The sequence below is a fragment of the Rhinoderma darwinii genome, chromosome 1, assembly GCF_050947455.1.
Source record: "Rhinoderma darwinii isolate aRhiDar2 chromosome 1, aRhiDar2.hap1, whole genome shotgun sequence".
NCBI classification, from domain to species: Eukaryota; Metazoa; Chordata; class Amphibia; order Anura; family Rhinodermatidae; genus Rhinoderma; species Rhinoderma darwinii.
In genome coordinates, this window is record NC_134687.1 from 625,604,291 (window position 1) to 625,676,379 (window position 72,089).

The window sequence follows — 72,089 nt, forward strand, 5'->3', positions numbered from 1 at the left end:
TACCAGTATAGGGACAGTCATATAAGTATAGGAGCAGTAATACAGTATTGGGACAATGACATCAGTAAAGAGGCAGTGATATCAGTATAGGGGCAGTAATACCAGTATAGAGATAGTGACATCAGTATAGGGACAGTGATATCAGTATAGGGACAGTAATACCAGTATAGGGACAGTGATATCAGTATAGGGGCAGTAATACCACTATAAGAACAGTGATATCAGTATAGGAGCAGTAATATAGTATAGTGGGCACTGATATCAGTAATGGGGCAGTGATATCAGTATTGGGGCAGTAATACCAGTATAGGGACAGTGATATCAGTATAGGGACAGTAATACCAGTATAGGGACAGTGATATCAGTATAGGGGCAGTAATACCAGTATAGGGACAGTGATATCAGTATAGGAGCAGTAATACAGTATAGGGGAACTGATATCAGTAATTAGGCTGTGATATCAGTATAGGGGCAGTAATACCAGTATAGGGACAGTGATATCAGTATAGGGACAGTAATACCAGTATAGGGACAGTGATATCAGTATAGGGGCAGTAATACCAGTATAGGGACAGTGATATCAGTATAGGAGCAGTAATACAGTATAGGGACAGTGATATCAGTATAGAGGCAGTGATACCAGTATAGGGACAGTAATACCAGTATAGAGATAGTGGTATCAGTATAGGGACAGTGATATCAGTATAGGGACAGTAATACCAGTATAGGGACAGTGATATCAGTATAGGGGCAGTAATATCAGTACAGGGGCAGTAATACCACTATAAGAACAGTGATATCAGTATAGGAGCAGTAATATGGTATAGTGGGCACTGCTATCAGTAATGGAGCAGTGATATCAGTATAGGGGCAGTGGTATTAGTATAGGGGCAGTGATATTAATATAGGGGCAGTGATATCAGTAATGGGGCAGTGATATCAGTATAGGGGCAGTAATACCAGTATAGGGGCAGTAATATCAGTATAGGGGCAGTGATGTTAGTATAGGGGCAGATATTAGTATAGGGGCAGTGATATCAGTATAGGGACAGTGATATCAGTATAGGAGCAGTAATACAGTATAGGGACAGTGATATCAGTATAGAGGCAGTGATACCAGTATAGGGACAGTCATATAAGTATAGGAGCAGTAATACAGTATTGGGACAATGACATCAGTAAAGAGGCAGTGATATCAGTATAGGGGCAGTAATACCAGTATAGAGATAGTGACATCAGTATAGGGACAGTGATATCAGTATAGGGACAGTAATACCAGTATAGGGACAGTGATATCAGTATAGGGGCAGTAATACCACTATAAGAACAGTGATATCAGTATAGGAGCAGTAATATAGTATAGTGGGCACTGATATCAGTAATGGGGCAGTGATATCAGTATTGGGGCAGTAATACCAGTATAGGGACAGTGATATCAGTATAGGGACAGTAATACCAGTATAGGGACAGTGATATCAGTATAGGGGCAGTAATACCAGTATAGGGACAGTGATATCAGTATAGGAGCAGTAATACAGTATAGGGACAGTGATATCAGTAAAGAGGCAGTGATACCAGTATAGGGGCAGTAATACCAGTATAGGGACAGTGATATCAGTATAGGAGCAGTAATACAGTATAGGGACAGTGATATCAGTATAGAGGCAGTGATACCAGTATAGGGACAGTAATACCAGTATAGAGATAGTGGTATCAGTATAGGGACAGTGATATCAGTATAGGGACAGTAATACCAGTATAGGGACAGTGATATCAGTATAGGGGCAGTAATACCACTATAAGAACAGTGATATCAGTATAGGAGCAGTGATATCAGTATTGGGGCAGTGATATTAGTATAGGGGCAGTGATATTAGTATAGGGGCAGTTATATCAGTATAGGGTCAGTGATAATAATATAGGGGCACTGATATCAGTAATGGGGCAGTGATATCAGTATTGTGGCAGTGATATTAGTATAGGGGCAGTGATATTAGTATAGGGGCAGTGTTATCAGTATAGGGGCAGTGATAATAATATAGGGGCACTGATATCAGTAATGGGGCAGTAATATCAGTATAGAGGCAGTAATACCAGCACAGAGGCAGTGATATCAGTATAGGGACAGTAATACCAGTATAGGGACAGTGATATCAGTATAGGGGCAGTAATACTACTATAAGAACAGTGATATCAGTATAGGAGCAGTAATATAGTATAGTGGGCACTGATATCAGTAATGGGGCAGTGATATTAGTATAGGGGCAGTGATATTAGTATAGGGGCAGTGTTATCATTATAGGGGCAGTGATAATAATATAGGGGCACTGATATCAGTAATGGGGCAGTGATATCAGTATTGTGGCAGTGATATTAGTATAGGGGCAGTGATATTAGTATACGGGCAGTGTTATCAGTATAGGGGCAGTGATAATAATATAGGGGCACTGATATCAGTAATGGGGCCGTAATATCAGTATAGAGGCAGTAATACAAGCACAGAGGCAGTGATATCAGTATAGGGACAGTAATACCAGTATAGGGACAGTGATATCAGTATAGGAGCAGTAATATAGTATAGTGGGCACTGATATCAGTAATGGGGCAGTGATATCAGTATTGGGGCAGTGATATTAGTATAGGGGCAGTGATATTAGTATAGGGGCAGTGATATCAGTATAGGGGCAGTGATAATAATATAGGGGCACTGATATCAGTAATGGGGCAGTAATATCAGTATAGAGGCAGTAATACCAGCACAGAGGCAGTGATATCAGTATAGGGACAGTAATACCAGTATAGGGACTGTGATATCAGTACAGGGGCAGTAATACCACTATAAGAACAGTGATATCAGTATAGGAGCAGTAATATAGTATAGTGGGCACTGATATCAGTAATGGGGCAGTGATATTAGTATAGGGACAGTGATATTAGTATAGGGGCAGTGATATCAGTATAGGGGCAGTGATATCAGTATAGGGGCAGTGATAATAATATAGGGGCACTGATATCAGTATAGGGGCACTGATATCAGTATAGGGGCAGTGATATCAGTATAGGGGCAGTGATATCAGTATAGGGGCAGTGATAATAATATAGGGGCACTGATATCAGTATAGGGGCACTGATATCAGTATAGGGGCACTGATATCAGTATAGGGGCAGTGATATCAGTATAGGGGCAGTGATAATAATATAGGGGCACTGATATCAGTATAGGGGCACTGATATCAGTATAGGGGCAGTGATATCAGTATAGGGGCAGTGATATCAGTATAGGGGCAGTGATATCAGTATAGAGGCACTGATATCAGTATAGGGACAGTGATAATAATATAGGGGCAGTGATATCAGTATAGGGGCACTGATATCAGTATAGGGGCACTGATATCAGTATTGGGGCAGTGGTATCAGTATAGGGGCAGTGATATCAGTATAGGGGCAGTGATAATAATATAGGGGCACTGATATCAGTATAGGGGCAGTGATATCAGTATAGGGGCAGTGATATCAGTATAGGGGCACTGATATCAGTATTGGGGCAGTGATATTAGTATAGGGGCAGTGTTATCAGTATAGGGGCAGTGATATCAGTATAGGGGCAGTGATATCAGTATAGGGGCAGTGATATCAGTATAGAGGCAGTGATATCAGTATAGGGGCAGTGATATCAGTATAGGGGCAGTGATATCAGTATAGGGGCAGTGATATCAGTATAGGGGCACTGATATCAGTATAGGGGCACTGATATCAGTATTGGGGCAGTGATATCAGTATAGGGGCAGTGATATCAGTATAGGGGCAGTGATAATAATATAGGGGCACTGATATCAGTATAGGGGCAGTGATATCAGTATAGGTGCAGTGATATCAGTATAGAGGCAGTGATATCAGTATAGGGGCAGTGATATCAGTATAGAGGCAGTAATATCAGCACAGAGGCAGTAATACCAGTTTAGCTCCAAGTTACACGATGTAATGGTGGTTTTGTTTCCTTATTTACTACTAGTAACCCCCCTCCGCCCCCCGCTTGTCATGTGACCACAGCCTATGTGACTTTCCCTTTAAACATGGCGTCCTCCTGCAGTACGGAGTGGGAGAGGCGAGCGGGGGTTTTGCGGGGAAGATGCGAGGGGCTGCAAGGAGGAGGACGCGCGGGTGAGACATGAACAAAACAGGAGGTGCAGGGGCTGAGCAGCGGCAGCAGGGGGCGGCCAGGAGCACAGCCCCGGTGTCTTCAGCCCACCTCTACCTGCTGCTTGTTGGACTACTAGTCCCAGCATGTATTACTGCGCTCCATGCTCGAGGTCGTGGTATCTATCAGAGTAATGTGCTGCAGTTCATATATACATTCTACACAGTGCCCAACCTAGTGTTTGTCACCTCTGCTGCTGTGGGACTACAAGCCCCAGCGTGCGAACAATGGGGGATCTCCCCCAGCAATCCCAAAAACTCTCCAGAAACAAGAAATCCTTCAGATGTAGTCATTTTTTTTTTTTAAGGAAAAGTGTAACCAAATTAAATGGGCATTAAAAAAAAAATCCTCCTAATAACGTATATGAAAAGGGATGATCTATTTAAGTGGATTGTCCAGCGTATCGGGGCTTCTCTCATAGATGTGTACGGCATATAAATAGGAGAAGTCCTAATGTCAGATTAGTGGGGTCCCCAATAATGCGGGGTGTACTGTTCCCTATTTATGGAGAATTGACTGCGCTGATTTGGCTTTTTATGACGGATCCGGATGAAACTAACATTTTTCTAACAATATTTTTTACGTATAATTTTTCTGTCGTCTTTTTGTGTTTTCCTGCTGTAGACGCCCTTTTATTGAAGGCTTTAGCTGCGCTGCGGATGTTGAGTGACAAGTGCCAGGAGGAGGCGCAGAGTTCTGACAGGTCCTCGTGTTTGGGACTTTACAGTCAGGTATTATCAACGTAACCCTTTCCTGCTGCAGCCATTTTTTTTCCACCGTCGATATAGACATATGAGGGGTTTTTTCAAATTCTTTTTTAGGGATGAGTTGGCGTTTTTAACGGCACCGTTTATTGTACCATATAATGTACGGAGGAACTTGAAAAAGCTATTTTGTGGGATAGAATAAGAACCGCAATTTCCCCGTTGTTTTTTGAGTTTTGACTTTACGGTGTTCAATGTGTGATTAAAAACGACGTGTTATCTTTATTCTGCGGGGGCAAGACGGTTACGGTAATACAAAGCTGATATCGTTTTGTCTTTTTTTTTCTACTTTTTATAATCTAAAATTAAAAAAATAATTATTTTTTTTGCGGTTTTTATTTTATCAATTGTTTAGGTTGTTACGGACACGTCGACGCCAATTATGTTTATATTTGTCGACATTATTTTAGTTAAAAAAATGTAGTGTTTTTTTTTTTTTTTTTATTGTATATTTTTGAAGACTTCCTTAAATTTGACTGCAGTATCTAACTAGTTGAACGGCCGGGATTGGAATAATTTCTGTGTTCTGGCCGTCAGAGCGAGGCGTTAGCTGTAAAACACAGTTGACCCCGGCTGCGGATAGATCGGGCTTAGCTCCTGAGCCCGCTACATACTACTCCCCGCCATGATGTACGTCATGGTAGGTTAACGGGTTAAACGGAAACACCAGCTTTATTATAATTATGAGGTGTAATATGGACGAGCCGCTGGAACCATAGACACAAGGCCGCTTGGAGTCGGGCAATAATGTGATCGATCGCACTAGCGTCTGCAGCAGTCCTGGAGTGTTACGCAGCAGGGCCAGATACACGCGGCTGTAGGGAGTGTTCACACGTGGAAGATTTGTTGTAGAAATTCCATCGTTTCTGAAACGGATGCAGGGATTTTTGCAAACCCCATTAAGATAAATGGGACAGTTGCCAAAATTTCTGGAACAAATATGCCGTGTGAGAACTTACCCTTAGGCTGGGTTCACACGAGGTCATTACGTCCGTAATGGACGGAACGTATTTCAGCCGCAAGTCCCGGACCGAACACACTGCAGGGAGCCGGGCTCCTAGCATCATAGTTATGTACGACGCTAGGAGTCCCTGCCTCTCCGTGGAACTACTGTCCCGTACTGAAAACACGATTACAGTACGGGACAGTTGTCCTGCAGCGAGGCAGGGACTCCTAGCGTCGTACATTGCTAGGAGCCCGGCTCCCTGCACGGTGTTCGGTCCAGGACTTCCGGCCGAAATACGTCCGTCCATTACGGACGTAACGTGCTCGTGTGAACCCAGCCTTAGGCTAGATTCACACAAACATTGTATACGTCTGTCTGCTGTCAGTGAAAACAACGGACAGCACACGGATCTATGAAACTCGCTGCATGTCCTATTCTGGTGCGTTTTGGCGGATCAAGTGAAATCAATGGGTGCGTGAAAATCACGGACAGTGCTGTACGTGACTCGTGCATCAGTTGCTAAATAAATGTAAAAAAAAAAAAATGTGCACCAACTCCGTCATCAAAAACTGATGCCGCACGGAACACACACTGATGGCACACGGGACTGCAACGCAAGAAAAACGCAGACGTAAAACAGACACGTTTGTGTGACTCGGGCTTTTGTCTACTTGTTTTTTGGGGGGCTGGCAGCTATTGCATGTCTGGTGGTGGGCTGAAGAGGGGGGTGAGCAGCTCCATAATCCATTTCTGGCCCTGGTGTGTGTAATACGTTATTATTTGCACTGAATTTATTTGATTTTATTCCCCTCGTTCAGGCGTTATTAGACATTACATTCTTGGAAGAAAATCAGCTGGTGGATGAAGAATTCCCAGGAGACGATTCTCTGCAGAAAGTGAGAGAACTTGTACAAATCTTATCAGAACCTGAGCGTCTGCTTGGAGAAAGTCACCAGCAGGTAATTTTATTATTTTTCGGTAAATGCATGCTGGGAGTTGTAGTTTCACAACAGCTGGAAAGCCACTACTGGTGGAGACTGTCGCCTTTAAAAATGTTGCTTTTCGTTCGAAAAAAAAAAATTTTTTTTTTTCTTTTGAACACACTTTTTATGATCTCCTTAGTCCTGTTCAGACCGCCGCAGTTTCAGAGATGGAAAATATATAAAAAAAATAGGTCCGGTTTACCAATGCTTACAATTTTTGTACAGTATTAGAATAACATGTTGTTTTTTGTTTTTTTCTTAAAGCAGCGCCACAACTATCCACAGGTTGAGTGTGGAATTGCAGCTCAGCTGCATTGAAGTGAATAAAACGGAGCTGCAATTCCAGACACAACACATTGACCGCTGTGGTGCTGCTTCTAGAAGCAAGTTTGCAGGTTTGTTTTTTTTCAAGGAAACAATAGTACTGTCGACTGTGCTATTGTTTCCGTGAAAAAAATACCCCCAAAAAAACAACATTTTACGGAACAGAAACCTACAGAAACTGAAGCATTACCATCGAAATCAATGGTAATGCAAACTGAAGCGATACTTTCTGTTCATCGGTTCCTCTGACAGAAAGGGTGAACGAAACCCGATGCTGATGTGAACAGGGCCTTACATCTTGTTCTCACCATGCCTCAGTCAGAAGGTGCTGACACTTGCCCAGAGTCTGCAGAGCGCAGCGCCGACGCCGGCCCAGTAAATTATGTTCTGCTAGGGAGACTAGACTTTAGATGAAGTCGGGATTACTCAAAAAGACAAAAAAAAAACATTCTGTCACACTTGCAGAGAGAATTTGCAAAGAAAACCAATCTTCTTTAAGGGTTTTTTACGACCATAAATCCAATCATCTTTGGTCTCCCTTTCTCAAGCGAATATTCAAGTTCACTCTTTTACACTCAACCTGCAAAATTTTTCTGGTGGTCCTGCTAGATTCCCTCGAGCGTACATCCTAAGGGTATGTTCACACGCAGTAGCAAAATACGTCTGAAATTACGGAGCTATTTTCGTCTGAAAACAGCTCCTGATTTTCAGACGTTTTTTAACAACTCGCGTATTTTACGGACGTAATTGGAGCTGTTTTTCTATGGAGTCAATGAAAAACGGCTCCAAAAACGTCCCAAGAAGTGACATGCACTTCTTTGACGCGGGCGTCTTTTTACGTGCCGTCTTCTGACAGTGACGCGTAAAATTACACCTCGTGGGAACAGAACATCGTAAAATCTATTGAAAGCAATGGGCAGATGTTTGTAGGCGTAATGGAGCTGTTTTTTCAGGCGTAACTCGAGGCGTAAACCGCCTGAATTACGTCTGAAAATAGTGCGTGAAAATGTGCCATGTACTCATAAAAACAAAAAAGCTGCGCTACACCAGGCCGGCTGAACAGTCCTTTAAACGACCCCTCCCCCATGCATTAGCCAGTTCCATATAGATATGGAGGAGATGGAACAATCTTTATCTGGCGGATCTTACAGAGATGCAGATCCAGAGAGTATAAAAAATGCAGCGTGACTTTTTCATCCCTTATTCATTTCTGTTTGTCGCTTCCCACAATACGATAATATCTGAGTTTATCACGTCATGTGCATTACTGAAGAATGAAATTCTATTTTTATCAGACTTTAGTTCTTGACATAGAAGTTGTGGAATGTCTGCTCTGGAGGCGAGGAGCGCTGCTGTATATGTACTGCCATACAGTAGGAGAGAGGGAAAGATGGGAACTAAAGGATCCAGGAACCTTCCACCAGGTACTTGTTATTGAAGATGAATGTTCGATGTTGCGCCAGGGAGGTACAAAGAGCGTCTCTCCCTCTGGAGGACCTGGCACGACCAGGCGTTACACGGACACTCTATTGACTTCACTGAAAACCGTGTAATTCCAAAGTTCACCTGTGGTGGTGCTGCAGGGAAATGTAACACTTGTTTCCCCACTGATTACAGCTGACTGTTTTTAATTTGTGTTGTTTTTCAGTGTTCGGGTATGTTTACACGCTAAACAAAAAACGGCTGTAAAATACGGAGCTGTGTTCAAGGGGAAACAGCCTCTGATTTTCAGCCGTTTTTTTTATGTGTTTTTTACGACAGTTTTTGGAGCCATTTTTCTATTGACCCAATGTACAACTGCTCCAAAAACGGCTCAAGAAGTGACACACTTATTTTTTTACGGACGCCTTATTCACACGAACGTGTTATACGTCCGTGCTACGCGCGTCGCACGGACCTATGTTAGTGAATGGGGCCGCTCAGACTGTCAGTGAATTTCACACAGCGTATGTCCGCTGCGTAAAACTCACGACATGTCCTATATTTGCCCGTGTTTCGCGCAGCACGCACCCATTGAAGACCTGTAGTTTTCATCCGTAATTACGGATAAAATTGCGGACCCGTTCATTTCTATAGGCCACGGACACCTTTCCTTATCTTTACAGATGTGTGTCCGGGCCGTTGAAATGATCCGCAAAATATATAACATGTCCAATTCGTGTCTGTATTTGCGGCACGGACTCCTATGGGCGCTTTTGCAATCGTGAGCGGCTCCGTATTTGCAGACTGTAAAAACCTTTACAGTTGTGTGAATAAGGGGTGAAACCTAAATACTAAAACCTTTTTTTTTTTTTTTTTTTTTTGTGTTACCCTTAATCAGTGTCTTCAAGATGGCGTTTATTACCTACGGAAAATGCTCCATATACGGAGTCCTATCCAGCTGGATGACAATGTTTCGTTTTCGGACCTAAGCACTGCCACTCTGTTGGAGAAAGGTAAAAGGGCACAGGCTTACAGAGGACGCTAGTGATGCCAACCCTAAGGCCGTGTTCACATGTTGCAGCCATATCCTGTATTTTGCTGAAATAACAGTAGAAACCGAGATATAACAGCAGTGTGTGAACAAAGCATTACCGGCACGCACGCGCGCGCAACAAAAAAGTGTTGGGGAATTCTTAAATTTTTCTTCCATGCGATGTGCAGGGATCTTCAGTGACAACCACGTGCTGGCTCTGATGTACTGCGGGGAGATGTGTTACTGGGCGCTGAGATATTGCCGGGACGTGGAGCAGAATTCTCCCCACAGATTGGAACCGCCGACTCCAAATCAAGGTCTCCACTTTAAAGACATTGGGGAGAAGGTACTGGACACTTATGTCGGGGTATGTGAGGGGTCCCTGTCAGGACAAGGATGGAACACGGATAATGCAAAGAAGATCCTACAGTATCTCAAGGAAGACATGGTGTGATCATGTGGAGTGGCATCCATTATATGTACAGGATTAGATGTTATTAAAGCCTCAGATTATTTGTATGTAAAATATATTAAAGGGGCTTTCACAAAGAATTTAACTTTTTTTTGTTAGCCCCTTTCAGGTCTATGCAGGCACACAGACACCCCCGAAATACATTTTAACCTGTTTTTTTTTCTGACACCTCCTGTGATTCCATCCAACACTTCCATATGTTTGTCTTGTACATTTCTGGTCAGCCTCAATTTTCGTTTGTCGTAGCGTTGGCATCTCCTCCCTCTTCATATTCGGCAAACACCTCTGAAATGTAAGGCCAGCCTATTTCAATACTCCTTTCCCTCCTACTCTACCGTCTCTGCCTCCCTACTACACCTTCATGTGATAACATCCTACACCTCCCAGCGTCTGTCCACTTCACCTCCGTGTGCCATCTTCTCGAATGCGCAATGAGAGCACTTAACGGAGTGCATCTGTGGGTGTACTCTGCTTTTATGTACCCGTACACATCGGCGAAGAGCATTATGGGGGATGTGTGGGACGTAGGAACAAGAGGATTTAATAATTGCAATGCACAGGCTGCTGTCATGTCTGTTTTGGATTGAAAAAAAATCTGAGCTGTCTCAATAACTGGTTTTCTGCGGGTGCCGCCCTGGTAATTGATGTCTGCCACGGCCATGTCATTGTACATCTGGACTCGAATGGGCTGCTTTGCCAGGATTTCCTTCCAGTAGGGGGCAGAGCAGAAAACCGCTCCAAGATGTTGATGGGCAGGAGAGTTTCTTCAGGGCTCCAACAGCCTTGAGTCATGTGTAATTAGGTCTCATTAAGTTCCATAGAGGATGAAGCAGAGAGACTTCATGACAGAGGACATGCCTGTTCAGGAACTAGAGTTCAGGATGGGGCAAAGCAAACCATCCGTCTTAGGGACAACAAACAGGTTCGAGTAAAAATAGGTGAACCTCATGGAGGAGGAACCGGGGTGTTGATGCCTTGGTCATGAAGACAGTGAAGAGTTGCTCGAAACCTGAAGCAAGAGGGAGATCCAAACCCTGAAAAACAGCCCCATACCATAACCCCTCCTCCACCACTTGTTACAGTAGGCACTATGCATTTTGGTAGGCAACGTTCTCCAGGCATCCACCAAACCCAGATTCATCCATGCCAGACAGTAAGACATGATTCATAACCCCCAAGAACACGTTTCCACTGCTCCAGAGTCCACTGTCGGCATGCTTTACACCATTATATCCAACGCTTGGCATTGTGATCTGAGGCTTGTGGGTAGCGAACATGGAAACCCATTTCATGAAGCTATGGACGCACAGTTCTGGTGCCGATGTCACTTCCAGAGGCAGTGTGGATCTCTACACCGTGTTCCAAATTATTATGCACATTGGATTTAAGTGTCATAAACAATTATTCGTTTTTCAATTAAACTCATGGATGGTATTGTGTCTTAGGGCTCTTTGGATCATTGTAATCAATCTCAGACACCTGTGATAATTAGTTTGCCAGGTGTGCCCAATCAAAGGAAAACTACTTAAGGCCATTTCACATTATTAAGCAGGCCACAGGTTTCAAGCAACATGGGAAAGAAAAAGGATCTCTCTGCTGCCGAAAAGCGTGAAATTGTCCAAGGTATTGCACTAGGTATGAAAACATTGGATATTTCAAGAAAACTTAAGCGTGATCATCATACTGTGAAAAGATTTGTGGCTGATTCAGAGCACAGACGGGTTCGTTCAGATAAAGGCATAATGAGGAAGGTTTCTGCCAGACAAATTAATAGGATTAGGAAAGCAGCTGCTAAAATGCCATTGCAAAGCAGCAAACAGGTATTTGAAGCCACTGGTGGTTCTGGAGTCCCGCGAACCTCAAGTTGTAGGATCCTCCAGAGATTTGCAAGTGTGCATAAAGCTATTATTCGGCCACCCCTAAACAATGCTCACAAGTAGAAACGGTTGCAGTGGGCTCAGAAATACAGGAAGACTAATTTTCAAACCGTGTTGTTTACTGATGAGTGACGTGCAACCCTGGATGGTCCAGATGGATGGAGTAATGGATGGTTGGTGAATGGCCACCATGTCCCAACAAGGCTGCGACGTCAGCAAGGAGGTGGCGGAGTCATGTTTTGGGCTGGAATCATGGGGAGAGAGCTGGTAGGCCCCTTTAAGGTCCCTGACGGTGTGATAATAAACTCTACGTACTTTGCAGAGGCCACGACTGACCACTTTCTTCCGTGGTACAAAAAGAACCGTGCCTTCTATACCAAAATTATCTTCATGCATGACAATGCACCAGCTCATACTGCAAAGAATACCTCTGTGTCATTGGCTGCTATGGGCATAAAGGGAAAGAAACTCATGGTGTGGCCCCCATGTTCCCCTGACCTCAACCCTATTGAGAACCTTTGGAGCATCCTCAAGCAAAATATCTATGAGGGTGGGAGGCAGTTCACATCAAAACAGAAGCTCTGGGAGGCTATTCTGACATCCTGCAAAGATATTCAAGCAGAAACTGTCCAAATACTCACAAATTCAATGGATGCAAGAATTGTGAAGGTGATATCAAAGAAGAGGTCCTATGTTAACATGTAACTTGGCCTGTTAAGTTTTTGTTGATTGAAAGAGCTTTTGATTTCTGTAAATATGACCTCCTGATGCTGCAAATTCAACAAATTACCATTTTAGTTCTCTTTACAACCATTAAAATGTTTTGATCTCTGTTGTGCATAATAATTTGAAACAGTGCATTTCGAGTTTACTTCTAAAAAAAAAAATCTGTTATCATTAGGAGATTTGTTCAATAAAATTTGCATTATACTCCAACGGTTGATGGTTTGAAGATTATACTGACTGTCATTTGCATCGACTATTTAGGAAAATCAGCGAAAAATAACATTTGCATAATAATTTGGAACGCGGTGTATAGTGAGGGACACAACAGAGGATAGGTGATTATTACAAACCACAAGCTTCAGCACTCAGAGGCCCTGTTCTGTGAGTTACGTGGTTAACGCTTCATACCCGAGCTATTGTTGCTCCTAGACGCTTCCACTTCACAATAATAACACGTACATGTGACCAGGGCAGATCTAGCAGAGAATAATAGCACTTACAGGTGACCGGGGCTGCGGGGCATATCTAGCAGATAGTAAATTTCACATGACGACGTGTGGTAAAGGTGGCATCCTATGCAAGTGCCACGTGTAAAGTCACTGAGCTCTTCAGTACGACCCATACTAATAGTAATGTTTGTCTATGGAGATTACATGACTGTGTGCTTGATTTTATGCACAGGGAGATATGCAGCAGAAAATTTTGTCGGCAGCACATGAATATGAATGCTTGTTTTCCAGATTATTGGCCCACATGAAAGGGCTCTCACTCTTCCTGGTTGGCACCTTCGTCTTTTGTACTTCTAATGCCCACCACTACGTTTTCTCCCTCCCACGTCACTTATTAGGTCAAATAAGCAGAGATCATAAGCCAAAAAATATTGTCAAATATGATACAATTCTAGACAAACATTTTTCCCCACACCGTTAATTTGGGCACATCCCAACATTCATATTATGGCCGCGCCAACCCAGTGGTTTCACTGAAATTAGATCTACAGGGGTCCGAATGTGCATATATGATTATAGCAAACCAGATGTAGCGGCGCAGTCATTATATCCAGTCATATGATTTTTATTAATTTTTTTTTATATCAAAATAAGGTTTATTTTGAACAGAGTTTTAAGTTCATGTCACTTCACAAATGCCAGGGCTGATCCAGAAACCCAAATAAAACCTTCGATATTGAAACACTGAAAAACAATGCTTTAATCTGTGCACTTGCCGAAAAAAAAAAAAAATTCTGTTTCAAGGCCTCAAGGAAACGAAACATCGGAGACATGCTACATCATTCGTATGAGACTGCAGTGGAGGAAAGGAAGAGGATTAAAGTGCTTTTTTTTTTGTTTTTGTTTTTTTGTCTTTTTTGGAAACATCTTAACAGAAACCTTGGCAAAACGGGGTTTGTAGTAACTAACAATCGTAAGAACAAACCTCTCTCTAAGCAGCCGCCATTCAGAGCCGGGAAAAGAATCAAAACGCTGAACAAAGTCTTCAAGTCTACATTGTCCTTGTACAAAGAGGTGAAGAAAACAGCAAAAAAAAAAAAAACGTCTCCAGCTCGAGGCTGCGGCAGCCGGAGGAGAAGCCCTCCGCTACAGGGCATCATTAACCCTTCAAACCACAAGTGTTTTAGTGACCGCCTCACAAGTAGTCGTCATCCGATGTGTCGCTGCTGCTGGTCTCCGTATCCTCGTCCTCGTATGTAGTCCTGAAAGTGCTGCTTTTCCAAGGATCAAACCTGAACTCTAAAGAGAGGCCATTTTTCAGGAGGCCGTTCTTCCGGAGTCCATTCTTCTGAAGCTGGCAAGAGATAATGGGCGTTAAATAGACAACAGAACCAAGACTCACAATCTCTGCTTGCTGTCATTATTTACTTCCAGTTGATTTAAAATCTATCCTAGTTGTGTGTTGGACACACAGGTGCGTGGCTTGTTACAGTTATCAGTGCTGTGTCTTTATCAAGGCACATCCGCGCTGTCATACACGTGATTTGTTTTTAGGCTGGGTTCACACAACCTAATTTCAGACGTAAACGAGGCGTATTATGCCTCGTTTTACGTCTGAAAATAGGGCTACAATACGTCGGCAAACATCTGCCCATTCATTTGAATGGGTTTGCCGACGTACTGTGCAGACAACCTGTCATTAACGCGTCGTCGTTTGACAGCTGTCAAACGACGACGCGTAAATTGACTGCCTCGGCAAAGAAGTGCAGGACACTTATATACATTATATGCAGGACACTTCTTTGCAACGTCATTTGAGCCGTTCTTCATTGAACTCAATGAAGAGCAGCTCTAGATTTACGAGCGTCTCAGAGGCCTCGCATAATTCGAGGAGGAGCATTTACGTCTGAAACGAGGCAGCTGTTTTCTCCTGAAAACAGTCTGTCATTTCAGCCGTAAAAGCCACTGCTCGTGTGCACATACCCTAACAGTGTAGGGGCCATGGCACTCCTGCTAAACGTTTGTTCTCCTGATCAATTGGGGTCCTAATTATAGGCCATGGAAAACCCCTCTAGGACCAGGTTCACACAGTGCAGTTTTTGTTGTCTTTTTTTCGCCTCTGCAGTGGCTCATCTCCTGTGAGAACAAAGGATCAGGGATGTTGAAATCCAACAAGAGTAATCCTAAGTCGTCGTCCCTACCCCATCTGCCGTTGGAGAGTCATGACACCCCCTTCCAATGTGTAAGACCACCTTTAGTGACTGTCTCTTTAAAAGATGGTGATCGGGATGCGACTACTCTGCTGTGTGACGGTCTAGGAGAACACATTACATCTACGGATTTCGCAGGTTCAGATTTGTGTTACCGATTGTCCACGATTACCTGTTCACTAATGGCTTGAAACTCCCTCATCTCATCTTCAGTGAGTGGTGCATAGGTCTCATCGTTCTCGCTGTCCTCTTGCCAGCCCATTTCCTTCAACAACCTAGAAGTCAGAAGTTTGTTATTGAGGATCCTTTATCTGCACCCGCAATAAAGTCTTAAAGGGGTTGTCTAGGATTAGAAAAGCATGGCTGCTTTCCATCAGAAATAGCGCCACACCTGTCCATATGTTGTGTGTGGTATTGCAGCTTAGTTTCATTAATTTCAATGGATCTGAGTTGCAATACGTGAAACAACCTATGTACAGGAGTGGCGCTATTTCCAGTAGAAAACAGCCTTGTTTATGGATTCCTGGACTATCCCTTTTAATATGGATAAATTGTATTAGTCAAACAAACATTCACCTCACGTATAATTGTTCAATACCGACTCCAATTATTATTTTTTGGTTTACATTACAGAATAGGAAATTGCTTAACCCCTTAAGGATCGGGCCAATTCTGGTCTTGAGGGCAGAACAATTTGACATTTTCGTCTTTGCATCCCAGCGCTCGTAACTTTTTTTGCTCGATGTAGCTATATGAGATTTAGTTTTTTCTGGACGTGTTTTACTTTATGTAGGTGCCATTTTTTTTGGACATTTACATTATGGTTTTATTTATATAAATGTTTCATTGAATTTTTTTTACAGCACACACCGATCAAAATAAATAATGTTATAGTGTATTTACACAGGTTGTTTATGGTCAGGAGGATGCCAAATCTGTGTATATTTTATGGTTTAGGAGTTCTATTTTGTAAAGTTTATTGTAAAAATTTTGCTTGTGTGTGTTTTTTTTTTTAAGTTTTATTTGACATCACTTTTTTTATCATTTTTTTATTATTCCCATAGGGAGATTTTTCATTTTGATCTTTTAACTTTAATGTACTGGCACATATCCATATACCGATCGTACACAGACAGTTAACAACAGGAAATATGGTCAGACAGCCCTGGGGTACTTCAATGGACCCTGGGCTGCCTGCCCATATATGGTATGTCCCTCGACCGTGTCACAGGGAATCTGACACGTTCAAAGGGGGGGGGGGGGGACCCCTTATCTTTCCTTTGAATGCCGCAATCAGCTGTTGCCCCACTCCTGACCGCGCGGGGACACTTGTTGTGCCCGCGTGATCAGCATGACGTCTATGCCACTCATGATGCGGCAACGTCAAGCGTCAACAACAGATTAAAGAGCCTCTAAACCCGATTACAAAATATGAGCAAGCGCATCATGTGCAAAGTGGCCCATTCACTTCAATGCAGCCCAGCTGCAATACGACACGCAACCTATGTACAGGAGTGGCGCTATTTGATGGGAAAAAAAGCAGCAATATTTGTCTAATCCTGCACAACTGAAGAGGTTTCTTAACATTAATAGAGAATTTGAAGAAAAGGGGAGTGTTCTGGAAGGTGAGGAAGATGCCAGTGTCCCTACTAGATATTTTTATGTACTGATGATTTATGCAAAACGTTATCATGACAGTCAGGTATGCTTTAAAGCCTTGCTTTACTAAAAATGGATTTGGGACTGCAGTTAAAGCGATTGTACATGATTAGAAAAAGCATAGCTGCTATCTTTCAGGAACAGTGCCACACCTGTCTAATGGCTTTGTCTGGTATTGCAATTCATCTACATTGAGGTAAATGAAGCCGATCTGCAATACCACACACAACTTTTGGAGAGGTGGGGCACTGTTTCTGCACATATCTCAGCTTATTGGAGCGGAGACACAGGGAATGTGACACTGGAGATAATGACAGCACCACAATGCAATACCACCACATACCAACATGGCATCTATATACTAATAAATATAATGCATAACACAGCCCCAGAATATGACAGGGAGGCAGCAGAGATGCTTCTGAACAACCATGGATACAACCTCTGCTTCCAGTCAGTGGTGAATACCTGTGCTCTGCTTCCAGTGAACTAGACAGAACGTCCTCCTGAGGAAAGGTAGAAGACCGCGTGATTTGTCTGGAAGCGAACGAATTTACATTTCCTCGGGAGATTTCGCCCTGATCAAAGTTTAAATTGATGTCCCGTTCATGGCAAGTGCTTCTTCTGTTCTGCAAACTGGAATCATCCACATCCTGCAGAGAAAATATAACAGATGGGAGGAACAGGGAGACGGCAAACATGATTTAGGCCTAATTCACACAAGCGTGTTTCATGTCCGGGTTACGCGCGTGAAAATAACACGTCGCATGGACCTACGCAAGTCAATGGGGCCATTCAGACATTCAGTATTTTTCACGCAGCGATGCAATGCAATGACATAAAAATTATTTTTTTCCCCATAAAGTTATTCTGCAAAAGTAGTAGGGGAAAAAAACAACAAAAAAAAACATAAAAAATAAAACCTAGAAGTTTTTCATTTCGCTGTAATTGTACAGCCTCCTAAAATAAAAAAAGGTAACCCTTTATTTATGCTGTACTCGGAAATTTAAAAAAAAGCAGAAAAAAAAAAGCCAGAATTGCAGTTGTTTTTTTTATTCCCTTACAAAAAGTTAATAGAAGTTCTAAAATTACAACTCATCCCACAAAAAAAGAGCCCTCACGCGGTTCGGTCATTGAAAAATTCTTGCTGTCCTAGACGCCAAAATAAAAAAGGCATCAATAAAGTGTGCCAAAACAACTCGCAATGGTTGTGTCAAATGTATTCTGGCGCCGTTACTTGGTGCTAAATAGTGGTGGTCCTCTATGTCAGACGAGAGGTGGAACATAACCCAGCATTAATTCGATTAGTCCCTATAGGTTTTATATTAGGTTAAGCCTCTACCTCATCCACTGAAGTCGGAGACGCATCCATGGAGTCCGGGTGTGCAGACTGATTTGGTCTGTAGCTTTCATCAGAAGAATCCAGAGAGATGGAACTTTCCAGCTTGTGTTCCTCCAACTGCAGAAAACTCTGTTCCTATGTGACAAAGGACAATTGTTAGCAGCTACGTCAGGCTGCCCCTAAAAGACTAGAACCCCCACTGGATCAGAATTGCATAAGTAAGGCCCCATTCACATCACATTTTAGCCCTACATTTAGCATGTACACCAGGAAAGCTCCCGAAGTACACGCTGGAGGTGTCCATAGAACTCTTAGCCCGACCGGCCGAGAGTGTCCTTTTGGCCTCCGTCGGGCTGGTGTACGCTGGTATATTTTTGTTTCTTTTTTTAAAGTAGTATAGTAACTACGCTATTTCATAAAACTGGATCCATAAAAATAAAATTGAAAAAAAAAAAAGGATACAGTGCGGTACAAAGTTTTTGGGTTTATTTAATTTAAAAAAAAAGGAGCCTATGGGTGGCATATGGCATCCGTCAACGCCTTTGTTTAAAGGGGTTGTCCAGGCACGGGGCGGTTTTTTCATACTGATGACCTAGGCACAGGATAGGTCATCAGTATATGATCAGTGGGGGGACACCCAGATCCCGCACCTATCAGCTGCTCCGGCTGCCTCTCGACACCGGATGTTATGCACTGTATGGTGCCGGAAGCAGATGGCTCTGGTCACAGTATGGCGGATGTGCTGGGTTAATGCAGCTTGGCCGCTATACTCAGACCAGAGCCATCTGCTTCCGAGACGGACATCCGGTGTCCGGAGAAGCTAATTGGTGCAGGGTCCGGGTGTCAGACCTCCGCAAATCATATACTGATGACCTGGAGGTACAAATAACTACATACGGCTCAATGCAGACAAGCTTTACTAGATATCAGTCTGGGGGATATTCCAGTTGATATAAGATGCCCGATAGGACATATATTGATAGCTACTAGATACCATGTTGCACAGAGGTGGCAAACGGCCGAGGATTTGAATCTATCAGAGGTGCTTAATAGAGTATTCCTACATTTCCAACATGAGCTACATTATGCTACATCGAAAGGGCTGAGGGAGACACGTCTGGCTGCCTGGGCTCGGTGGACGGACGAGCCTCATGTCCGTTTACTCCTCCGAAAAACACTCCATCAGCTTGGGATAGCGATTATATGCTCACGCCTCCATGATTCGCTTGTTGTGATAGCGATTATATGCTCACGCCTCCATGATTCGCTTGTTGTGATAGCGATTATATGCTCACGCCTCCATGATTCGCTTGTTGTGATAGCGATTATATGCTCACGCCTCCATGATTCGCTTGTTGTGATAGCGATTATATGCTCACGCCTCCATGATTCGCTTGTTGTGATAGCGATTATATGCTCACGCCTCCATGATTCGCTTGTTGTGATAGCGATTATATGCTCACGCCTCCATGATTCGCTTGTTGTGATAGCGATTATATGCTCACGCCTCCATGATTCGCTTGTTGTGATAGCGATTATATGCTCACGCCTCCATGATTCGCTTGTTGTGATAGCGATTATATGCTCACGCCTCCATGATTCGCTTGTTGTGATAGCGATTATATGCTCACGCCTCCATGATTCGCTTGTTGTGATAGCGATTATATGCTCACGCCTCCATGATTCGCTTGTTGTGATAGCGATTATATGCTCACGCCTCCATGATTCGCTTGTTGTGATAGCGATTATATGCTCACGCCTCCATGATTCGCTTGTTGTGATAGCGATTATATGCTCACGCCTCCATGATTCGCTTGTTGTGATAGCGATTATATGCTCACGCCTCCATGATTCGCTTGTTGTGATAGCGATTATATGCTCACGCCTCCATGATTCGCTTGTTGTGATAGCGATTATATGCTCACGCCTCCATGATTCGCTTGTTGTGATAGCGATTATATGCTCACGCCTCCATGATTCGCTTGTTGTGATAGCGATTATATGCTCACGCCTCCATGATTCGCTTGTTGTGATAGCGATTATATGCTCACGCCTCCATGATTCGCTTGTTGTGATAGCGATTATATGCTCACGCCTCCATGATTCGCTTGTTGTGATAGCGATTATATGCTCACGCCTCCATGATTCGCTTGTTGTGATAGCGATTATATGCTCACGCCTCCATGATTCGCTTGTTGTGATAGCGATTATATGCTCACGCCTCCATGATTCGCTTGTTGTGATAGCGATTATATGCTCACGCCTCCATGATTCGCTTGTTGTGATAGCGATTATATGCTCACGCCTCCATGATTCGCTTGTTGTGATAGCGATTATATGCTCACGCCTCCATGATTCGCTTGTTGTGATAGCGATTATATGCTCACGCCTCCATGATTCGCTTGTTGTGATAGCGATTATATGCTCACGCCTCCATGATTCGCTTGTTGTGATAGCGATTATATGCTCACGCCTCCATGATTCGCTTGTTGTGATAGCGATTATATGCTCACGCCTCCATGATTCGCTTGTTGTGATAGCGATTATATGCTCACGCCTCCATGATTCGCTTGTTGTGATAGCGATTATATGCTCACGCCTCCATGATTCGCTTGTTGTTTTGCCTTTTTGTTTATGATGATTGCCTCATTTCTTTGTTAATAGTTTTTATTCATTTTATTTGTCTTTACAATGCACTACATTGCTTTGTACTACAACATATAGATGTAATCTTGTATGGCTAGAATATGCCATTATTCTGATATTATGTATATGGCCAGGAGACAATGTAATGTACATGTTTTTTTTTTATGTTACGTGCGTTTTACTGCATTTCTTGTTGTGCTTTGTTTTTTTCATTTGTATTCTTCAAATCAATGAAAACCTATTGAACCACATATACTGATGACCTATCCTGCGGCTACGTCATCAGTATGAAAAACCGTCCCGTGCCCAGACAACCCCTTTAACATATACGTCGGGAGCTTTTCCCGGCGTATACACTGAACGTAGGCCAAAATATGTGATGTCTACATAGCCTTATGAGGGACTCCAGTAATAAAGGGTTTTCCGACATGCCTCCTTAGTAACTTCCAGAAAAAATGGACTGTGGCACTATGAGGAACCGCTTTGGCACCAACGTTGATTTGAAAGGCCCTTTGTTGATTTGTCAATATAAAGTTTTGGAAACGTGCAGTGGAGGTCCAAGCTCTAAGACCAATGATCTTCCGACACGTCTTTATGATGTAGGATTTTTGCCTGGAGTTTCCCTTTAAGAATTGTATTTTTACATTGAGCTTACAATAATCTCCCTTCACAACAGAACACTGGGAAGTTACCTGAGTGGGACTTGCTTCTTTGGGTTCTGGGCTCTTAGGGGCATCAGTTCCACTCTTCACAGCAGGAGTGCGAGAACTTGTTGCAATTGGGTATCCAGAGAGTGAGAAGTCATCTTTCATCCCTTTCCTAATGACCAGCATTCGTGAAGGTCTGGATTTACTATTCAGAGGATATTCTGTACAAGAAGAATAGAACAAGTAAGAAACTCAACCACTTAAAGGGGATGTCCAGTAAGAACCCTCGACAATGTGCTCGTCGGCTGGAAGTAGCCACACGGTGCTCATTTCCCTGCAGTAGTCGCATGTTTTGCGCCCGTATTTTCGCACCCTTTTCTGAGAAATGCAGAGTGATACATAAATACCCTACACAATTAATTTAACTGCTTAACCCCTTAATGACCGGGCCTGAAAAGACCTTAATGACCAGCTCAATTTTTCTGTTTTTGCCTCTCTGCGCTTCAGCAGCCATAACTTTTTTATTTTTTCACTGACGTGGCTGTATGAGGCCTTGTTTTATGCGAGAGAAATAGTATTTTTTTTTTCCCCACAGTTTGGGGGTACAAAATTTTTTTTTTACGGCGTGAATATAGGAAAAAGCGATTCTCTGAATAGTTTTTTTTTGTTTCTTTTTTATCCCGTTCACGTTTCACGCTAAATAACCCATTAGATTAATTCTTCAGGTTATTACGGTCGTGTAGATACCTAATATGCGTAGGTTTTTTGTTTTTATTTAGCGTAGGGGCAATAAAATGTATTTAATGCAAAATAAAGACTCTTTTTGGGACTTTTTTTATTTATTTGTTTTGTTATTTTTTTTTTTTTTGAATCCCATCAAGGGATAACTATTTGTAACTTTATTTTTTACTTGTAATGTATTAGCATACTCCTGTACGCTATGACACAGGCTGCTGATCGGGCAGCACATAGTGTGCCCGAACAGCAGGCACACGGAACAGACAGCCCTGGGGTCCTTTTGTAGGTCCCCAGTGCTGACTGCAGAGGGATTCCCCAGTGTTTGATCGCATCACTGGAATCCCGGTGATGCAATCAAAGAGGGGAATTCCCTTTGATCTTGCCGTGGTCACGGCCCGCGGTAATCAAAGGGTTAAACAGCTGGGGTCCGAATGTTTGCCGACCCCAGCTGTGTTCAGGAGGCTTCTCTAAGATCAGGAGCTGTTAGTAACAGCTCCTGCTTAGAGGACGAGCGCTCTCACGAGCGCTCATCAGCCTGATCTGCAGCGACGCCAAAAGACGTCTCTGTAGACTAAGCACCCGCACCGCCTGACGTCAAAAGACAGTGGGCGGTTGGGAAGGAGTCAAGGACCAGGACAATTTTTTATTTATTGATCGTCTTTGCATTCCTATTTGCACTTTTTGGTACATACACATTAGCGTTTAAGTCATATTCTTTTTTATTTTTGGCAAAAATGCAGAAAAATATAAATTCTGATGCAGTTTTTTATTTCTTTGTTATGGCATACACCGATCATCAAAAGCGATGCTATAAATTAATTGTACAGGTTGCTGTGGTCGTGACAATACCAATTATGTGTATATTTAAGAACGTTTATTTATTGTAAAAAAAATAAAACAAAATAAATCTATTTCCAGCATTTTTTTCTTTTAATGTTGATGATTATGGCTAATAGTTCACGAAAACCCAAAATTTCAGTTAGTTACATAGTTTGTACGGTTGAAAAAAAGACATGTCCATCAAGTTCAACCAAGGGACGGGAAAAGGGAAGGGAAACATTTCTACACATAGGAGCTAATATTTTTTTGTTCTAGGAAATTATCTAACCCTTTTTTAAAGCCATCTCCTGTCCCTGCTGTGACCAGCTCCTGTGGTGACTATTCCATAATCAACACAAAATACATAATAAAGGTTTCCTAAGGCCCTATTTACACCACAGGGATTCCCAGCCGTGTGACGGCCAGTGAAAAAAACGGCCATCACACGGCCGCAGTAGGAACAATAGACCCCAAATGGGGCTATTCACACAACTGTTTTTTTTGACCACCCGGTAAACCAGGCTGTCGAAAAATGCAGCATGCCCTATTTTGGGCCGTTCTCCCGACCGCACGGCTCCCACAGAAGTCTATGGGGCCGAGTAAAGCACGGCTGCCACTTGGATGTGATCCGAGTGACGGCCGTGCTTTCTGCTGCTCGCTCTCTTCCCCTCACAAAGCGAAGTGCATGTGAAGAGGAAGAGGAGATTTTTTTTTCTCCCTGCAGGAGAAGAATCCTAATCCCCGGCCACAGCTTCGGCAACGAATTCCGCTCCACAAGAAGTCTGGGCCGGTGATTCCGCACCCTTAGAAGTCCCTGACTTCACCGTCCATATATGGACAGCGACACCAAAGACTTCTCCTGAAGCGGAATCCCCGGTCACAGCCGTCCCTGACACAGCTGTGGCCGGTGATTCCGCTCCAGGAGAAGTCACTGTCCATATATGGACAGTGAAGTCTGGGACTTCTGCTGGAGTGGAATCACCGGCCGACGGGCTCTGCTCACATGACAGTGTCCGAGTGTTGACCGATAAAAACGTCCATTTTGGTTAGTTTTTTTTACTCGGCCGTTTTTGCATCTGTTCCGGGCCGTGTTTCCGTTTTTAACGCCCGATTTTGCATCTGTTTGTTTCCCTGTCCGTTTTAAAAACGGATGAATTTCATTTGTCAATTTTTTGCCACACACTTCCCTCTGTAGATACTGCCAGAGCCCCCGTCAGGAGTGCCACACAGCCCTCTTTTTAGGTAATGCCACACAGCCCCCCTTGTAGGTAATGCCACACAGCCCCCCTGCAGGTAATGCCACACAGCCCCCCTGCAGGTAATGCCACACAGCCTTCTGCAGGTAATGCCACACAGCCTTCTGCAGGTAATGCCACACAGCCCCCCTGCAGGTAATGCCACACAGCCCCCCTGCAGGTAATGCCACACAGGACCCCTGCAGGTAATGCCACACAGGACCCCTGCAGGTAATGCCACACAGGACCCCTGCAGGTAATGCCACACAGGACCCCTGCAGGTAATGCCACACAGGACCCCTGCAGGTAATGCCACACAGGACCCCTGCAGGTAATGCCACACAGGACCCCTGCAGGTAATGCCACACAGGACCCCTGCAGGTAATGCCACACAGGACCCCTGCAGGTAATGCCACACAGGACCCTTTTACATAGCACACCCCCCCCATAGATGGCACCCACCCTACCTTTCTGTAGATAGCGCCACCGTTCCAGGAGATGTCCCTGACTTCAATGTCCATATATGAACAGTGAAGTCGGGGACTTCTCCTGGAGCGGAATCCCCAATCCCCGGCCACAGCGTTGCCGAAGCCGTGGCCGGGGATTGGGGATTTCGCTCCTACATGGAGCAAGAAAATACCCTCCTCATCACATGCTCTTCGCACTGTGAGGAGGAGAGAGCGAGCGACGGAAGACACGGCCGTCACTCGGCACACATTCCAGTGATGGCTGTGTATTACCTGGGAGAACGGCCGAAAATAGGGCATGTCCTATTTTCCTGGGCCATCAAAAAAAAAAATCGGTCGTGTGAATAGCCCCATTTGGGGTCTATTGTTCCTACTACTGCCGTGTGACGGACATTTTTTGAACGGTTGTCACACGGCCAGGAAACCCTGTCGTGTGAATAGGGCCTAAGCCTTTAAAAGGACTGGTCTGCTGCTCAGTGGTCCAAAGTCCTGTTTTCTGATGAAAATTTTGCATTTCATTGGGAAATCAAGGTCCCAGAGTCTGGAGGAAGAGTGGAGAGGCGTCAATCCAAGTGTCTTGCGGTCCAGTGTGAAGTTTCCACAGTCAGTGATGGTTTGGAGAGCCATGTCATCTGCTGGTGTTGGTCCACTGTGTTATATCAAGTCCAGAGTCAGCGCAGCATCTACCAGGAAATTTCCCAGCACTTCATGCTTCCCTCTGCTGTCAAGCTTTATGGAGATGCTGATTTAATTTTCCAGCAGGACTCGGCACCTGCCCACACTGCCAAAAGTACCAATACCTGGTGTAATAACCACAGTATCACTGCGCTTGATTGGCCAGAAAACTCACCTGACCTGAACCCCATAGAGAATCTAGAGGGTATTGTCAAGAGGAAGATGAGAGACACCAGACCCAACAATGCAGAAGAGCTGAAGGCCACTATCAAAGCAACCTGGGCTTCCATAACACCTCAGCAGTGCCACAGGCTGATCACCTCCATGCCACGCCGCATTGATGCAGTAATTCATGCAAAAGGAGCCCGACAAAGTACTGAGGGCAGATACTGTACATGCTTTTCAGTAGGCCAACATTTTGGTATTAAAAACAATTTTTGAAATTGGGCTTATATAATATTCTAATTTTCTGAGGCACCAAATTTTGGGTTTTCATTATCTGTTACCCATAATCATCAACATTAAAAGAAACAACTGCTGGAAATAGATCACTCTGTGTGTAATGAATCTATAGAATATATGAGTATAACTTTTTGAATTGAATTACTGAAATTAATTCACTTTCTGATGATATTCTAATTCATTGAGAAGGACTGGTGTGTATGTATGTATGTATGTATGTATGTATGTATGTATGTATGTATATATATATATATACACACATACATACATACATACATACACACACATATATACGCTTTTATGGGGAGTTTTTTTTACTGATTTTTATTTCCTGAACATGTTTTTTTATTTTTGTTTAATATATAATCATTTTGATCATATATTATTTATTTTTTTAAACTATAATGTACTGGCATATACCTATATCTCCCCATACATTAGCCTGTGTACTAATAGTACCCAGGCAGTTGTAAGGGCATACCTAAGTATGCCCTAACAGAGACTATTGTTAAACATCCCTGGCATCCACAGCCTATCAGGCCATGCTAGGAGTTGTAGTTTTACAATAGCTGGAGACCACTGCTATAGCCCATAAAGGAATACATGGAATAAACACTAAGGAATTAGAAAGTTTAAATACATTTTATTGTTTTACTAGTAAACAGAAAGCCCGCAGGACTCACCCCATACTCCTGCAGCTACAGACTTGTTTTGGTTAAACTCTTTTTCATGCTCTGGGTTCAAAGAAGGCTGCAAAACATAAAATACATCAATATACCAGCACAAAAAAATAAAAATGTCTAAATACTAAATGCTTAAAAGTAGTTTAATAAACAGGAAAAGACAGCACTATTGAAAAAAAACAAAAAAAAAGTCCCAGTCTAGTGGTTAACAGACTTTACATCAAAGAGCTTGAGTCCACCGTCAGGGCTCCAGCTCAGCAGTTTTAACTGCTTGTTCATCCGTCTAATAGCAGTTTTTCCTGCTTTAACATATTCTATCGTTGCATTGGTCCGGATGATCCCTCTCTATCTAACAAAGGGAAGGGGAAATGTGTAGCGAAAGAACGCTTAGGCTTCGTTCACATCTGTGTTGGAACTCAATTCATGGGCTCCGTCTGAACTTTCCGTCAGAGGAACCCATGAACGGAATCTAAACGAAAAAAAAAACGGAAACCATAGGTTTCCATATGCATCACCATTGATTTCAAGTGACGAATCCGGTGCAAACGGTTTGTGTTTGTCACTGTTATGTAAGGGTTCCGTCGTTTTGACGGAATCAATACCATAGTCGACTGCGCTATTTGTTCCGTGAAAACAACGGAACCCTTACACAATGGGGACAAATGGAAACCATTTGTATCGGATCCGTCACCATTGAAATCAATGGTGATGCAAACGGAAACGTATGATTTCCGTTTGTGTCTGTCGGGGCTCCGTTCCGACGGAAAGCTCCGACGGAACGGAGCCCTAGCTGTATCTATAGGAGGAGCAGCAGTCCTCTTTTACTTTGTAACACTATGTAAACAATCCAGTATAGCTGTTAAGGATACAGTGCTTCGCTACAGTGTTTCATTTCCCTCATTGGGTTGGAACCACACTTTGCTGTACCTTGATTTATCTGCCCACAATCACATATGCCAATGTAGGGAATTTGCATCACATGTAAGCTATAAGTGATTGAATATCAGTCGCAATTCACCTTGAATGCCACTATTTTTTTTTTTATAGCATATCTAATAAGTTATATTTTATCCACTACCTTTTTTAGTGATATTGTACTTTCCAAGTGGACATATCTGACAATTCTTTGTGATATTTAACAGGCTGTTGGTTGCAGTTTGAGGTCATGCTGTGACTTTCTGCTGTGACCGAGGTAGAGAGAGCTGTTGAGCACACCACGCTAGAGGAGTACACCAGACGGATATAAACAGAAATATGCAAACGCCACGTCCTACAATTATGACATACATCTGCCATTGGAAAGCGTCGTTTACTACTCTTTCCAATACCACTGAACAGGTATACCAAGCATTATTGGCCAGATATAGGACATGAGGATGCTCTTGGCATAAGTCCAAGTCCATAAAAGTGTATACGCTAGGTGTACATACCAAACATGATGTGAACAGAGCCTGGGGCCATGTTCCCACACGGCAGAAAAGTTCAGCTGTAGGGATAATTTGAAATCTGCATGTCTTTCACTTGACAGATTTAGTCGATTTGCATTGTAACGGGTTAAATCTACTGCAAGTCTAGAAGAAAGCCGCAACAACATTTGCAGATGATATTGAGCGCTGTAAAGTAATCCACACAAAGGAGGAGGATAATATAATATTACAGAGGGGTTTGGAGAAGTTAAAAGCGTGGGCGGAGAAAAGGCAAATTGCATTTAATGTGGATAAAATAAGTTTCTACACCTGGACCCATGAAACATATTTTACAATTATGCATTAAATGGTAAAACACTGAGTAAAACGAACACTGAAAAAGATTTGGGGATATTGGTGGACAGTAAACTTAACTTTAGTAACCAGTGCCAGGCAGCTGCTGCCAAGGCAAATAAAACCATGGGATGCATCAATAGAGGAATAGATACTCATGACCAGAACATCATTTTGCCTCTATACAAATCACTAGTCAGACCACATGTGGAATATTATGTGCAGTTTTGGGCACCTGTGTATAAGGAGGACATACGGGTGCAGAGAAGGGGGACCAAGGTAATTAAGGGAATGGGCGGATTGCAGTACCAAGAAAGGTCATCAAACCTGGGGCTATTCAGTTTAGAAAAAACATGGCTTAGGGACGATCTAATTACAATGTACAAATATATAACTGAACAGTACAGAGATCTTTCTGTAAGAGCAGTCACACTATGGAACCTCTCCTGTAAGAGCAGTCACACTATGGAACCTCTCCTGTAAGAGCAGTCGCACTATGGAATCTCTACTGTAAGAGCAATCACACTATGAAACCTCTCCTGTAAGAGCAGTCACACTATGAAACCTCTCCTGTAAGAGCAGTCGCACTATGGAATCTCTACTGTAAGAGCAGTCACACTATGGAACCTCTCCTGTAAGAGCAGTCACACTATGGAACCTCTACTGTAAGAGCAGTCACACTATGGAATCTCTACTGTATGAGCAGTCACACTATGGAACCTCTCCTGTAAGAGCAGCCACACTATAGAACCTCTCCTGTAAGAGCAGTCACACTATGAAACCTCTCCTGTAAGAGCAGCCACACTATGAAACCTCTCCTGTAAGAGCAGTCACACTATGAAACCTCTCCTGTAAGAGCAGTCACACTATGAAACCTCTCCTGTAAGAGCAGTCACACTATGAAACCTCTCCTGTATGAGCAGTCACACTATGAAACCTCTCCTGTAAGAGCAGTCACACTATGAAACCTCTCCTGTATGAGCAGTCATACTATGAAACCGTTCATGTAAGAGCAGTCACACTATGGAACCTCTCCGGTAAGAGCAGTCACACTATGGAACCTCTCCTGTAAGAGCAGTCACACTATGAAACCTCTCCTGTAAGAGCAGTCACACTATGGAACCTCCTGTAAGAGCAGTCACACTATGAAACCTCTCCTGTAAGAGCAGTCACACTATGGAACCTCTCCTGTAAGAGCAGTCACACTATGGAACCTCTCCTGTAAGAGCAGTCACACTATGAAACCTCTCCTGTAAGAGCAGCCACACTATGAAACCTCTCCTGTAAGAGCAGCCACACTGTGAAACCTCTCCTGTAAGAGCAGTCACACTATGAAACCTCTCCTGTAAGAGCAGTCACACTATGAAACCTCTCCTGTAAGAGCAGTCACACTATGGAACCTCTCCTGTAAGAGCAGTCACACTATGAAACCTCTCCTGTAAGAGAAGTCACACTATGAAACCTCTCCTGTAAGAGCAGTCACACTATGAAACCTCTCCTGTAAGAGCAGTCACACTATGAAACCTCTCCTGTAAGAGCAGTCACACTATGAAACCTCTCCTGTAAGAGCAGCCACACTATGGAACCTCTCCTGTAAGAGCAGTCACACTATGGAACCTCTCCTGTAAGAGCAGCCACACTATGGAACCTCTCCTGTAAGAGCAGCCACACTATGAAACCTCTCCTGTAAGAGCAGTCACACTATGGAACCTCTACTGTAAGAGCAGTCACACTATGAAACCTCTCCTGTAAGAGCAGTCACACTATGAAACCTCTCCTGTAAGAGCAGTCACACTATGAAACCTCTCCTGTAAGAGCAGCCACACTATGAAACCTCTCCTGTAAGAGCGGCCACACTATGAAACCTCTCCTGTAAGAGCAGTCACACTATGGAATCTCTACTGTATGAGCAGTCACACTATGGAACCTCTACTGTAAGAGCAGTTGCACTATGAAAACTCCTGTAAGAGCAGTCACACTATGAAACCTCTCCTGTAAGAGCAGTCACACTATGAAACCTCTCCTGTAAGAGCAGTCACACTATGAAACCTCTCCTGTAAGAGCAGTCACACTATGGAACCTCTCCTGTAAGAGCAGTCACACTATGAAACCTCTCCTGTAAGAGCAGTCACACTATGAAACCTCTACTGTAAGAGCAGCCACACTATGAAACCTCTCCTGTAAGAGCAGTCACACTATGAAACCTCTACTGTAAGAGCAGCCACACTATGAAACCTCTACTGTAAGAGCAGCCACACTATGAAACCTCTACTGTAAGAGCAGCCACACTATGAAACCTCTACTGTAAGAGCAGCCACACTATAGAACCTCTCCTGTAAGAGCAGTCACACTATAGAACCTCTCCTGTAAGAGCAGTCACACTATGGAACCTCTACTGTAAGAGCAGTCACACTATGAAACCTCTACTGTAAGAGCAGTCACACTATGAAACCTCTCCTGTAAGAGCAGCCACACTATGAAACCTCTCCTGTAAGAGCAGCCACACTATGAAACCTCTCCTGTAAGAGCAGTCACACTATGAAACCTCTACTGTAAGAGCAGTCACACTATAGAACCTCTCCTGTAAGAGCAATCACACTATGGAACCTCTCCTGTAAGAGCAGTCACACTATGGAACCTCTCCTGTAAGAGCAGTCACACTATGAAACCTCTCCTGTAAGAGCAGCCACACTGTGAAACCTCTCCTGTAAGAGCAGTCACACTATGGAACCTCTCCTGTAAGAGCAGTCACACTATGGAACCTCTCCTGTAAGAGCAGTCACACTAACACTTTGCCACAAGATATTGCGATGTTTGATTCATTGAACAAGTTCAAGAAGGACCTGGACGCCTTTCTTGAGATATATAAATTATACAAGTAACGAGTACTAGATTCTGGAGAAGGGTCAGTGATGCAAGGATTTACGCTGATTGCCATATTTGGAGTCGGGAAATATTTTTTCACTAATGAGGAAATGGGCATTGGGATTTTGCCTTCCCCTTGACCAACACTAATATTATAGGTTGGAATTGATGAACCTGTGTCTTTTTTTCAACCTTAACTATGTAGTTTGGGCACGCTGTGGATTTGAATGCCCTCAAATACGTGCAGATCTTTTCTGCTGATCGTGAATGGGATTTTGTAATATTCTTGCTGCTAAATTTTGACAGAAAATCCAACAAATACGCCAAAACCAGAAGTAAATCCTACAGGGAGGAAATGGTTTCGTAAAGCCACAGAGATTTATAAACGTGACCCTGTATATTTGTACAATGGCTATATACATACAAAATCTTCAGCTTCAAATTGCTTGCGTCTTTCACGATCCTCTTTTCGAGTTGCATCATTCTCTGAAAAACTCCCCTCACGAAGCCAGTGGCTTTTTCCACCATGAAACGTGCCACTACGAGAGCGGGAGCCTGTGCCATTCAGTGTAACACTGTGATTTATATTCTCGGATCCATTCCTGCCTTGTGAGCGCCAGCCATTTTTTTCTTTTCTCCCAAAATTACCTATATCCACAAACCAAGAAGGGATATGTGGATTAATGTGGTAAAAGATTCAGTCAAGATGCAAAAACTAAAGCGTTGTGTCAAAATTTAGTCCCAGCATGCCGAACCCGAATAGGTCTGAGGCTAGATAACAGAAAAACTTTGGACCTCCCCCACTTTTCTTTTTTTTTTTTGTAAAGTTTCCCTTTCAAACACATTTCGAGAGGTCCTCAATATATTTAAAAAAATAAATCCAATTCCTCACTTAAAGGGGTTGTCCAGTTTAGAAAACCCATGGTCATACACCCTATTAGGGAATTCTAAAATAATAGAGGGGGGTGTCTTCTGTTCAGGATCCTCATATCTTGGTCAGAGTGGAGAGCATTTATAATGACCATCTCTCGCTCTGGAGGACCTGTCCTGTATTACACAGACAACCAATTGATATGAATGGGCGCTATGTAATGCCTAAATTCACCTATGGAAGTGCTGTAGGGAAACTGAACACAAACTGCCGCGTTTCCCCAATGATTACAGCTGATCGCTGGGGGTCTCAACAAGGGGACACTTAGTGATCAACTTATTGTCAAAAGACCCTTCTAATAATCAGACGGTCCAAAGTGGAGATCTGATTTGATCTCCTCCTCTCTTTTGTTTCTATCCTGCCTCATTCTGTATGTGTCCCCGGAGACCAGCCAACCCCCTCTCCTTACAAACCTAATACAACTAGCGGCAAAAAGGGACATTCCACCCAGGGAAAGTCCAAAAGACCAAGAACATTAATAAACCTCATTCCCTCTACTAAGCAAAGTACTGACTGGAGGACCCCATGCTACCTACATCTAGGTATTATTTTCCTTCACATGTGGGGTGCATTGGATCTACCATGAGACGTTAAAAATTTCCTGGTTCTAGAGTGAATTACTTACTGTATAACCAAGCCATTAATGTACAGTACAAATATATCCCAATAAACCATTTCCCCTTCAGTGGCCACCCCATAGTGGATAGACCTGTGGCGATCAGCTGATGGTCAAGAGGACTTTTTCGCCGAGAGGTTGTCCTAACATCTTCTATAAAGCTAAAAACAGACATTGAAGGGAATCGGTCAGCTTAATAATGGTATCCTAAGGGCACCATCTACAGGTCCTTTTACACGGGGCCAAAGATCAGGTAAACAGGTACTAGTACGTATGCTTGCACCCAATCATTGGCCCGTGTAAACAGAGCAGCAAAAGCTCGTTTGTCGGCTGATCACATCTTTTATCTGTCGCCCCCCATTACATTTCAATAGTTTCTCCGTTTAAATGGAGCAAACGTGAGCAGATCAACACGCTGTTATCGTCGATTGGCGTTCATTACCACCAGCTAAATAGGATCAAACGCCTAACTATCCTTAACTTATACTCCTATGAATCGTTGTAAGCCACAACTACACCAGTAATGCTTGTTGAAGTAAAAAGCTCCAGCATGGATCCTCTATTATCAGCAGCGTAACTATAGGGGCTGCAGAAGCTCCTGTTGCAGAGACCAATACTACAAACAACATGTGATATTTGGAGTTTCTGTTCTAGATTTTGCAATGAGGGTCCAGGAGTTCCAAATAATAAAAAAAAAAAATTCTCCCCCAAAAATAAAACCTACCACCACTGGAGCGACCAAGAGCGGCATCAAATGCATCTGAAGAATTGTGACGTCTCCGGATCACGTTGTATCGGCTGTCCAGGCGCACCAAGCTTTCAGAATGCTTCTCAGTGTTCAAAGCGGTCTACAATAATAAATCATGTTTAATGTGCAACCATGCTGGAAAATAGACACTGCAAAACGGTTTCCACAAATGTATTACAAAACCGCTGCAGCACAGAGTTTTACAATGGTCCGTAGCCTGTGCTTTTTAAGCACTCTATAGTCATCTATAGTTTACAGATGGGCTCCAAATGCAGGGATCCCGCTAATATGAAAATAATTGGGAGTTGCATTTATTGTATCTTCCCGCTCCATCAGCCTGTGTGCCATCAATAGGGAAGGAAAACCCTCGTCCAGTTCATTGGGGGACACACACCATGGGTATATGCTAGGAGGCGTGACACCAAGAATAAAAAAGTTTTGGCTTCTACAGTATATACCCCTCCTTCAGGCAATGAGCTAGTCAGCAGTAGGAGAATAAGAACAAGAATATCAGAACCATTATAGAAAACCATGTCCAACGGACAGCCATATAAAAACAATCAAAAGAGGGGTGGTAGCTGTATCACACTATTGATTGGACGAGAAAAGGATTTGACGGTGAGCACTTAAAAAATCCCATGTTCTCATTCGTCTCATTGGGGGACACAGACAACAGTGGCGTCCAAGAGCAGTCCACATCCAAAAAGAGGATGTAAGTATATACTTCAGATGTCCACAAGACCTTGCGACCAAGGAAAGCGTCTGCGAAGCCTAAGGTATGCACCCTGTAATGTTTGGTGAACGTGTGCAAAGACGACAAGGTCTTGCAGAGCTGAAGAGCCGAGGCCTGAAGACAAACAGGCCAGGAAGCACCTACCACCCTAGTGCAATGGGCCGTAAACATCAGCGGGGGTTGCTTTTGTTTAATCCGGAAGGCCTCGCAAATAGTCCACGGCTGCCATCCAGTGATTGTAGCCTTAGAGGCTGCCAAGCCCTTTCTCAGACCCTCTGGGACCAAAAAACAAGGAGTCAGAGTGACGAAAGGAAGAAGTAACCAAAAGATAAGAGCATTCTTAGGGTGCATCGGACACGGGCAGAAGGACTGCAAAACAATATATCTTTGTCAAGGTGGAAGGAAGAGACTAGCTTAAAGGGTTACTAACCTTTCAGAGAACTTCTGATGTCTGAAGTTTTGATCGGTGGGGGTCTGAGCACTGAGACCTGCACCGATGGCTAAAATAAAATGGCAGACGTGCTCGGGTGAGCCGATTCATTTCTGATCGTAAAGCCGATGTAACGGTGTACGGGCCCACAGACTTTCTATTGAGTCTGTACACCGTTGCATCGACTTTCCGAGAAAAGCCGCTCAGAAAGCAAGCGGTTCAGCACAGCTCACTGGAATGCTTCTGCCACTTCGTTTAAGCGATGGGTGTGATTCTCAGTGCTCAAGACCCCCACCAATCAAAACTTCTGACATGTCACTAGAACATGTCAGAAGTTTTCGAAAAGGTTAGTTATTCTTTAGGCAAAAAAAAAAAAAAAGGGCACCGTGCCTTAACTTCAGGGAGAGTAAAATACCCGTTAGTGACCAAGATAATTCACGACCGAGTTGTCAACCCCGGAACTGACGATTATCCGGAGAACAGGTACGAGAAGCTTCACCCATTCCAGAGTTTTGGATGCTTCTGCCATCGCCGACGAACTCAAGTGTCCTACCTTGGTGATGGAGGTAGGTGACTGACGTGACATTGTCTGTCTGGACATGGCCAGAAGAGTCGTCCAGTGACTGAGTCATAGGATGATCGCCCTCCATTGCAGAATGTTAACTGAGAGAATGGTTTCCTGGTGGGACCAGAGGCCCTGGGCCGTGAAATTCCAGAAGGCATCTAACCCAACACAAAGCTGGCATCTGTGGAGAGGACCTGCAAGCAAAGAGGGATAAGGAAGCGGCCCCGAGAGATCACCAGGGAGGAAAGACACCATAGAGGAGACCGGAGGTCTGTCAAGTAAAGAAGGATTCAGTAATCTAGGAAACCCGGAGAGTGGTTCCACCTGGAAAGGATCAACTTCTGGAGTGATGCGTGTAAAATTAGGAAACGGGAATGGCCTTGATGGAAGCCACTATGGTGCCCAGAAGCTTCATACAAAAGCGGAGGGTGGTGGGAGTACCGGCCGCAGAGTGCGGACTCCCTGCTGCAGGGTGGACAATTTCTCAGGAGGAAGGGAAACCCATGCCGAGTCGGCGTAGGACACTATTCCCAGGAAGGTGAGTCTCAGGCAGGAAGTCACACAGGATTTGAATTGCTTGACAATTCATCCGAAACAAATCATGGTATCCAAAGTAATTTGAAGTTGTCCTCTCAGGACTGAGACTTGATGATTATGTAGTCTAGATAGGAGACAACTAAAAACCCTCTGTAACGAAGAATCGCCATAATCACAGAACAAACTTTTGTAAAACAAAAACTTGCGGGGCCGTCGACAGGCTAAACAGGTGAGCCACAGTAGTGGTGAGGAGAGACTGCAAATCACAGAAAGTGCTGGTGGGACAAGCAAATGGGGACGTGCAGGTACAAATCCCTGATGTCCACTGACAAGAGGAAATCCCCGTTATATGGAGGCGATTACCAACCGGAGGTACCCCATGCATTTCCCCTTTTTAGATCCAGAAAGGGGCGAACTAAATGTCCTATTTGGGGGGACAACAAAAAGGTTTGCGTAAAATTCTCAATATTCTTGGCCTGAAAGAACAGGGACAATAACTCCTCAACTAAAGAGTGTCTATTGCTTGAAAAAAAGGGGGTTGCCCTGGCAAGAGACGGAGGGGATGTGGACTGGTAGAACCTGTCAGGAGGAAGGTGTACAAACTCTATGTTGTGCCCTGAAGAGTACGTCCCGCACCCAGGCGTCAGAGATGTGAAAGAGGCAGACTTCTTTGAAGAATAGAAGTCTATCCCCCACTAGAGACACTGGGTTTACCCACTGCAGGGTTAGATACGTGAGGGCAGGAGTGCCAAGAGGAACAGGTTTGAAGGAAGTTCTGTTCTTATAGTCCTGGTGGGACTGCTGTCTGGATGCTCGTGGAAAGAGGAATCTACGAAACGGACAAAAACGAGGTCCTGGTTTCCTGGAATTATAATTGCAGCGAGGCAGGCGAGTGCTTTTCCCACCTGTTGATTCTGAGATGATTTAGTCTAAGCGGGTCCAAAAAGATGGGAGCCAACGGAGGGAAAAGACGTCAAGGAGTATCTGCAGGCCAGCATCTGAGCTATGCTCTTTGGCACACTGCTACCACTGAAGAGGAGGCGCAAGCCTCAAGCCGACTCGCATCATGGGAGGCTTCGAACAGATATTTAGTAGTGTCTGACAGGTGGTGAGAGATTCACCAGATCTTCAATGGGCACCCCTGAAAAGAAACCATGGTGGAGGTGGCAAGCCCATTCAGTAGAGCGAGATCGAGAAGCGTCAAAGGAAAATCTGGGAGAAAAAAAAGTCAATGTGACGTCCAAAGGAACGCGGAATGAGGCAGAGTCTGCCATAAAAAGAATAGTGGTCTTGGCCAGACAGCAGACTGAATGATCCACAGCCGTAGACTTCGTCCATTTTGAGAGAATATGCTCTGGATCTTCTATACCTTTCCAGACGAGAGGTCTGGGCAAATTTCCCTATCAAAATGCTTTGATTCCCTTGAGACTACAAAGGTTTGTGCGGTCACCTGGGGCGAAGGAATGTGACTTTTTCCACAGGGGGAGTATTCTCCTTTGACGTCTGACATGATAGTATAGATGTCTCAGTGTTACTCAGTTGTAACTGGGAAAAACCGAATGACTGGGTTGTAGGGTGTAATGGCCGCCTGAGATTACATAAGAGTGTTCTAGATATATGCTCCTCTACTGTCAATTACTGGTTCAGTGTCTGAGAAGGGCTTAGGTATAAGGAAGGGGTGACAAAGGCAGATCCTACCAGTTTGGAGAGTGAAATATATGGTCACAGTGCCAACAGCAGCAGCCCTCGAGAGGTCTTGTGAATTTATGTCCCTGCTCGTCTGTAATAAGCAGAGAGCAGGAGATGACCCGCCCCTCTTCACAATGCCGCAATTGGTCACGGACGTTCATGTGAAAGCCGCGCATCAATCGCGAGCCAGGAGCAGAAGCGCCACTACCCCCCCCCCCCCCCCTGACAGAAACCTGAAAAAAGAAAAAAAAAGAAAAATCGCAGTCCGCAACGGGAAATGGTGGATGTGGGATGCAGGTCATAGAGTACCATGTCCCCACCATAGATATCCCCAGGGAAGAGTCCGCAGTCGGTCTTGTAGAAGCACCACAAGAAAGGGGTCACCCGGCGCCAAAGAGTGAGACCACGCACCAGGACAAAATGCACCAGAAATGCCCCAGGCGCATTAAGAACCAATAATGGTGGGGGGGGGGATAATACTGGTGGGGAGCAAAGGGGGGGACAAACTTTAGGCTGGTGGGCGACAGAGGCGCTTATGATCTTGTCTTCAGCATGGCAGGGGGACAACAGTGAATTCCAACTGAGCATCCACCAGATGTTGTGGAAAATAGGGAAACCGTATCACCCCTGTTACCATGATATAAGAGAGGAAAAGAAAAAAATTAACATAAAAAAAGCTGTATCAGCAAGGGTGTCTGCCTCCTACATACACTAAGCGAAGACGGACTAGCTCAGTTCCTGATGGAGTGGTACATACTGTAGGAAGAGCCAACACTTCCTTATCCTTAGCGTCACACCTTCCTAGCAGTCACAACATCTACCCATGGTCTGTGTCATCCAATAAAAGTGTTATTAAAAAAAAAAAAAAACACACAAAAACACATCTGGGCATGGCCAACCCATCCGGGAACATTTAGGGTACGTGCACACACAAACTCAAATAAATCTCAAAATACGGAGCTGTTTTCAAGGGAAACCAGCTCCTGATTTTCAGAAGTTTTTTAAGCCACTCGTGATTTTCACGGCCGTTTTTCTATAGAGTCTATGAAAAACGGATGAAGAAGTGACATGCACTTCTTTTTGCGGCCGTTTTTTTAAGCGGCCGTTTTGAAAGACGGCCCATCGGAACAGAACGCCGTTTTTCTTATTGAAATCAATGGGCAGATGTTTGGAGGCGTTCTGCTTCAGATTTTTCAGCCATTTTTCGGGACGTTTACGGCCCGAAAAACGGCTGAAAACACTCCGTGTGAACATACCCTTATGGTTACTTCTGGTCTATGACCAGCTGAACTCCGCATGGCCATCCTGTCACATGATCTCCACTTATAAGAACAGAAGTCACATGACAGGATTCCCATGCACAGAAGTCTGTTGGTGCTACCATGGCAACCCCAGAGCAAGCACAATATCTACAGCGGTCAGGAAATGGAGAATCACAAAACATGCAAATGAAAAAAATGCATTTCCAACCTTTATAATCTACTTAGCTAAATTATTTATAAGTGCAGAACCAGTTGATGTGGTTTTTGCTGCACTAAATGCCATCTAAGGCCTAGTTCAAACAAAGTGTTTTGCATTCAGGAAAAATTTGCCTCAAAATTTCTTCAGGAATTTTGAGGCAGATTTTGACCTGCCTGAGCTTTTTTGCCGCAGCTTTCACAGAGTTTTTCGCCTGCGGCCATTGACGATAGTACAAAGGGTGGGGGAAAAAAACAAAAAAACGTAATGAGAGATGCTTGTAAACGAGCGCCGCGTTATTTTTCTCCCCCCATTGTTTTCAATGAGAGGACAGAGGCGGAACGTTGTCAAGAAGGGACATGCCGCTTTTTCCCCCCCGCGAGCCGCAAAAAGCCGCCCGGGAAAAAGACGCCTCTGCCTCCCATTGGAATCAAAGAGAGGGCGATTTCGGCCATTTTTTGGCGCAGATTCCAAAAGCGATTTCTGCGTCAAAACCGCGCCGTAGGTGCATATAACCGCACTGAGGGAAATACTTCAAAAACATATTTTAGGGGGAACCACTCTATGAAATCCACATAAAACACCAAATTGTGAGGACTACAAGTACAAAGGATTCTTGATGGTCTTACACAACCTCCCAGCAACAATAACTAGCTAAGCAAGTCACCCCCCAGGGTCACGCGGAAGAGCCCAAGCCAATGCTTTCTGTACCTTTGAGGAGGATGGCGGTGTAGGGAAACTAAGCCAGGCTGGAGCAAAGTCATGCTGCGCCATTTAGGTCAAGTCAGTTGGATGAAGCGAAACAAGGTTCTAACACCTCATTGCAAGCCCCTGTGAAGACATGTAGAGAAGACACATTACAGCAGAAAAATATAGGCCTTAAACTAGCTTACAGACTGTGGTCCTGGGTAAGCCTAGGGCCACATGTCTCAACTAAAATTCTTTGAAGGTTTGACTTATTTGCAAATTTTAACTTTTATCAGACCAGATCCTGAGAAGCAAATTAAAAAATTCCAACCAATATAATCGTACTTCCGGTTGTAATAAAACGGCTGCAAAAAAACCATAAAATACGATATCTCCAAGTATTAGAAACAACAATTTAGCTGCTGATAATTTACCGGTACAGGGCCATTTTTAGGTTTTGGGTGGGAAATAACTATTTTGTCTGTAGTATAAAGCTTTAACCCCTTAGTGACCAGCCCATTTTAGGCCTTAATGACCAAGCTATTTTATTCGTTTTTCTATAGTCGCATTCAAAGAGCTGTAACGTTTTTATTTTTTCGTCTACATAGCTGTATGAGGGCTTGTTTTTTGCGGGATTAGTTGAGCTTTTTAATGGCACCCTTTTTGGGTACATATAATTTTTATATTAACTTTTATTAACCTTTTTGGGGGGGGATTATAACAAAAACCTGAAATTCCGCCATTGTTCTATGCGTTTTTAAATTGACGCCGTTCACTATGCGACGTAAATAACATGTTACCTTTATTCTATGGGTCGGTACGATTACGGCGATACCACATATGTAGAGGTTTTTTTATGTTTTACGACTTTTGCACAATAAAAACTCTTTTGAACTAAAATTATTTGCTTTTGCATCGTCGCTTTCCAAGAGCCGTAATTTTTTTATTTTTCCATCAATGTAGTGATTTTTTTGGCTTGTTTTCTGCGGACAAGACGTAGTTTTGAATGGTACTGTTTTGGGGTGCATGGGACTTATTGATTCATTTTTATTATGACTTTTTTGGGGGGCAATGGAAAAAAATTGCAATTTCGCCATGTTTTTTTGCGTTTTTTTTTTTACGATGTTCACCTTGCGGTTTAAATGACATATTAACTTTATTAATGGAGTCATTACGGTCGCGGCGATACCACATATGTGTACTTTTTTTTTTTTTGACACTTTTACTAAATAAAACCACTTTTTATGGAAAAAAATGATTTTATTTATTTTTTTACTGTATTTTTTATTAATAATCTTTATTTCACATTTATTACTTATTTTATTAGTCCCACTAGGGGACTTTACTGTGCGATCTTCCGATCGCTGCTATAATGCTCTGGTATACTTCGTATACCAGAGCATTATTGCCTGTCAGTGTAAATCTGACAGGCAATCTGCTCGGACCCCCACCAATCCAAGCTTCTGACATGTCACTATGACATGTCAGAAGTTTGTCAAACGTTTAGCTACACTTTAATGGGGCAGAGCTGCAATACCAGACACAGCCATGGAGGAAAGTGGCTGCCATGATTTATCTAATCCCATATAACAGGAATGAGGGCATTTTCATATGTCTGTAGTAAGCCGGGTTCATAAAAACCGTCTAATAGAAGAACCAGCCTAGTTTCCCATAGCAACCAATCACAGCACAGCTTTCATTTTACCAGAGCAATTAAAAAAAGAGAGCCAAGTCCTGATTGGTTGCCATAGGCAACAATTATTTTATTTTTTTAGCTAGACAGTCTTGCGAAAGGAGATCCAATGAATTTTTTTTTCAAAACCGCATGCTCTGGGGGTGAGGGTATTTTTCAGTTTATAATATTGATGGTCGTACTTGCGCAAAAATTTGCTACTTTTTCCCGTTTTCATGTTGTCACTTTTTAGAACAAGGGAGTGAGGCAACCCACAGCCTAAAAAATTCACTATAATTTACTCCAGAAGCTGCTGTAAAAAAAATAGCGGAAATCTGCGCCCGTCTGTACAGCGTAAGAGCCATAGATGAGCCTAAATTATTATGAGGGATGCGTTTCAAAATAACTTTGGCGAATTAAACGCCAGCACTCCTCATATTAAGGCTGGTGTATGAAAAGGCCTGTCAAAAATACCCCCCAATGTGACATCATGGTGGCTTCCAACCCCACGATCAGCATAAAAACGCCGGATACATTGCCGCTCTCACTACAATAGTCATATCCGAGGAAACCACCTTTACTAGGAAGTTTTGTAGAAGTCCTCCTAGTCTGTCCTGCTCCATTTTTATTTAATCGCTATTTTTTAGAAAGAAGAGATCCTGATGACATTTGGGAACTTCTTAGGGAATGTTCAAACGCAAAAGTAAAAATGGCTGTAAAATACGGAGCTGTTTTCAAGGGAAAACGGCCTCTGATTTTCAGCCGTTTTTAAAGCATCAAACTTTTCTGGAGCGTTTTTTCTATTGACCCAATGAAAAATTGCTCCAAAAACGGAAACGGCTCAAGAAGCGACATGCGCTTCTTCTTACGGGGCATTTTTTTTCAAACAGCCACATTAAAAAAACGCCCCGTCTGAACGAAACGCCGGTTTTCCCATTGCAATCAATATGCAGTCGTTTGGAGGCGTTCAGCTTCTGTATTTTTAGTAGTTTTTCGTGGCCCGAAATACACCTGAAAATTAGCCGTGTGAACATACCCTTAGTGTATGAGTCAGTACGATTAGGATACCAAAAATATACATAGGTTTTACTACGTTTGCATAATAAAAACATTTAAAAAACAATGATTTGTTCCAAGAGTCGTAAATTTAATTTTTCCGTCAATGTGGGCTTGTGTTTTGCGGGACAAGGTGTAGAAAATATATTTTACAGTTTTTTTTACACTTTTTTTGTGCACCGTTCACGTGGAGGTTTAATTCATGTGTTAACTTCAATGTTCAAGTCGTTACGATCGCGGCGATACCTTATATGGGTATTTTTTTTTCTATTTTTTATTTTACACTTCCTAAATAATACCACTTTTTATGGGGAAAAGTGGTTTTATTTTATTTTTACTGTAATATTTTTTACCCTTTTTTCTAAACTTTCATTTAGCGGTTTTTAATTTAATTAAGGCACCAACTTGCGACGGATATATCCGTCGATCGTCTTTTAGGGTATGTTCACAAGGCCTATTTTCGGCCGTTTTTCGCACCGTAAACGGCTGAAAAATCGGAAGCGGAACGCCTCCAGACATCTGCCCATTGATTGCAATGGGAAAAACGGCGTTCTCTTCTGATGGGCCGTTTTTTACGCTGACGTTTTGAAAAACGGCCACGAGAAAGAAGTGCAGTTCACTTCTTGGGACGTTTTTGGAGCCGTTTTTCATTGACTCTTGGAAAAAGCTCCAAAAACGGACGTAAAAAAACGCAGCGAAAATCGCGAGTGGCTTAAAAAACGTCTGAAAATCAGGAGCCGTTTTTCCTTGAAAACCGCTCCGTATTTTCAGACGTTTTTGACTCAGCGTGTGAACATAGAGGTAAACTGCACAGAAATGTGGTTGTGAGATAAACTGAACGTTCACATGAAGCAGAGCTCAGTTCAGTAGGCACTGGAGGGAGGGCATTTTTTTTTAATAACATGTAATTGAAAAGGCTGAGGTGCGCGTGCGACGCGGACTAACACGCAGCAGTCATGCGATTTTACCACAAGCCAGCGGGATTTCTTTTAAATAATTGCTATTGGGGTTTTTATTTGTAAAAAAAAAAAAAACGTGCGGGCAATAAGGGTATGTTCACACGCACTATTTACGGACGTAATTCAGGCGTTTTACGCCTGGAATTACGGACGAAAATACTGCTTGATAGCATCGGCAAACATCCGCCCATTCATTTGAATGGGTCTTACGATGTTCTGTGCAGACGGTAATTTTTTTTTACGCGCCGCTGTCAAAAGACGGCGCGTAAAAAAGGCACCCGCGTCAAAGTAGTGCCTGTCACTTCTTGGGACGTAATTGCAGGACAACACAGAACAACAGACGCACTGCAGAATTTTAACCCCTCCGCAGCCATTTTTCAGATGGTCGTTTTTTCCTCCCCACCTTCCAAAAGCCATAACTTTTTTATTTTTCTGTCGATATAGCCATATGGGGGGGGTGGGGCTTGTTTTTTGTGGGACGAGTTGTAGTTGTTTTTTACAGCACTATTTATTATACCATATGATACTGGGAACTGGAGAGAAAAAAAATTTGTAGCGCGAAATGGGAAAAAAAAACAAACTGTTCTTCCACCATTCATTTTTTGGGTCTCCTTTTTACGGCGTTCACGGTGTGGTAAAAGCGGTATGTTCACTTTATTCTGCGGGGCAGTACGATAATGGCGATACCAAATGGAGTTATTTTTTATGTTTTACTACTTTTACAAAGAAAAAAAAGAATACAATTATTTTGTGTTGCCGTATTCGGAGAACAGGAACGTTATTTTTCCGTCGATGAAGCGGCGTAAGGGCTTTTTATCTCTGTGGGACAAGCGGTCGTTTTTATTGATGCCATTTTGGGGTACACCAGACTTTATTTTCTGTGGGAGACAAGTTGACGGAAAAAAAAAAAAAACAGCAATTCTGGGGTTTTAATGTCTTTTTTTTTTTTCCGCGTTCATCGTCCGGGTTAAACGGGTTATGTGGGGACCAAAAATGATTAGCAGTGTAGTCACTGCCGTATGTGAGTACACGGCTAATATACATTCCGGACTCCCGTCGGCGCAGATTCCATTTACGAGACAGTGCTGATTTTTTTTTTTATTTCGAGAGAAATTATATATATATATATATATATTATTTTTTTTTTTTGCATACTTTGCTATAAACGTATGTAAACCGTTTCGACAAGGTTCTGCAATTTCATTATGCAATAATAAAATGTGAACATTTACAGCGCCAGAAACCAGCCAACACGATCCACTTAAAAGGCTTGTCTGATCTCGACAACCCCTTCATCAAATGCCCGCAAGGATTTCATAAAAGCAGCGGCCTCCCACCTGTTGTAAGACTACAAATCCCAGCATAGCCTACAGCTGCCAGGGCATGCTGGGAGTTGTAGTTCCACAACAGCTGGAGACCACTGATAGATAGAGTTGGGGTCTCCACACACAGAACAGTAAATATTAGTCCTGAAGTCCTCTACTTCATATTTTATTTCACCGTTTCTTAGTTCTAGCGGTTTCCCGGTGGCAATCAATAGGAAAGACCGGTGATTAACCCTATGGGAGCTGGAACAGAATCAACGTCGCTTGACTTTTCCCCAGAAACTGATATAAGATTACGGTGATTTTTAAAATTGAAATTTTACAATATTTTTTTGGGGTAAATGCAGGAAATTTTGTAAATCACAAGGGAAAATAATAGTGAAATAGATTAGGCGACAGCAGCAGATTATAGAAAAGTGTATATATATTATAGGTCATCAACTATAAACTTATAAAAACTTTTTTTAAATGTAGATTTGCAAGAGGAAAAAAAAAAGGGTCATGCATGGAAGCGCAGGGAGAGGCAGCAGTGCAGGAACACGGCGGTAGTCAAGGTGAGTGAGTGCGGCTGGAGTGCAGAAGAAAAGTGAGCTGTACTCACACATTGCTCCAGCCAGGAGAGCATGGGACTTGGCTAGAACTGCACTGATCACCAGGTGATTGCAGCTACGGCAGCCTGCAGCCCCATGCACAGGGGGTGACACTCGTCATCCGTGGAGATAGTAAATAGTTCAGCCACCCGAGAAAGCTCAAGACACATGCAAAATAATCTAACAGGCGTTCGTACAGGACACCTAAATTGGGGGCTTTCCCAGCAAAATAATACACGGTACTGGAACACACTTCCGCCTACCAAGGACCCTAAAGTGAGCTGTCTTAGCGATGCCTGACTGTTTTTCTCACTTTCTAGATTACAATACGACGTCGGCTCGCGGCACGAAGTGTCTAGTAAAGGCAGCCGCACCACCCCGTCCTTTCTTCCGTCTATTCACCTGCTTTTGCGGCGCCCGGCGGCCACCCGATCACGAGCTGCGAGCGAAGCCGTACAGCTTGGAGCCATCGGGCGGCGCCATCTGGGGAGCGAAGAGGTTAAAATGCGTGCGGAGGCCGTCAATGGGGGCTCCCGGGCCTTCCCATCGGGTGACGTCATCTAATTCTGCGAACGGTACGTCATGACGCTAGTGACGTATGACGTAACGTGAGAGGTGGTTAGATAGATGACGCCAAGCTGAGAGGTCGAGGTCAAGTGGATTGTCTGTTAGCGGCCATGAGAGGCAGAGTATAGAGTTCTTCACTAAAAAGACTGATAGAAATCGTGAAAAATGGCGGCTGGCTCCCGGGGAATACAATGGGTTGAGATTAACGCTGAAAAATGTAATTGTTTGGGATATTGATGTCGCGGACACGTGACATTGCGCAACCACATGCATCGGCGTGTGATGTCATAGCAATGCTTTAACCCCTTAATGACCAGCCTATTTTGACCAATGTATTTTTTAATTTTTCCATCGTCGCATTCCAAGAGCTATAACTTTTTTATTTTTGCGTCGACATCGCTGTATAAGGTTTCGTTTTTTGCGGGATAAGTTGTATTTTTTAGTAGCACCATTTTGGGGGACATATAACTTTTATTAACTTTTTTGGGGGGGGATAGAAGAAAACCTGAACTTTCGCCACTCTTTTTTGCATCCCTAAATCTACGCCGTTTACCGTGTGGTATAAATAACACAATAACTTTATTCAGCGGGTTGTTACGATTGCAACGATACCAAAATTGTATAGATTTTGTATATTTTACTACTTTTACACAGTAAAAACGCTTTTTTTAAAAAATGGTTTGTTTTTGGGTCTCCATATTTGAAGAGCCGTAACGTTTTTATTGTTCCGCCGATGCGGTTGTATGAGGACTTGTTTTTTGCGGGACGACTTGTAGTTTTTATTGGTACCATTTTGGAGTAGATGCGACTTTTTGATCACTTTTTAGCAAATTTTTTTTAAAGTCAGTATTCACAGAAAACAGCAATTTTTCCATTGTTTTTTATTTTACTTTTTATGGCGTTCACCGTGCGGGTTAAATAATGTAAGAGCTTTATATTCAGGGTCGTTACGGACGCAGCGATACCAAATATGTGTAACTTTTTTGCTTTTATTTTGGTTTTTTTATAGTAAAGCAGTTTGTAAAGAGAAAAAGTGGGTTTTTCATTTATTTCTTTTCACTTTTTTTTAATTAACTTTATTAAACTTTTTTTTTTTTTACTAGTCCCATTAGGGGACTTTAATATGCGATCATCCGATCACTATTATAATACACTGCAAAACTTTTGTATTGCAGTGTATTACTGCCTGTCCGTTTAAAACGGACAGGCATCTGCTAGGACATGCCTCCGGCATGACCTAGCAGGCATTCACTACAGGCAGACCTGGGGGCCTTTATTAGGCCCCCGGCTGCCATCGGAGGCACAGACACTCAGCGATCTTCTCTCCGGGTGTCAGTGGGATGAGAGGGAGCTCCCTCCCTCTCTCCAAAACCACTCAGATGTGGCGCTCGCTATTGAGCGCCGCATCTGAGGGGTTAAACGGGTGAGATCGATACTTCGATCAATCTCACACGGCAGAGCAGGGACGCCCCCAGCTGCCTCTGACAGCTGAGAGCAGGGAGATTTGACGCTCCCTGCTCTATTTACTTATCCTGATGCAGCGCCGTGAAAAGGCATATGCATCAGAATAAAGCCCGTTAGTGGCCGCCGTGAAAAGGCGTATTGGCGGTCACTAACGGGTTAATCTAACTGGTTGATATTTTTTGTTGGTCAAAGACTGACTACAAACGCAGCGGTATATTATATAATAAAAGATGTTTAACCCCTTCCTGCCGCAGCCGGTTTTGGGTTTGTGGATGCGCCATGTGTCATTTTATGTGGGAATAACTTTTTAAGGTTTCTCCTCTTCCCAGTGATTCCGATTTTTGTGACATGTTGTACTTTATGTTAGCAGTAAATTTAAGTCAATGCATTTTGGGTTTGTGAAACACCCCAAAATGTAAAGAAAATTTGTAGTTTTTGAAAGTTCAACTTTCTATTCTATTGGTGGCTATGTGCAGACGGCTGTTTTTCATAAGCAGAAAAAATACGCCTCAATATTTTTTTTTCCGGATCCTTGAGGCAGACTGAGCTGCACACAATTTTTTAATTTGTTGTTTTTTTTATTTAGCAAATGGAAAACCTGTGGCCGGTTTTTGGTCCAAAAACTTTTCCCCCTCCTCCCACTAATGAAGGTTTAGAAGCAAATCTGCTCCAAAATCGGGAATAACAATTTTTTTCCAATATCGGTACTTTTTTTGCTGCTGACTCCGACGCAGTTTTCGTGTCAATCTGCGTAAAAAAAAAACGCTGTCTGAACTGGGCCTAAAATAGCCATACCACACAAATAAATTAAAAGGATTATCCAACGTGTAAATTTTTTAAAAAAGAATACCTGCAAAATTTGATAAAACAAAATAGGAATCGGTACTCTCCTCCTCTTCATTTCACTGCTGATCCAGCGCTGATGCTGCGGTGGACCTCCCGCTCTTTGTTTACAAGCGTCCAGTTTGTGACTGATGCAGCCAATCAGAGAGCTTTGCGGTCACTTGCCCTATTAGCTGAGCGATGCTGCCAGGAGTTTGACACGTGACCTCTGGTTGGCTGCGGCTATCACATGTTGACCGCTTGTAAACAAAGATCGGGAAGCCCGCCGGAGCGTCCGCGCTGCATCGGTAGTGAAATGAAGAAGTGAGTACCGATCCTTATTTTGTTTTATCACATTTGCAGTAGTTTTTAAAAAAAAATATATAAGTCGGATAACACCTTTCAGATAATCAACATTTCCCATATGTGCACTTTGTCGGCATTATTTTTTAAAACATTCAATTTTTTTAGGATTTTAGGAGCCTTATAAATTTATCAGCAATTTTTCACATTTCAAGTATTTTTTAAGCACCAATTCCGTCAATGGATCAGTGTGAGAGCTTAGTTTTTCTTAATTATAAAAAAAAAAAATGTAATGTGCATGGGACTTTTTTATTACTCTTTATTCCATTATTCAATTTTTTTGGAGACAAGACAGCAAATATGTTTTGTTTTGTTTTTTTGCTGCGTTCACCTTGTGGTATAAATAACGTTATATTAGAATAGATTCGACTTTTACGGACACGGCGATACCAATTGTTTTTTTTTTTCTCATTGTTTACGTTTTTGTCTTTTTACTTTTAACCCCTTCCCGACATCCGCCATATATATACGGCGTTGTCAGGAAGGGGTACCTGCTGAGCCCGCGACATCACCGCCAGATGTCCGCTGTATGTTGCAGCTGACACCCTGATGTATTGGCCAGGGCCGGAGCTAGTCTCCAATACGGCCGATTAACCCCTCAGATGCTGCGCTCAATAGAGATCGCAGCATCTGAGGGGTTTTTAGCCACCGGCACCCCAGCGATGCGATCGTTGGGGAGCCGGTGGCTGCAATGGCCATATACTGGCCTCCTGGTCTGTTGGCTACGGAAGTCTCCTCGGCCCCGACTGGGGGCAGGTTCTAAAAGGCTTTCATTATCGATGGCAAGATGGTGCCGGCTCAGAAGCTGAGCCGGCGTCATCAGCGGTGCGTGTTATCTGTATGTTACAGCTGACACCCTGTTGTCATTTAGGTATATGCAAAATATGAACTTCAAAAATAGCACTGCTAACATCCAAGAAGGGAATCCAATTGTTCAAAACAGAACTACATTTATTTTACAGACTACGCATTTCTATGCCGAACTGCCGTCTTCATCAGGTCAAATCCACTTTCGGCGTAGAAACGCGTAGTCTGTATAATAAATGTAGTTCTGTTTTGAACAATTGGATTCCCTTCTTGGATGTTAGCAGCGCTATTTTTGAGGTTCATTTTTTGCATATACCTAAATTCCTACCCAGCGGTTCCCCTATCCAGGCGACCGGTCATTGAACCTAGCTGCAGCTTCATCCCATACGTCCTTACCATTGTTGTGCTTGTCGCAGCACAACCTAAATAGGTGAGCAGTTATTAACTCATGTTTATTGCTCTACTTTTATAATTTGTGACCTGCACCATGTGGCACCGTGTTTTTTAACTGTCTTTCCTGGTTTACCCTGTTGTAATGGCAGGGACCGGAGCTAGCTCCGACCCCTGCCATTAACCCCTTAGATGCAATCGCTGCATCTTAGGATTTTGTAGCAAACTGGCAGGGCTGCCGACGGCTACTATGGCCTCCTGCCCTGCCGATTAAGCCCCACCTGGAGGAGAAGCCTAATTGGCTTGCTGTCAGTGAACGACTGACCGTTCAATACATTGCACTACATAGGTAGTGCAGTGTATTAGGACAGCAATCAAACAGTTGGACCTTCAAGTCCCTTAGTGGGACTAAAAAAAAGTGTAAAAAATAAAATGTTCAAGTAATAAAATAAAGCACAATCGCTCTTTTTCCCTTATCAAGTCCTTTATTATTGAAAGAAAGAAATAAACCATACATATTACCGTACATATGTAGTATCGCTGTGTCCAAAACGGCCTGCCCTATAAAAATACTATGTTATTTATCCTGCCCAGTGAACGTCGTAAAAAAACAACCTAAAAAACAATGCCAGAATTGCTGTTTTTTTGGTCACTTTGGCTTACAAAAATTGTAACAAAAAGTTGCTACGTCTATGAAAAAATAAAATAAGTTATGGCTCCAATAAGTCAGGAAGGGAAAATATGCAGTTGTGCCGGCCCGAGGGGAACATTTCTTCTGTTTCAAGAGGCGAATTATCAAGGCCCTAAAATTAGGGAACAAGGAAGGGAAGGGCCCAAACATATCTGCTGGAAGCGAGGGTGCCCGTATTATACCAGGACAACGCTTTCCCAGCAAAATTCCCCAAACTGCAAAGGTGGGGAAACAAGGACACCATTTATCAGTGCGACACTGGCTTGTGCATAAAGGATTGCTTCATGGCATAAAACGCATCTATGGATTATTTTATTGTTTTTTTTTTTACCCCATTATCATACCACCTTACTATGCCCCTGATGTACTCTGCCCAGCTTACATATGCCCTCACATTATAAACTAAAATACCAGTAAAACTCCAAACAAAACTACTACCAAGCAAAATCCGAGCTTCAAAATCCAAATGGCGCTCCCTCCCTACTTAGCCCTACGGTGTGCCCAAACAGCAGTTTACTTCCACGTATATGGCATCACCAAATTTGTAAGTCGTCAAATTAGGCCTCAAATTCGCATGGTACTCTTTCACTCCTGAGCCTGGTCGAATGTCCAGGCAAAAGATCAGGGCCACATGTAGGGTGTTTCTAAAAACCGGGAAAAACAGCATAATAATTAGAGAGCTGTCCTTTCAGCGTGGCACAAGCTGGGCACCACATATTGGCATATCTATGGAAAGATTGCCATTTTCACTATGCAACATAGAGTGTACACTAATTTCTGGAAACCACATTCGGGGTTAACCTGCTCACTACGCCCCTAGGTGAATACCTTGATGGGTGTCGTTTCCAAAATGAGGTCACTTCTGGGGGGTTTCCACTGTTTTGGTCCCGTAGGGGCTTTGCAAATTCTACATAGCGCCCAGAAACCAATCCTTCAAAATCTGCACTCCGAAAGTCAAATGTTGCTCCTTCTATTCTGAGCCCTACCGTGTGCCCAAACAGGAGTTTATGACCACATATGGGGTATTGTTGAACTCAGGAGAAATTGATTTACAAATGTTGGAGTGCTTTTTCTCCTTTTATTTGTTGAGAAAATTAAAAATTTTGAGCTAAATCTACGTCTTATTGGAAAAAAAAAATATTTTATTTTCACTTCCCAATTCTAATTAAATCTATGAAACACCTGCGAAGTCAAAATGCTCACTACACTCCTAGATGAATTTCTCAAGGGGTAAAGTTTCCCAAAAGGAGTCACTTTTGGGGAGTTGCCACTGTTTTGGTCCCACAGGGGCTTTGCAAAAGCGACATGGCGCCAAGAAACCAATCCAGCAAAATCTGTGCTCCAAAAGCCAAATGGCACTCCTATTCTGAGCTATGCCATGTGCCCAAACAGCAGTTTATAACCACATATGAGGTATTTCCCTACTCTGGAGGAGTTGCTTTACAAATTATGGGGTGCTTTTTCTTCTTCTTGTTGTTTGTTTGTTTGTTTTTTAGCTAAAACAACATGGAAAAAATATTTTTTTTAATTTTCACGTCCAAATTCTAATAAAATGTATGAAATACCTGTAGGGTCAAAATGCTCACTACACCCCTAGATGAATTCCTCAAGAAGTGTAATTTCCAAAATTGGGTCTTTTTTGTGGTGTTTCCTTTATTTTGGCATCACAAGACCTCCTCAAACCTGACATGTTGCCTAAAATATAATCCAATAAAAGGCCAGAAAATCCTCTAGGTGCTTCAGTCCATTAGCACACTAGGGCAACGTATGGGATATTTATAAAGACTGAAGAATCTGGGCAATACATTTTGAGCTGCGTTTCTGTGGTAAAATGTTACAGAAAAAAATGAATTTAAAATTAATTTCTGCAAAAAAAAAAAAGAAATTTGTACATTTTACTACTTGCTTTTATTCTTGTGAAACGCCAAAAGGGTTTAAAAAAACTTTCTAAATGCTTTTGAATACTTTAGGGGTGCAGTTTTTAGTATGGTGCGGTTTATGGGGGTTTGTATTGTATGGGCCTCTCAAAGCCACTTCGCAACTAGACTGGTCCCTTCAAAAATAGCCTTTTGAAATTTTCTTGAAAATGTGAGAAATTTCTGCTAAAGTTTTAATCCTTGTAACGTCCTAGAAAAATAAAAGAATGTTCAAAAAACTATGCCAACCTAAGTAGACATATGGGAAATGTTAATCAGCAACTATTTTGTGTGGTATGACTATTTGTCTTACAAGCAGATACATTTAAATTGATATTTTTGCAATTTTTTTGCTAAATTTTGGTGCTTCCCAAGGCTGGGGCTTCCTTAGCTAAATGCAGATGGCATTTTTATGAATTCAGCAATAAATCGGTTAGGACCCTTGCACGGGCACTTAGAAAAACCCGCTCTCGTACATATATTCCCCATATTCACACCTCCCACAATCGGCACCTGCATCTTCCCCATGAAATCACAGAAGCCTTTCGTGCCTACTACCACTCTCTCTATATAATCTTCCCCGGGCCTCTTCATCTGCTGACTGGAGGAGCCAGCTGGAGAGGATTGAGTCCTACCTCCAGATATCTGGGATGAAAAGTATCCCCCACGAGGCACTTTGCTAAACGTCGACCTGAAGTTGTTTGCTAAAATTTTGCCGTATAGGCTGTCCCCCCCTTTTACAAAAGGTCATTCATAACCACCAGGTGGGTTTTATGCCTCTTAGGGAAGCACGTGATAATACCACGAGGGCTATTAATTTAATATATCAAGCTGCTGCCTTTGCTCTGCACACGTTCTTTCTGTCCACGGATGCGGAGAACGCCTTTGACAGGGTCAACTTGGACTTTATGCTGGCCACCTTACGGTATATTGGACTGGGTACCTGTTAGGGATCTGCCAGGTACTTCATCTAGCTACACTCCTGGGATTAATCAATCCACACCTGAGGCCAGACCTGTTCGACTGACACCTTCTCCCACCAACCAGGGTGGCAGGCTCAGGAGTGGGAGAGCCTATCGCGGCCTGGTCTCTCGGAGTTAGCTCCGCCCCCTGCCCTTTATTACCTGCCCTGTGCTCTCCCTCAGTGCTTGTAATTCTTTTGGATTCCTGGCCCCACTGCTGCTTGCTCCAGCCTGCTTCTGCCGTGCTTCTGCCTTGCTGCAGTTCTGCTTGCCCTGCTTTGCTTGCCCTGGCTTGCTTCTGTCTCCGTGCCCGCTCGGGTGTACTCACTTCGTCCTGGTCCTGACTGTTCGTTCGCCGCCCCGTTTCCTCGTGGCGTTCCGTGGCTACTGCCCCTTCCCTTGCGTGTTCCCTGTTTGTCTTCCTGTGCACTTAGCCAGCGTAGGGACCGCCGCCCAGTTGTACCTCGTCGCCTAGGGCGGGTCGTTGCAAGTAGGCAGGGACAGGGCGGTGGGTAGATTAGGGCTCACTTTCCCTTCACCTCCTTCCTGCCGTTACATAATTACAAGCCCTTACCTAGTCTACCATTTCTCCTACGCTGACGCTATCATGGACCCCCTTGAGACCCTGACCCAGCAGATGCAGGGCCTCTCCCTACAGGTCCAGGCCCTGGCCCAAAGGGTCAATCAGGGTGACGCTGCTTTAGTAGTACCCCTCACCTCACCTCTAGAACCCGACCTCAAGCTACCTGACCGGTTTTCAGGGGACCGTAAGACGTTTCTCTCCTTCCGGGAGAGTTGCAGACTGTATTTCCGCCTAAAGCCCCACTCCTCAGGTTCCGAGAACCAGCGGGTGGGTATCATCATATCCCGACTCCAGGAAGGGCCCCAAGAGTGGGCCTTCTCCTTGGCTCCTGACGCCCCTGAACTTTCCTCTGTTGATCGTTTTTTCTCTGCCCTCGGACTCATTTACGACGAGACTGACAGGACTGCTTTAGCCGAGAGTCAGCTGGTGACCTTACGTCAGGGTAGAAGACCGGTTGAGGAATACTGTTCTGATTTTAGGAAGTGGTGCGTAGCTTCTCAGTGGAACGATCCGGCCCTAAGGTGCCAGTTTAGGTTAGGATTATCTGACGCCCTGAAGGATCTGCTGGTTAGCTACCCCTCGCCTGACTCCCTTGACCAGGTTATGGCCCTAGCAGTACGACTTGACCGACGTCTCAGGGAACGTCAGCTAGAACGCTTCAGTGTGCTCCCCTCTGACTTTTCTGCGATTCCCCCCGAGGTCCCGTCTCCTCGCCCCTCCACGGAGGACTCGGAGGTACCTATGCAACTCGGGGCCTCCATGTCCCCTCGACAAGGTAGGGAGTTTCGCAGAATGAATGGTCTCTGCTTCTACTGTGGGGACGACAAGCATCTACTGAACACCTGTCCCAGGCGCAAGAATAAGAAGCCGGAAAACTTCCGCGCCTAAGTGATCATCGGGGAGGTCACTTGGGCGCACAGGTATTTCCCGTTAATGTGAAACGCAATAAAATTTTGCTTCCCTTTCAGGTCTCGTTTGCTGGCCGGTCTGCCACGGGCAGTGCTTTCGTGGATTCTGGCTCATCTGCTAATATCATGTCTGTGGAATTTGCTATGTCTCTAAAGATGCCTTGTATTGATTTACCTTATCCTATCCCTGTAGTAGGAATCGACTCAACACCCCTTGCTAATGGTTATTTTACTCAGCATACTCCTGTTTTTGAACTCCTGGTTGGCTCCATGCATTTGGAGCAGTGCTCTGTACTGGTGATGCAGGGATTATCGTCTGATCTGGTTTTAGGCCTTCCCTGGTTGCAGTTGCATAATCCCACATTTGATTGGAATACTGGGGATCTCACCAAATGGGGTAATGAATGTCTTATGTCATGTCTTTCTGTTAACTCTATTTCTCCCCGGGAGGAGGTAAACACACTTCCTGAGTTTGTTCAGGACTTCGCCGATGTGTTTTCTAAGGAGGCCTCCGAGGTGTTGCCCCCCCATAGAGATTACGATTGCGCTATCGATTTGGTGCCTGGTGCCAAGCTTCCTAAGGGTAGGATATTTAATCTTTCATGTCCTGAACGTGAAGCGATGAGGGTGTATATCCAAGAATGCCTGGCCAAGGGTTTCATTCGCCCCTCGACTTCTCCTGTAGGTGCTGGCTTCTTCTTCGTGGGGAAGAAGGATGGTGGTCTTAGGCCGTGCATTGATTATCGTAACCTGAATAAGGTCACCGTAAGGAACCAGTACCCACTTCCTTTGATTCCGGATCTTTTTAATCAGGTTCAGGGAGCCCAATGGTTTTCTAAGTTCGATCTACGGGGGGCATATAACCTTATCCGCATCAAAGAGGGGGATGAGTGGAAAACTGCGTTCAACACACCCGAGGGTCATTTCGAATACCTGGTCATGCCCTTTGGGTTGTGTAATGCCCCTGCTGTCTTCCAGAATTTTATTAATGAAATCCTGAGAGAGTACCTGGGTAATTTTCTTGTTGTGTACCTTGATGACATACTGGTGTTTTCCAAGGACTGGTCCTCCCACGTGGAGCATGTCAGGAAGGTGCTCCAGGTCCTTCGGGAGAATAATCTGTTTGCTAAGACTGAAAAATGTGTCTTTGGGGTACAAGAGATACCATTTTTAGGGCAAATCCTCACTCCTCATGAATTCCGCATGGACCCTGCCAAGGTTCAAGCTGTGGCGGAATGGGTCCAACCTGCCTCCCTTAAGGCGTTACAGTGTTTTTTAGGGTTCGCCAACTATTACAGGAGATTTATTGCCAACTTCTCGGTCGTCGCTAAGCCTCTTACGGACCTTACCCGCAAGGGTGCCGATGTCCTCCATTGGCCCCCTGAGGCCGTCCAGGCCTTTGAGACTCTCAAGAAGTGCTTTATCTCGGCCCCCGTGCTGATTCAGCCCAACCAAGAGGAGCCATTTATTGTGGAGGTTGACGCTTCCGAGGTGGGAGTGGGGGCCGTCCTGTCCCAGGGTACCAGCTCCCTCACCCATCTCCGCCCCTGTGCTTACTTCTCTAGGAAGTTTTCGCCCACGGAGAGTAACTATGATATTGGCAACCGCGAACTTCTAGCCATTAAATGGGCTTTTGAGGAGTGGCGGCACTTCCTGGAGGGGGCCAGACACCAGGTAACGCTCCTTACTGATCACAAGAATCTGGTTTTCCTAGAATCGGCCCGGAGGCTTAATCCTAGACAAGCTCGGTGGGCACTATTGTTTACCAGATTTAATTTCTTGGTTACCTATAGGGCTGGGTCCAAGAATATTAAGGCTGACGCTCTGTCACGTAGTTTCATGGCCAATCCTCCTTCCGAGAAGGATCCCGCTTGTATTTTACCCCCTGGTATAATCGTCTCTGCCACGGATTCTGATTTAGCTTCTGATATCGCGGCTGATCAGGGTGCAGCTCCCGGGAACGTCCCTGGGGACAAACTGTTTGTTCCCCTGCAATACCGGCTGAGGGTACTCAGGGAAAACCATGACTCCGCTCTATCCGGTCATCCTGGCATCTTGGGCACCAAACACCTCATTACCAGAAACTATTGGTGGCCTGGGTTGCCTAAAGATGTTAGGGCTTACGTCGCCGCTTGTGAGGTTTGCGCTAGGTCCAAAACCCCTAGGTCCCGACCTGCGGGCCTACTACATTCCTTGCCCATTCCCCAGAGACCTTGGACCCATATCTCCATGGATTTTATCACCGATTTGCCTCCATCTCAGGGCAAGTCGGTGGTGTGGGTGGTAGTCGACCGCTTCAGCAAGATGTGCCACTTTGTGCCCCTTAAGAAGCTACCTAACGCCAAGACGTTAGCTTCTTTGTTTGTGAAACACATCCTGCGTCTCCATGGGGCCCCAGTCAATATCGTTTCTGACAGAGGGGTACAATTTGTTTCCTTATTTTGGAGAGCTTTTTGTAAAAAGTTGGAGATTGATCTGTCCTTCTCCTCCGCCTTCCATCCCGAAAACCAATGGCCAAACGGAAAGGACCAACCAATCCCTGGAACAATATTTAAGGTGTTTCATCTCTGACTGTCAATTCGATTGGGTCTCATTCCTTCCCCTTGCTGAATTTTCCCTGAATAACCGGGTCAGTAACTCGTCAGGGGTCTCCCCGTTTTTCTGTAATTTCGGGTTTAACCCTAGGTTCTCCTCCGTCTCCCCTGGTTGTTCCAATAATCCTGAGGTAGAGGAGGTTCATCGGGAACTGTGCACTGTCTGGGCCCAGGTTCAGAAGAACCTAGAGGCGTCCCAGAGCGCACAAAAGATTCAGGCGGATAGTAGACGTTCTGCTAACCCCCGGTTTGTCGTCGGGGATTTGGTCTGGTTGTCGTCCAGGAACTTGCGCCTTAAGGTCCCGTCCAGGAAGTTTGCTCCCCGATTTATTGGACCTTATAAGATCATTGAAGTCCTCAACCCTGTATCCTTCCGTCTGGAGCTCCCCCCATCCTTTCGCATACATGACGTCTTCCATGCCTCCCTCCTTAAACGCTGCTCCCCGTCCTGGTCCCCCTCGAGGATACCTCCTGTTCCCGTTCTCACCCCTGAGGGGGTGGAATTCGAGGTGGCCAAGATTATGGACAGTAGGATGGTCCAGGGCTCCCTCCAGTACCTGGTCCATTGGAGAGGATATGGGCCGGAGGAGAGGACTTGGGTACCTGCCCGTGATGTTCACGCTGGGGTATTGATCAGGAGGTTCCACCTCCTCTTCCCCACTAAACCGGGTCCCCTTAGTAAGGGTCCGGTGGCCCCTCATAAAAGGGGGAGTACTGTTAGGGATCTGCCAGGTACTTCATCTAGCTACACTCCTGGGATTAATCAATCCACACCTGAGGCCAGACCTGTTCGACTGACACCTTCTCCCACCAACCAGGGTGGCAGGCTCAGGAGTGGGAGAGCCTATCGCGGCCTGGTCTCTCGGAGTTAGCTCCGCCCCCTGCCCTTTATTACCTGCCCTGTGCTCTCCCTCAGTGCTTGTAATTCTTTTGGATTCCTGGCCCCACTGCTGCTTGCTCCAGCCTGCTTCTGCCGTGCTTCTGCCTTGCTGCAGTTCTGCTTGCCCTGCTTTGCTTGCCCTGGCTTGCTTCTGTCCGTGCCCGCTCGGGTGTACTCACTTCGTCCTGGTCCTGACTGTTCGTTCGCCGCCCCGTTTCCTCGTGGCGTTCCGTGGCTACTGCCCCTTCCCTTGCGTGTTCCCTGTTTGTCTTCCTGTGCACTTAGCCAGCGTAGGGACCGCCGCCCAGTTGTACCTCGTCGCCTAGGGCGGGTCGTTGCAAGTAGGCAGGGACAGGGCGGTGGGTAGATTAGGGCTCACTTTCCCTTCACCTCCTTCCTGCCGTTACAGTACCCATATGATGCAATGGATTTCGAGTCTCTTCTCCTCCCCCTTGGCCCGGGTTAAGGTTAATGGACACTTCTCCTCCACGCTCACTATCTCGAATGGTACTAGGCAGGGCTGCCTCTTGTCCTCCTTAATATTCATTTTATGCTTGGAGCCCTTCTTGTGTCATGTGTGCTCCAACCCTGATATAGCGGACGTTCCTCTGAGGGAGAGGTCCCACAAAGTCGCTGCATATGCGCATGATTTGTGTCACGTTAGGTATGTGGACCCACTGGGCCGTACCTCCTTGACGATATAGCAGCTGGCCAACAGGACACAGGTCACAGTCTATAGTTCGTATAGTGTACCTGTGGTAGCTCAGACAGTAGCAAGACAGGCTCGGCTGGGACTAGGCAACAGGCAGGCGCCAGGCGTGGTGTAGCAGGACAGGCATGGTACACAGCACAGCACGACTTCAGCTCAACACGGCACTTGACCAGGATAGCACGGGATACATGTAGCAGGAACGGAGAACACTGGGAACTGGAAAACACTTAGGAGACCATTTGCATAGACATACTAGGATAACGACAACAAGGCTCAGGCAACGCAGGAATGGGCTGGGCCCCTCTTATAGTCTAGGGTGCTCATGAGCTAATTTTGTTCTTGAATTCAGGTGCGCGCGCTGGCCCTTTTTAAGAGCAGGCACGAGTGTGCACGCACACCCTACGGGACCCGGCCGGGAGAAGCGGAAGTGAGCGCTGGCATCTCCTGAGGAGGAGATGGGGACCAGCGCTCACAGATCCATGGCTGCGGGCGTCAGGAGGCGAGTGAACCTGATGGCCCGCGGCCATGGGCATGACAGTTTGCTCTTTTTTCTTACTTCACCAAGGATTAATATGCCTAATCTGATGGCGGAGCTGAGTAGATACTCGGTATTGTCCAATTTCAAAATTACCAAAAATTGGAGGCTCTCAATATCTCATTATCGCAGTCTCTTGTGAAGGATCTGACGGAGTTGTTCTCCTTTAAATGGGCTAGGATTTCTCTCAAATATTTTGGTGTCCTACTTACCAGTGACCTGTCTCGCCTTTATGCGGTGAAGTACCCCCCACTTCTTCAACGCATAAAGAGAGATTTGGAATTCTGGACGACGGGCACATTTGGTTTGGTAGGCATTATTTAAAATGAAAATTTTACCGTAGATTTTGTACCTCTTCCAAGCCCTGCCCGTCCACATCCCTCGTCCCTACTTCCAAACCCTGTTGTCAATCCTGCATAGATTCATATGGGTGGGGAAACCAGCCCGTATTGCCCGTTCTATGCTTTTCCATGCTAAATGTGAGGGCGGTGTTGGTCTCCCGGATTTTGTTGCATACCATCAGGCCTCACATTTATCGCGAATCCTGGACTGGTGTAGACATTCTGGGGTTAAACAATGGGTGTCTATGGAACAGACCTTCTTTAATTTCCCTCTGCAGATGCTTCCCTGGTTAGGCAAACGCATTCCCCTATCGGCACGGACACACCCGACTATTGGGACCACCTTGGCTGTAGCGTCTCAGCTCTTTCCTCGGAAAGAAATCTTGCCGTCCCCCTCCTGATTTTTCCCTATTCTGGGCAATCCTGCATTCCCTCCTGGACAGCAACAGGGTCCCTTTCAGCACTGGTTGCGGGCAGGTAAGGGTCTTGCGGCTCATTTTATCCAGGGTGGGAATTGGATGTCTCGTCAACAACTTGCATCTCTGACAGACCCTCACTCCTTCACCTTTTGGCAGGTTACTCAGTTGAGGCATTTCTTCTCATCCTTACCTAACCCATCAGCATACTCTTGGGACAGTTCCCCTTACGGGCACAGTACGTCATTCCCTATCTCGCCTTTATTCTCTCCTGATTTCTCCATCCAATCTCTCTACACCTTCCTATTTGGTGAGTTGGGAGAGAGACTTGGATCTAACATTCACTGCGGAACATAAGGATCGTTTGTTCACAATGACACATAAATCCTCCATGGCTAGCAGATTCCAGGTAGCTGGATTTAAGATCTTGTCACGATGGTATAGAGTGCCTTCCAGACTGCACACACTGATACCTGCGGTCTCTCCGTTGTGTTGGAGATATGGCGAGCATGTGGGCACGATTTTACACACATTTTGGGACTGCCCAAAGTTGACTGAATTCTGGCCGGAAGTTTGGCGCATCTCCTCCAAATTTACGGACTTTCCCCTTCCATGCTCCCCAGCCTTCTTCCTGCTCCATCTGTGTGTCATTAACTACGTACAGGCGCTCGGTGGTTCGCCATCTGGTGAATGCAGCTAGAGCATGCATTCCTGCACTGTGGAGACAATCCCGTCCCCCGTCGATTGCTATGTGGTTCAGCAAAATTCTGGAGATTATGAGAATGGAGGTTCTCACTGCATCCATGAGAAAATTCCTCAAAACCGGTATCATTGGATTAGATTTCTATCTTCGGCGAAATTTAGGACCATTGCCTCTTTATTCTAATTCCTCTGGTTTGGCGCTCTATGTAAGTTCCCTACCCCTTTTCTTTTTTCCCTTATCCTTCCTTCTGCTTCTCTCTATCTTCTTTTTGTTCTGTTTTTCTTACTGTGCGTGTCTGCTGGTTTCAGTGTGCACAGGACTACTTTTCTAGTGATGTTTTCAGTTGCTCAATGCTGTTTTTTAGCATCTATTGTTACTGCTTTATGCTGGCCTGTGAGCCGATGTGTGTGCTTCCATATGTATGCACTTTATTATCTTTTGCTTGATATTGAAAATGGAAAATAAAAGCATTTCTTAAAAACCAGTATCATGGCATGGTCAGAAAACTATATGCAATCTATGGAGGCCAAGGAAAGAAGTGTAAGCTGTGAGTGACGGAGTAGGAAGTAATCTATGCGGGAATACATATTGTGTGGGTGAGAGAAGAAGGTATAGTCCCTATCTTTGGGGTGGAAAATACGCCAGGGGTCTATTAGTTGGTGTTTATTGAGCAAACGATGTAGGCGATGGTTAAAGGGTTTAGGGAAGGCGAGCTGGGGTGATGTGGTATCCAACATTGAGTCTTTAGGGTAAGTTAAAGTCACCTCCCAGTACCAGTGTCCCCTCTGCAAACTCGTCTAGTGTATTAAGGGCCTCTTCTAGTAGCGTCAGTTGACTTGAGCTAGGAAGGTATAAGTTATCAAAGGTTAGTGTGGAGTCTGCGATCTTACCTTTTATGAATAGATATCTTCCCACGTCATCTGTGTCGACACCCCAGATATTCTCAAGGTACAGATTTTGAGACAAGGATGGATACGCCTTTGGTTTTAGAGTACGGGGAGGTACTATGACATACGTCTGGGAATCTTGCGTTTCACAGGGACGGAAGTTGGTCCGTACGAAAGTGCGTCTCCTGTAGGAAGGCCACCTGAGCCCTTTTTTTTCCAGAGGAGACGGAGTAGAGAAGATCTCTTTTCTGGAACATTCAAACCCTGGATATTTAGTGATACAATGGTTAGGTTAGTCACGATAAAACAGTGAGTGGGAAAAGGGGAGGAGGGAGAAGATCAGAGGATAAGTAGGAAGTCGGAAAGTACAGGAAAAATAGGAGGGGTATGAAAGGAAGAAGAGCCCAAAGGCTTCAAGTGACTACTGTGAGTTGCTCAAAGCTAAGAACGGGAGGAGCAAAATTACAGGTCTTTAAAGAGGCTCTGTCACCAGATTTTGCAACCCCTATCTGCTATTGCAGCAGATCGGCGCTGCAATGTAGCTTACAGTAACGTTTTTATTTTTAAAAAACGAGCATTTTTGGCCAAGTTATGACCATTTTCGTATTTATGCAAATGAGGCTTGCAAAAGTACAACTGGGCGTGTTGAAAAGTAAAAGTACAACTGGGCGTGTATTATGTGCGCACATCAGGGCGTGTTTACTACTTTTACTAGCTGGGCGTTCTGATGAGAAGTATCATCTACTTCTCTTCAGAACGCCCTGCTTCTGGCAGTGCAGATCTGTGACGTCACTCACAGGTCCTGCATCGTGTCGGCACCAGAGGCTACAGTTGATTCTGCAGCAGCATCAGCATTTGCAGGTAAGTAGCTACATCGACTTACCTGCAAACGCCGATGCTGCTGCAGAATCATCTGTAGCCTCTGGTGCCGATGTGTCCTCGCTCGTCTGACACGATGCAGGACCTGTGAGTGACGACACAGCGTGATCTCTGGAGAACACGGCTGTGTCTGCACTGCCAGAAGCTGGGCGTTGTGAAGAGAAGTGGATGATACTTCTATACACAACGCCCAGCTAGTAAAAGTAGTAAACACGCCCCGATGTACGCACATCATACACGCCAAGTTGTACTTTTACTTTTAAACGCGCCCAGTTGTACTTTTGCAAGCCTCATTTGCATAAATACGAAAATGGTCATAACTTGGCCAAAAATGCTCGTTTTTTAAAAATAAAAACGTTACTGTAATCTACATTGCAGCGCCTATCTGCTGCAATAGCAGATAAGGGTTGCAAAATCTGGTGACAGAGCCTCTTTAAGTGAGGTTGTAGAAAGGCACAATAACATAAGGAGTCCGGAGTTTCCGTACTGCCAAGGGCATAGAACATACTGTATTAGACAACACATCGCTAATAACCAACAAACATTTTCCCAGAAACATCCAAGGGGAGGATAAATTATACTCCAGACATTATACACAAAGGGACCACCTGTGTGAACAGCTCCGAGTACATACTAAAGGTCCAACATAGCACTCAACACTCTTCCCCCCTAGATAAATGCCCTAGACCCGGATAGAGGAGAGAAACCAGTGCAATCTTTGAAAGCCATATAATTTATGACCCCCTGGACCGTGAAAGTTCAGAAAATCACATCTCTTCTCCGAACATGATGTCGGAAGGGGAAGACCGTCTAGATCAGGGGTCTCAAGCACGCGGGCCGCATGCGGCCCCTGGGGCTGTCATCTGTGGCCCGTGGGACACAGAGCCGCTAGTATCGGCTCTGCTCCGAGACTCTGGAATTCCCTGACATCGCTGTCCACATATGAACAGCGATGTTTGGGGCTTCCCCAGAGCCGGCGTCCCGTGCAGAGCGCTAATATAGGCTCTGCTCCGCGACTCTGTGGAATTCCCTGACATCGCTGTCCATATATGGACAGTGTGTCAGGGTCTTCCCCAGAGTGGAGTCCCGGGCAGAGCGCTAGTATCGGCTCTGCTCCGGGAATCTGTGGAATTCCCTGACATCGCTGTCCATATATGGACAGTGTGTCAGGGTCTTCCCCAGAGCGGAGTCCCGGGCAGAGCAGTAGTATCGGCTCTGCTCCGGGACTCTGTGGAATTCCCTGACATCGCTGTCCATATATGGACAGTGTGTCAGGGTCTTTCCCAGAGCGGAGACCGGGCAGAGCGCTAGTATCGGCTCTGCTCCGGGACCCTGTGGAATTCACTGACATCGGTGTACATGTTTGGACACATGATGTCTGGGGCTTCCCCAGAGCCAGAGTCCCAGGCAGAGCGCTAGTATAGGCTCTGCTCTGGGGAAGCCTCTGACATCGCTGTCCATACATCGACAATGATGTCAGGGGCTTCCCCAGAGCAGGAGTCCCAGTGATGTCAGGAGCACAGCTGGAGTCCCAGGAAGAGCCTACAAGCTGCTCTGCCCGGGACTCCAGCTCTTGGGTCTCCCCTGACATCACTGTGGCAGCATCTGCAGAGGGCACTGTGGCAGCATCTGCGGAGGGCACTGTGGCAGCATCTGCGGCGGGCACTGTGGCAGCATCTGCGGAGGGCACTGTGGCAGCACCTACGGAGTGCACTGTGGCAGCTTCTACAGAGGGCACTGTGGTAACTTCTACAGAGGGCACTGTGGCAGTATGTACAGAGGACACTGGCATTATCTAGCGGTGTGTTGCATTATCTACAGAGGGCACTGTGGCATTATCTACGGAGGGCACTGTGGCAGCTTCTACAGAGGGCACTGTGGCAGCTTCTACAGAGGGCACTGTGGCAGCATCTACAGAGGGCACTGTGGCAGTATGTACAGAGGACACTGGCATTATCTAGGGGTGTGTTGCATTATCTACAGAGGGCACTGTGGCATTATCTACAGAGGGCACTGTGGCATTATCTAGGGGTGTGTTGCATTATCTACAGAGGGCACTGTGGCATTATCTACAGAGGGCACTGTGGCATTATCTACAGGGGGTATGTGGCACCATCTACAGAGGAATCTGTGGCAGCATCTACAGAGGGCACTGCGGCAGCATCCACATTCAAATTTGAAAGTAATGCGGCCCGTCAACTTCCCATTTTTTCTATATGTGGCCCACCTACCCAGCCGAGTTTGAGACCCCTGGTCTAGAGGGTATTGTCAGAAGGCATTATAGGAAACCGACATTGAAGCGTTCAGCTTAGGTCACACTGAGACCAGGCGTATTGATCCAGGTGGGTGGCAGGTAAGACTCAGATCTGTCCTATCAGTCACTGCTCCTTAACATGGGGACTGCGAATGGGGAGCTCGGAACTTCCTCCACGTGGCTCCTGTCTGGGGGGTTCGTGTCCCCACTTCCCTCCTGTTTGGTATTGAAAGGGGAGGCAAAGTCCAGTCCGGGACAGAGACCACGTCCGTTTCCAGAAAACTAAAGGCGTCAGCAAGATCCGCCGGGGCTTTAACAGCAAATGTGCTACCTGCCTTCTGTAGGATTATATGGAAGGGGTGACCCCATCGGTACGATGCTCCTGACCGCTTGATGGCTTCCAATAGAGGTTTAACAACACGTCTCATATACAGCTATATAACCAAAAAGATATACTAGTGATCACCCACCAAAAGTAAATAATTTTTACATCAGACCAATATAGTTTTGTTAGGAGGGTTGATCTAAGGGAATCAATTTAGTATTGTATGCCTGCATTAAAACTAGATATTCAGACCGAAAACGAAAAAGAGATGCAAAACGCAATGGTGTTGTATCAAATATAAAATTAATTTTATTGAGACTCCTGCTAAAGAGTAATTAACAATGTATACATGAGTCAGAGAATAAGGTATGGTGTACATAAACAGACCACTCGCTGTGATAAAGTCTATTGGTTGATGGTAAATACTCTGCTTTCTTTCTTTACTCTGGACCCTGGATACCCCATCTGTAAAAGGCTGACTCCAACCTCCAACTGCTTTTTCTTACCAACTGTCATGCCACACCAGCCACGCCTCCTGCGCACAGAACAGTCCAAAATGGGAAATTCTATGAGGGGAGATAGAGGGGAATAATGGGAGAGTCCAGGAGGGCAAATTGAGGGGAATAAAGGGACGATACAGGGCCCAATCACCGGGCTTCATTTATGAACAACTGTCTAAAGGCGGTACGGGTGGGAATGACTGACATAATCTAACACTTGGTGCCAGAACACCACTCTCGTTCCGCCACATACCTCTCCCTTCTTAAATCACAGGGAGTCAGATTGGCCCTCTGGCGGGTCGACGGTGACCTGGGGGCTCGGTAATAAGGTTCTATGCCCATCAGTGTCCTGTTGCTGGGAGAGACCGTCTGCGTTTCCGTGGTCTCGGCCCTTCTTGTGGGAAACAACAAAATTATAGGATTGCAGAGCCAAACTCCATCGCAACAACTGGCCATTGTCTCCTGCAGTCCGGTGCATCCAACTAAGAGGATTATGATCCATAATAACGGTGAATTCCCTCCTATAAACGTAGGGTTGCAGTTTTTTGAGGGCCCACACAATGGCCAGGCACTCTTTCTCAGTTGTAGCGTAAGCCCGCTCTCGGTCCAGCAACTTACGGGAGAGGTAGGCAATGGGGTGCTCGTGACCGGCTTGGTCAACCTGGCTTAGTACTGCTCCCAGTCCAACATCGGATGCATCTGTTTGTACTAGGAACCGCCGGTGGAAGTCAGGGGCGGCCAATACAGGGGATGATGCCAGGACGGCCTTAAGACTCTCAAAGGCCTGGTCACAGTCAGGGGTCCAGGGCATATTCTTGTTGAACCTTTTGACTGTGAGGTCTGTCAGTCAGGGGTTTAGCCAGGGAGCTTTAGTGAGGTATGAATTTTCAATAATACACTGTGGTCCCTAGGAATGCCCTGACCTGTTTCTGGTTAGTTGGCCGGGGCCACTGGAGAATGGCTTCCACTTTTGGCCGGCTCAGGGCAGAGGCGCCCACTTCATACCCGGTGACCTAAATAGGAAACCTCAGCCGTTCTCATTTGGCATTTGTCAGGGCGAATGATCAGGCCTGCGAGCCTGATGCGCTTTAAAATTTGCACCACATGAGCCAAGTGTTCCTCCCAGGTCTCACTGAAGATGGCTATGTCGTCCTTGTACGCCTGGGCATAGCCTTGACACCCCACGAGAATTCGGTTGACCCTTCTCTGGAAGGTCGCAGGCGCATTTTTCATCCAAAATGGCATGCCCGTAAATTCGAACAGGCCAAATGGGGTGATGAAGACGGAGCGCTTTTGGGCCTCCATGGTCAGGGAAATCTGGCAGTAGCCCTTGCTGAGGTCCAGAGTGGACATGTAGCATGCCCCTCCCCCAGCCTATCAATCAGCTCGTCGGGGCATGGGATAGGCATCCGTAACGGTTACCTCGTTTAGCCTCCGATAGTCGACACAGAACCTCGTGGTTTTGTCCTTCTTGGGGACCAGCACGACGCCAGCCACCCAAGGGCTGTGAGATGGTACAATGATCCCCATCTCCAGCATCTCATCCACCTGCTTTCCCATCATGTCTAACACTCCGGGAGCCATGCGATATGCTGGCTGCCTCATAGGCAGGGCTCCCCCAGTGTCAACCTGATGGGAGATCAAGGAGGTACGGCCTGGACGCGTAGTGGACAGGGGTTTCTGCGCATCCAACACCTCCCTAATCTGTCCGCTCTGAGCTGGGGGACAATTGGGACCCTAGCTGTACTTCTGCTATTCCCTGACCTTGTCGGGCTTCGAACAACAGGTCAGGGATGTGATCGGGGTCATCCATGGGCAGACAACAGACGGCCATGGCAGTGACTTCCCGCTCCACGTAGGCTTTTAATCAGTTAATATGATACAGGCGTATCCTGGTCCTTTCTTTGTCTAGGGCTACTGAGTAGTTCGTTTCCCCCGTGCTGTACAACTACTGTGAAGGGTCCTTCTCAGTTGGCTTTAGCTTGTTACGCTTTCCGGGCACCAGAACTAATACCTTCGTTCCCACTTCTAACTCGCAGGGCCTGGCTCGCTGATAGTAACCTCGCCTCTTGCGTCCCTGAGCGACACGTAAATTCTCATGGGCCAAATCCAGCAATTTGGCCAGGCATTTCCGCAGGTTCTGCACATATTCTACTACTGTGGCCTCTGGGCTTGAGAAAGATCCCTCCCAACCTTCCCGGACTAAGTCCAAAGGATCTCGGACATTCCTCGCGTATATCAACTTCAACAGGGAAAACCCGGTAGACTCCTGCGGCACCTCTCTATTAGCGAAGAGAAGCTGCTGCAGAGAACGTTCCCAGTCCTTCCCCTCCGCGTGGACATACCGGAGCAGCAATTGCTTGAGAGTTCCTTTGAACCTTTTGCACAGTCCGTTCGTTTTGGGGTGATAGGCGGTAGACCTTAGTGGACGTACCCGAACCGATTCCAGAGGGACTGCATCAGTTCCCCTTAGAATTTGGAGCCTTGGTCGGTCAGCACCTCCAGTGGGAACCCAACCCTACTGAATATGTCCATCAGGCCTTGGGCGACGTGCTCCGACCCAAGGCATCAGGTAGCGAGTAGCGAAATCTACCAGCGTTAATATGTAGCGCTTCCCACTACGGCTGGGGGTGGGTAGCGGCCCTATCAGATCTATGGCTACCCGCTGGAAGGGTTCCCTATTAATGGGTATGGACTGGAGCGGAACTCTGCAAAGCGTTCCACCTAACCGTTGACATACGGGGCATGAAGCTCCTTACCGCCGTACGTCCTGTGTTATCCCTGGCCAAAAGAAGTTTCGCTGGAGCCGGGTTCCCGTTTTCTGATTGCTGGCGTGGCCTGCTGCTGGGATATCATGGGCCAGGGAGAGCAAGTGGGAACGGTAGCGCATGGGCACGATCAGTTGCTTAGTGGCGGTCCATGGGGCCTTGGGTGATGTCATGGGTTTTATGCGATATAATAATATATTCTCCCATTTGTACTGCTTTTGGGCGCCTTCTACAGGGACTTGATCTGCAGCGCTACGGGCTTGGGCTAAGGAGGGGTCAGTCGTCTGGGCAGTCCGGAACTCTGCTCTATCCACTTCCCCCAAGTCTACCTGACAGTCAGTCTCATCTGTCGTGTTTGAAATGTCAGAGGTTGGTTCACTTGCCCCGGTGGTTCTGGGAGCGGGATTGCTGACCACGAACTGGCTGGAGAGGCCATTCCCCAAATTATTCCCCAAGAGGGCTGCAGTGGTGAGGCCTTCCATCAGGCCAACGATGACCATTCCCTGGCCGGCACCCCAGTCCATGAACACTCGGGCCAGGGGGATGTGGATCTGCTGGCCACCGGTCAGGACGACATTGACACGTCGATCTCTCAGGATCTGGGATTCTGGAACTAAATCAGGGCGCACAAGGGTGAGGAAGGCACCCGAATCCCTGAGCCCCTGGATGACCTGATGACCCACCACAATTGGCTGGAAATGGCTTAGGATTCTGGCAGGGGTATCTTGATCCACATGGCCTGCAACATGGAAGGCTACCTCCTCCACCTCAGGTGCATCTAAGAGGTAGTTGTGCTCACAAAGGAAATCATCTCTTAAAGGTGAGCAACATGGTGTGGGGCCTGGCGTTGCCCTGGGAGCGGGGCTCGGTTCCGCGGGCCGTTGCGCTGCATGTGCCCAGCTTGGTTGCAGCGGAAGCAGCGGCAGATCGACGGGAGGTCCCGTCTCCTTGGAGGGACTACGGCTGGCTCAGGCCGGAACGAGGGACGATTCAGTCCACTCACGAATCTCGGGGTCCATCTTCAGGAGGAGCTGCTCTAGAATGAAGAGACTCTCAATAGCTTCTGCGCCGTTCACCTGTTTTCCCTACTTAGTGCAGCTCTGCTGTAGCTGGGTAGCAAACTCTGCATAGGTGCTGTGGGCCGGGCACCCCATGGTCCGGAACTTGACTTGGTAGGTCTCTGGGGTGATGGCAAAGCGCTGGAGAAGGGCCTCCACACTTAGCACCCGATAAACTTCCAAGGCTTTGCCCGTTAGGCTGGGGCCTGCATACTTTGCCCATTCCAAGGTTGGAATGGTATGCACCTCCATGATTGATTCAAATACATGGAGGTGCTTGTAAATGTCCGTGGTGGCCTCGTTAAAGGCGGGCACATCGCCGAATCGCAGGTGTGGCACTCTGTAGCCGCTGGGTGCCTGGGGCGCTGGTGCACGCGGGATGGGGATTCGCACAGGCATCCAGAGCGCTGACTCCATTACGCAGACTCTCTTGTGCTCGGTACAATTAGGGCCCAGGGCGGCTAGCACCTCACCTATGAGAGTGGCGGTGGCCGAGGAGGGAGTGCTGTGTAGGGATGCCCGACTCAGATCGGTCGCTGGGGCCGTTCCCCTCTTTCTCGTCATCCTCTTCGTCACTCAACTCGTGGTGCGCTCTGTCCCACACAATGAGCTTGCTTGCCAGCACGGCCTTTACCTCAGTCGACTCGAACTGGATCCCTCGAACTTGGCAAAGCTCCTGCAATATCCTCTTTGTGTTTTTGAGGTAGAGGCTGCTGCTGGGGTACACGGAACACCTTGGCTATCGGAAGAAATTTCTGGGGTCAAAGCAGGAGTCGTATCCCGTGTGCACTCCCTCTGCTGTTTTTGACTATCTGGCTGTGAAGTGCTGGATGGTACCGGGAGTACCTGTCCCCTGCCGCTTCCCCGTTGTACGAGCTGGATTATTATCCCACCGATGTCACCAAATGTGGTGATACTGGGTGTTTGGTGTCACCGTTGTGGGTGAAATAATCCAGGCGGACACAGAAAATAGTTTAACAGTTAAAACAGCATGTTTATTTTAGGGAGACACAGAGGGGCACAGTACACATACCACTCGCTGTGATAAAGTCTATTTGTTGATGGTAAATACTCTGCTTTCTTTCTTTACCCCATCTGTAAATGGCTGACTCCAACCTCCAACTGCTTTTTCTTCCCAACTGTCATGCAACACCAGCCACGCCTCCTGCGCATGGAACAGTCCAAAAGGGGAAATTCTATGAGGGGAGATAGAGGGGAATAATGGGAAGAGCCCAGGAGGGAAAATTGAGGGGAATAAAGGGACGATACAGGGGCCGATCACCGGGCTTCATTTAAGAACAACTGTCTAAGAGGCGGTACGGGTGGGAAAGACTGACATGATCTGACGTTCATCCACAGACGCGATTGCAGATTTAGGTTTCCGGGCCAAAGAAGGATCACGAGAGACTCTGTGCGTTCTGGGTTTAGATTTGCCCCTTGGCATGTCGCAATGGGCAGGTAAGGGGCAGGTAAGGGGATGTGCAGTCTTGATCAGCAGGATATGTCCGGAGCCCTGGGAAGATGCTGACTCACGCCGCCATGCCTAAGCCACGCCCCTCATTGTTTTTTTAGACGACGTGCCCTCTATTGTTGTTCTACTGTGGGGTTTTTTATTATGGTTTTAAAATTACCGTGTAGGTCCACTTATGACGGACACCAGCTCTCCTGCTCGAATCTAAAATCTATCAGCGGGGGACCAAGGGGGTGTCTTTTTCTAAGATGACCACAGAAGCTTTGCAAGTGAGGCTTTGACATCTGATTGTTGTCTTAGCAAATTACTTCACCTACAGTATCTCTCACCATCAGCTTTAACTGGTTGCCGACCAATGAGGAATATGCTTGTCATAAGCGTCCTGCTGTTTGTGCTGGTACAGCAAAAGTACCCTTGCGATTAGGAACATAGCAACGGCTATAATACACAGCCGCAGCCCCGCTCTTACGGCGGAGATCAGGAGAACCCCTGATCAATGCTGTTATTGCCTTGAATGCCACGATCAAAGCTGATCGCGGCTTTCAAAGGCAAAGAGTGAGCGCAGACACCCTAGTGATCGAGAAACCTACTAGGGGCAGACAACCCTGGGTCCATTGAAAGACCCCAGCACTGTCTTATTGCCTGTTGTTAGGGCATACTTAGGTATGTCCTTACAACTGCCTATGTACTTTCAGTGCACAGGCTAATGCACTGGCATATAGATACAGTTAAAAAATGTAAATCCTCTTTCAGGATAAAAAAAAGTTAAATTAATAAAAAAATTATAATAAAAAAATTATAAAAAATACAAACAAATTAAATTATTTTTTTTACAATAAATACATTGTATTAAATATAAGTACCTAAACATAAAATAATATACACATATTTGGTA

The 72,089-nt window shown here is 45.2% G+C and overlaps 2 protein-coding genes across 4 annotated transcripts in view; one reads left to right on the top strand and one right to left on the bottom strand.

The window, feature by feature from the left end:
* Nucleotides 1-10,222, top strand: part of RIMOC1 (RAB7A interacting MON1-CCZ1 complex subunit 1) — a 48,279-nt gene extending 38,057 nt beyond the window's left edge. Inside the window, exons 1-6 of one of the 2 annotated variants that reach the window (XM_075842385.1) lie at nt 4,074-4,161; nt 4,823-4,929; nt 6,727-6,867; nt 8,511-8,639; nt 9,536-9,650; nt 9,859-10,222. In XM_075842385.1, coding sequence (XP_075698500.1) covers nt 4,074-4,161; nt 4,823-4,929; nt 6,727-6,867; nt 8,511-8,639; nt 9,536-9,650; nt 9,859-10,124 — 846 coding nt within the window. In that variant the 3' untranslated portion in view covers nt 10,125-10,222. Of the gene's footprint in view, nt 1-4,073; nt 4,162-4,822; nt 4,930-6,726; nt 6,868-8,510; nt 8,640-9,535; nt 9,651-9,858 lie in introns of those variants that run through there. The other variant, XM_075842393.1, reaches the window with a different exon arrangement.
* Nucleotides 10,223-13,798: 3,576 nt separating this feature from the next.
* Nucleotides 13,799-46,060, bottom strand: GPBP1 (GC-rich promoter binding protein 1). Of its 2 annotated transcripts, none has more exons than XM_075842404.1 (10): nt 45,801-46,060; nt 39,821-39,940; nt 33,674-33,797; nt 31,827-32,050; nt 26,778-26,844; nt 21,744-21,919; nt 18,406-18,540; nt 17,532-17,716; nt 15,577-15,679; nt 13,799-14,548 (listed from the first exon to the last, which is right to left on the bottom strand). In XM_075842404.1, exons 2-10 carry the CDS (start codon nt 39,881-39,883, stop codon nt 14,390-14,392), a joined length of 1,236 nt encoding a protein of 411 aa, XP_075698519.1. In that variant the 5' UTR covers nt 39,884-39,940; nt 45,801-46,060; the 3' UTR covers nt 13,799-14,389. The 2 variants fall into 2 exon arrangements, with proteins under 2 accessions (XP_075698519.1, XP_075698525.1); XM_075842410.1 differs by lacking the exon at nt 45,801-46,060 and adding an exon at nt 45,410-45,592.
* Nucleotides 46,061-72,089: the final 26,029 nt, after the last annotated feature.

Excerpts from the sequence above, each read along its gene's own strand:
- GPBP1 (XM_075842404.1), bottom strand. The coding sequence starts at position 39,883 with ATGGCGCAGCATGACTTTGCTCCAGCCTGGCTTAGTTTCCCTACACCG. Across the intron at positions 17,717-18,405 it reads CTCCGACTTCAGTGGATGAG|GATGTGGATGATTCCAGTTT; the intron begins GTAGAGGCTTAA and ends TTTTCTCTGCAG. Across the intron at positions 14,549-15,576 it reads TTCAAGCCATTAGTGAACAG|CTTCAGAAGAATGGACTCCG; the intron begins GTAATCGTGGAC and ends ATCTCTTGCCAG.